Source organism: Mustela nigripes, chromosome 13, assembly GCF_022355385.1.
Source record: "Mustela nigripes isolate SB6536 chromosome 13, MUSNIG.SB6536, whole genome shotgun sequence".
NCBI lineage: Eukaryota > Metazoa > Chordata > Mammalia > Carnivora > Mustelidae > Mustela > Mustela nigripes.
Genome location: NC_081569.1, coordinates 82,465,072 through 82,535,865, shown reverse-complemented (window position 1 = coordinate 82,535,865; position 70,794 = coordinate 82,465,072). Strand labels below are relative to the sequence as shown.

The 70,794-nt window shown below is 43.9% G+C and overlaps 1 protein-coding gene across 1 annotated transcript; it reads left to right on the top strand.

Moving 5' to 3' along the window:
- The first annotated feature begins 12,100 nt into the window (after window positions 1-12,100).
- On the top strand, window positions 12,101-39,518 carry EGLN3 (egl-9 family hypoxia inducible factor 3). Its single transcript, XM_059373066.1, has 5 exons — window positions 12,101-12,787; window positions 32,506-32,625; window positions 34,441-34,577; window positions 36,568-36,641; window positions 37,807-39,518. The coding sequence occupies exons 1-5, from the start codon at window positions 12,431-12,433 to the stop codon at window positions 37,836-37,838; spliced, it is 720 nt and encodes a 239-aa protein (XP_059229049.1). The 5' UTR covers window positions 12,101-12,430; the 3' UTR covers window positions 37,839-39,518.
- Window positions 39,519-70,794: the final 31,276 nt, after the last annotated feature.

Here is a 70,794-nt window from a genome sequence, read left to right as displayed (position 1 = left end):
TAGACAGCCACCAGACAGGCAGCAGATGCAGAGTTCCAAGTTAGAGAAAAGAGGACACATTGCTCTTTGTTTTTTAGAGAAAAAAAGAGACGCGGGCCTGCTTTGTCTAAAGTGTCAGCTCTTGAGAAGAGAAGCCCAGGCAGGTGGGCACATCAGCAGAGTCCCAGAGAACACTGTGCCCTGTAAGAATGACCAGAGAGAAGGACACAGCATCAAGACTCTGCCATTAGCCTGCCCCAGTTCTCAGCAGCTTGTCCCCAAGAGAAGCTGGAGAGTGACACCAATGTCCACACTGTTTCTGATGGCACAGGCAGCTGGCAGAGGCCCTGGGGGATTTCCGAGGCATCTGGGAACGAAATGGGAGGCCAGAGTCCAGAGGTTCCTGTGAAGGCCTGAAATGGGCAGAAGTACATCAGAGGCGTCTCAAAGAGGATGAATCAAATGGGACGATTCGAAAGGCAACTTTTTCGACTGCTAAGAGCTACACTGGGAAGGATACATTGAGCCCTTTATGGAGAAAAATAATCCCATTTGCAGATACAGAAGGATTGGAGCTCCTGGAGACTTGATGCCTACTGTTTCCATGCAAGTCCCAGCCCCAGGGGACTTGACCCTTACCATGAGCCCCCCATCTCTGGGGACTCACCTCAACTGCTGCCAAAGTTTCTACCTGGTTCTGCCATGCCCAGCCTCCTGCCCACAGGCTCTGCAGAGTGGCCATCATCACCTTTTAAAAAAGGAAAAAGAAAATCATGGTCCCGCTGCAACTGAAAATTCCCTACCAGCTCTTGATCTTATTTTAGAAATTAAAAAAAAAAGAAGAAGAAGAAAGAAAAAGAAAATCCATGGATCAGCAAACATTTTCGGTAGTGGGCCCCTGTACTTCAGGTTTTATCTGACATGGTAGTTGTTGTATGTTGTCGTCCTGGGGTGTGGGCCACACTAGAGGGAGCCAGACAAGGGGCCGAAGGGAAGGAAAGGAGATGGTTCTTCTTGGAGGCAGTAGACTCAGGCAATGGACAAAGAATGTGCCAGTAAAACTGTATTCAGCCCACAGGCTGGATACACCAAGTTCTCAATCAGAGGCTTTGTGGGTCGCTACTTTCTCTTCAGGTTTTTGCATAGATGGCCCTTGGTACTAGGTCACTCAGTAAACAGATTAAAAGTATACTTTGGAGACCCAGCCAAAAAAGAGCCCTCACAGTGAGAAAATATTGTGGAATGAATTTGATTTTAGATATTTTCCCCAAAGTCTTCAAGTGGTTGTCATTGTTGGGGGGCAGAGGGTGGAGGGTGATCAGAACTTTGTTGACCTTCTCTGCACTTATTTTAAGGCTTGGTTGGCTTTTTAAATTTTTAATTACCTGGGAGGGGGAAGGAGAGAAGACACCATCATTTTGGTATATTCAAGTCTCAGGGTAGCCTTGTGAGTGGGGCCTTCTTACGGAAGAGTTCTCTGACCAGAGACTCAATGGTGCCCTTCTACCATGTTTCACATTCTCCTGTTGTATTTTCCCATAGCACTTCATCACTACCTGAAATTATTTTGCTTTACTTATGTGTTTTCTTGTTGACTGGCTGTATCCCTTTTGCATGTAGGCCTCCAGAGCCCAGGAATCCCATCAGTCTTGTTTACTCTGTGTCCTGCACCTACTAGTGTGTGGCACAGGGAAAGCAGTCAAGAATGTATTTGTTGACTGACTGACTGAATGATTCAATGAATAAAGTCCTGACTGAAGGATGTAAGAATGCAAGAGCTAAAAGCGTTTTAAAAATGAGATTTGGGGGCGCCTGGGTGGCTCTGTCGTTAAGCATCTGCCTTCGGCTCAGCTCATGTTCCCAGGGTCTTGGCATCGAGTCCCACATTGGGCTCCTTGCTTGGTGCTTGGTGGGGAGCTTGCTTCTCCCTCTCCCTCTGCTGCTCCCTCTGGTTGTGTTCCCTTTCTTGCTATCTCTCTGACTGTCAAATAAATAGATAAAGTCTTTAAAAAAAAAAAAAAAAGAATGAGCTCTGATCCTATGTGAAATTCTCTGCACGACCTTCACATAGCCTTAAAAGAGACTCAGAATCCAGGCTGGATAACTGAATAAGCTTTAGCTAATGGGCTTCAATCAACTCAGGCAAAACCAAATTTGCCCACAGAAGAGTTTGGACCAAATCAGATTTGGTAGAACGTTTTGCAACTGCATCATGGGAAGATTTTTCAGCTCTATTTATCTTTTGTCAATTTGTTCTGTTTTTCCAAAAATTTGTCAATTTGGCCTGTTTTTCCATTTTTTTCTTTCTACTTTTTAGATTTTCATTAACTTTTGGCTTATTCTCTATAGAAACACAAGGTAAACAACCAACAATGGAAAAAATTTTTGAGAAAATCAGATTTCCTTGAGTTCTACGTGTGAATTTAGGAACACACTTAAAAATGCAGCACAGTCGTTCAGTGGATAGCAGACATCTGATTTGTTTCAGGCATGGTGCTGGGCACTGGAAAATAGTGTGGTGAACATGTCTCTGCCTCCAGACTTCTTGGAGAAATAGATGTAAAGCAGACAAAATAAAAAAAAGAATAAAGAGTCAAGTTTTGACAGGCACGATTGAAGGAAATGAACAAGGAGATGAGATGGGCACAGTCTATTTTCATTAGGGTGATAAAGAAGGCCTTTCTGAAGAAAGAAAATGTAGGATCATCAGAAGGAGCTACCTTTCATAGGGTAGGGAGAAATGTATTTCAGAGTGAAGATACCACGTATGCAGTATCATGAGGTAGGAAAGAGCTTGGCTTGTTTTAGGAACTGAAAGAAAAGTGTGACTGGATCATAATGAGTGAAGAAGACAAGGCATGATGATGACGTGGTCACCAGGGCCTCTCCTAGACCATGGCAATGAGTTTGGACTTGATTGTAAAGGCAAGGGCTTCACAAAGGGGAACGGTGACAACTTACTTATGCCTAAGAAAGATTTCTCGAGCTTCTGTGTAGAGTATGGATCTTTGGAGGGCAAGTGTAAAAGAAGGGAGAGCCGAGAGAAGGTTTTCGTAATGTGCATGGGAGACGATGGTGGTCCAGACTGGTCTTGGCAATGGAGATAAGGAGCAGACAAGAGGTTGGAGTTACAGTTTGGCAGTAGAGGAGTTATCAGTGAATTTGAGGCAGGAACTGAGAGTCCGTAAGCATATCCGTCAGTGTCCAACTGTGAAAACAGAGGTCATTCTAGGTATTTCAAACAGGGAGTTGAGCTTAAGGAATCAGTTACAAGTAAATGTTGTCAAGATTAGAGGAAGAAAAAGGGTGTGGTAACCTGGAGGTAAGCATCTGCAGGAAGTCAGGACCAGTCCTAATACTGGAGGAGAGAAAGGGAGGTGGCGAGGGCCTCTGACATTGTGAAGCTGCTGATGTTGTTGGAACTGGCCCCTGCCCTAGCCATTGATGCTGTTGCTGGAGCCCCTAGCTGCTGGTCATGGCCACAGCCACTGCCAGAAGCTTTTAACAAAGGGGAGGATGTCTCTCCATCATTTCATTCAGTTTCCCACCAATGCTACCCACTGGCAGGATCTAACTCAGCCAGTTGGCAAAGGAGTCTGGGAAATGCAATTCACAGGATTCCAGCCACCTCTGACAGAGCACTGCACAGAATGGCGGGAATGGTCCTTGGCACCAACAAGCCAATGACCAGCACGTGGAAGAATTAAGGATTTGTTTTCTGTAGGAAAAACAATCCCTTATCCTTTACAAATATGTATTATGTTGTTTTTACAAAAACAATATGTGTCTACTACAGAAAAATTAGAACCACAGACAAATAATACAACATAACAAAACTTTCATATTCGCACTTACTCAAATAATTATTAACATCTTGGTCTCAGTCTCTCTCTTTTTCTCTCTCAAAAAGTGACTCTTCCTCTACTTTTCAGTTTTGTAACCTACTACACTAAATCTATGCAGTAAACATTTGCTGGATACTTACTTTGGTCTAGCTAGCTCCCAGTGTTGAATATTTATGTTTTACTCATATTTTCCTATTATAAATATAAAAAAGGAATTATTGCCTGAAAACAAATTTGCACTTTTAAGAAAACAGCTCATGAAGCATACAGTTATAACTTCCAGTTTGACTATTATGAGATAATTTGCTTAGGTAGGTAGAGAAAACTAATTATTTTTAACAAAAGGTGAAATGTGAGGTCTTTCCTCATCCTGTTCATTTCCTCTGTTGGGGACAGGACAACAGAATTACAGAGATGGAAACACACACTCTGGAGAGGGAGAGGCGCTTAGCCACAGACTACCTCAGAACTGTCCTCTACCCCATCTGTCTCGTCTCCATGAGTCAGATTTCTGACAAGGAAACTAGTCCCCTGAAGTGTACAGAGGGGTGACACTGAGCCAGAGTATCGTTAAGAGTGGATGCCATTTGTGATGGCCACGGCATGACCATTTCTCTGGGGTCTCCTGTTAGAATGCTTCTCAGTACTAGTTGCTGAAAACTGTGACTTGAATTGGTTTTTAAAATGAGGAAATGTATTATCTCATGTTCTCCTGTAACTAGAAGTCCAGAGGTAGGGCAGATTCCTGGAACAGTAAGATAAGCCTCTCACTGATGTCATCAAGGTCCCAAGTTCTTTCAACGCTAGGTTCTGCCTTCCTCAGTGTTGGTTTCATCCAGACCCTGGCTCCCTTGGTGGTAACTAGAGGTCTGCCAGAGGCCATAGAGCTGTCTGTTGCTTTTCTCTACATTCAGCATAAAGAAAAACAAAGAGACATCTCCCTCCAATATAAATTCTTTTCAGTTCAAGCCAACTAGTGGTTCTCAATACTGCTATACATTCCAATCCTCACGAGTGCTTTATTATTTATTATTGCTATTATTTCATTTTTTTTAAGATTTTACTTTTTCATTTGACAGAGAGATCACAAGTAGGCAGAGAGGCAGGCAGAGAGAGAGAGAGAGAGAGAGGGAAGCAGGCCCCCTGCCGAGCAGAGAGCCCGATGTGGGGCTCGATCCCAGGACCCCGAGATCATGACCTGAGCCGAAGGCAGAGGCTCAACCCACTTAGCCACCCAGGCACCCCTTGCTATTATTTCATTTTAATGGATTAATTTTTAAATCAATTTATTGTTTAGTAATTGGTGATGGGGATGGTGATGATGATGTATTATTTATTTACTTGCTATTTTAATTTTTTTTTAAAGATTTTATTTATTTGACAGACAGAGATCACAAGTAGGCAGAGAGGCATGCAGAGAGTGGAAGCAGGCTCCCTGCTGAGCTGAGGGCCTGCCTTGGGGCTTGATCCCAGGACCCTGAGATCATGACCCAAGCTGAAGGCAGAGGCTTAACCCACTGAGCCACTCAGGTGCCCCGCTATTTTAATTTTTAAACTGCTCCATACCTATGCCTTATTGCTGGAAATATTAATTTATTAGTCTGGGATGGGCCCTGGCTGGAGGTAGTTTTTTAGGAGCTCCCAAGTGAGTCTGATGTGCAGTCAGTGGGGAGAACCCCTGGATTAGGCTGGTTAAGGTCACCTGCCCACCCCTTGGACTAACAATTGCCAGGTGACATCAGGAACAGAATGGCTTAGAAAAGTGGATCTCAGAGTGTGACCCAGACCAGTAGAAGCAGCTTCACTTGCATATTTCATATGCATATGCATTCATAATGCAAATTATTGGACCCCACCCAGACCTGCTGAATCAGAAGCTCTGCCTGTGGATCTGTGCTTTAGTACAGATCTGTGCTTTAGCAAGCTTGACAGGTGATTGGGATGGATGCTAATGTTGGAGACACACTGCCTTAGACCAATCAGACTTTTTCTCTGGAGCTAGGGAGGAGATGTAAATATATGAACAAAATAAAGTTCTGTTAAACAGTGATCCCCAGGTCACTGGAGCCTTTGTATTCCCCCTTTCATAGTCAGGCTGGAAAAGGGAGGAAAGGGGAGGAATTAGTGACCTGAACCCCAGAGATACCTGGTTGTACAGAATCATCTCTCAACGGTTCGACCAAGGCTCAGCCACCACAATGGGCTATTACGATGGGAAGAAGACATGTTCTATTGGTATCCATTCCTTCCTACCTTGGGGAACCCCTGGAAGTTTCTGCAGGAGCCCAAGGGCTGAAAAGACTCTCTTGGTCTAGACTTTCCTGAAAACACTGTGAACTCATTTCAACCACTGTACAGTTTCCACAGGATCCTGGAAAAGAAAAAAGACCTTTGATAACACAGGAAATCTGAGTACAATAAGGACTTTTGTTAAAAATAATGTATCAATATTGGTTCATAAGTTGTGACAATATACCATATCTGTACTAAATCAGATATTAATCGGGAAACTGGGCATGGGACATATGGGAACTCTGTATAAATCTTCAGAATTCTCCTGTAAATCTAAAACTACTCTAAAATATAAAGGTTTTCAAAAATACAGTGCATTAAGGGACACTTGAGTGGCTTAGTCAGTTAAGTGTCTGCTTCCTGCTTGGGTCATGGTCTCAGGGTCCTGGGATGGAGTCCTGTATCAGGTTCCTAGCTGAGCAGGGAGCCTGCTTCTCTCTCTGCCTGCTACTCCCCGGCTTGTACTCTCTCTCTCTTTGACAAATACAATCGTAAAAAAAAAAAAAAAAAAAAGATACATTAAGATGTGAAATTCTAATGGATAAAAACATTTTGGAAAAGGCTTTATGAAATTAAGCATAAATCATTCTTTAAAATACTCCACATTAATATAAGCTTGACCCCGCTATATTTTTATGATCAGTGTCACGTTTTTAGTCAGAGCAAATGCTTTTAAAACATTTTCGGCTTTAAGCAGGAGTTGACTTGGAAAATATTAATGAAGATTCCTGATAGTTCACACTTCCCAGAATCTGCACATGGCCTGAATTATCAAAGAGCAAATGAGAGAGGCTTAAGTTTGTCCATATGTTAGAACAGTTAAGAACCCACATAGGGGCGCCTGGGTGGCTCAGTCAGTTAAGCCTCCGACTTGATTTCCGCTCGGGTCATGATCTCAGGGTTGTGAGATGGAGCCCCTGTTGGGTTCTGCGCTGGACATGGAGCCTGCTTAAGATTCTTTCTCCCTGAGCCCCTACCTCCCTTACAAACAAACAAACATACAAACAAGACACATACTGAAAGTTGCTTTCCTTGCCATCCCGCTAGACCTGGAAAGGAGTAGGATGGCTTGACTCACAGGGAATGGCACATAATCATATGCATCTTTCTTTAAACCCAATTCATAGCAGTGAGCTAGAGCATAGATTCCTTTCAGGCACTCCCCTCTTGTTTCGTCAGCTCCATTTAAATTAGATGCACTTCCTGTGTCCTGAAGGGCAGCCACAGGACCCAATGGACTGAGGTGTGGCTTATTACCAGGGACTACTTGACTATTGTCAACAGGCTTTTTATCCTTGGATTTATGTGGGATTCCTGGAAACACTGGGCCATAACTGGTGGAAGGGAGCAAGGAACAAATCCTAATTTGTAGTTTGGAGGTTTGGAGGGTTACTCTTAATGCAGCTGACTAAATAATTTATGGTAAGTTTTGTTTATTTCCTTTCTGCACCAAATATCAGTAAGGGAACCAATAATTAAAATTGTCATTGAGGAGTATTATAACTAAGAGTTATAACAAAAAAAGAGTATTTAAGGGTGAAAACATTGCTGTGCCAAGCAAGTGGCTCAAAATAACTCTCCCCCTGATCTTACTACATTGGAATCTCTCTGATTTTGTCCATTGTGGTTATACTCTCTTACTTTGTGACTTGGACAAGTTCCTTAGCCTCTCTATGTCCCATTTTCATCATCTTTATCATGTGGGATAATAATAGTACCTTTTTCTTGGTAGTGTCATCAGAATTAATAGAAGTAACATTTGAAACACTTTAGCACAGTGCCTAGAATGTGGTAAATGTTGCAAACAAGATAACCCTTGCCCATTTTCAGGTCATTCAATGTAATGATCAACCTCTTGATGTGTCATGGCAAAAACACAAGGAAGAATGGTAGCAGATAGGAGAGAGGCAACCTCAGGCACACCAGGATATTGAAAGGGCAAAAGAAATGTAGACAGTGTTCATCAGAAATGAAAAATGAGGGCACCTGGGTGGCTCGGTCAGTTAAGTGTCTGACTCTTGATCAGGTCATGATCTTAGGGTTATGAGATTCAGTCCTCCTTCCTCTCTCTCCCTCTCCCTCTGCCCCTTCCCACCCACCTCTCACTCCCTCTCTAAAAAAAAAAGAAATAGAAGAAATAAAAAAGGATGTGTTGGAACTCTCCCACTCTTCCATGTTGTTGGTGGGAACGTAAAATGGGGCAGCTGCTGTGGAAAATAGTGTGGTGGCTCCTCAGAAAGTTAAACAGGATTACCGTATGACCCAGCAATTCGACTCCTGCCCAAAGAACTGAAAGCAGGTTCTCAAATACTTACATGTGTATGCTTATAACAGCATTACTCAAAATAACCCAAAGTGGAAACAACCCAAATGTCCACTAGCTTATGAATGGATAAACACAAGTGGTATATCCATACAATGGAATATCATTCAGCCTCAAAAAGACATAAAGTCCTGACACATGATATCACGTGGATGAACCTGGAAAACATGCCAAGTGACAGAAGTGAGTCACGAAAGATCTCATATCCTGTGGTTCCACTTATGGGGACTATCCAGATTGAAAGCAGACTGGTGGTGGCCAGGGGCTGGGGGGAGGTAGGAACTGGGGAGTAACTGCTTAGCGGGTACAGGGTTTTCATTTGGAGTGGTGAAAATGTCTTGGCACTAGACAGAGGCCATTGATGCACAACATATGAGTGTACTAAGTGCCACTGAATTGTTCTTTTTAAACGAGGTTATTTTATGTTTTGTCGCTTTCACTTCATTAAAAAGACAGACACAGAAGAGGATGAGAGTGAGTGCTCTCTCTGTTCTAGTTGAGAAGACAGAGGCATTCCAGGTTCCTTCTCCCACCTACCAGAGACTCCTTCATGAAGAGCTGATGTCCAGCCCTTCGGGTCTTGATTTTCTCATCTGTAGGAAGATGAAGTTGGACCAAGTGACCACTAAGATCCCTTTCAGCTCACATTCGAAGGCAAAGAAATTCACCACACTTCTCTCTCCCTGACTCAACCATGTGCTTGAAAATGACAGCATCTGTCCCGCAGATGGACCCTGGAAGACAATGTTATTGTAACTAAATGACATGGACATTAATTTGTTTTAGTTATGAATATGAAAAGTATTTTAATATTATTATAATGCCACACATTAATGGGCAGATAACTAAAGCAAATGTACTTTAATGCTTAGCTTGGGGTTTGCCACTCTGAGGCTCAGCCTCCGAGCCTGCCTGTGGCTCCAGCCTGTCTGCCCCCGTCTGTGTAATCACACCGAGTGCTTTTTGCCAGGCACAGTATCTCGGGCTTCTTTGCCAAGTGTGGAGCTGGCAGCCCCTAGTGGATCGGGGGCCCTTGATTGATTAATAGGCACCCTAGCTGAGCAGGAAGCGTGGGAAGGTATTGAATCCCCTTCCACTCTGCCCACATGGTGCAACCAAATCATCTAGAGCAGTTGAAGGCTGTCAGTCGCTAGAACTTGTTTATAGGCTATTATTCTAGTTACAACTAGACTAGTTATAACCATCGAAACATTAGCTGCTAGTAAGCCAAGGTAACCCAGTCCTGGGATTTAAAGTCCTGGGTCAATATGTGCATCCTGGTAGATGGGTACGAATGCAGTCTTCTGTGTTTTGCTGACTGCTACTACTTCCCCCACCTGCTACGGCAGATTTTCAGCCCTCTGTACGTTTCCTTCTAATTACTCCTCTGAGTGTCAGGTGTATCTGCAGAGAAGATTTTTTCTTTTTTTCTTTTTAAGATTTTATGTATTTGAGAGAGAGAGAGAGAGAGAGAGAGAGAGAGCATGAAAGGGGCGAGGGGTAGAGGGAGAAGCCAGCTCCCTGATGAGCAGAAGGCCTGATGTGGAACTTGATCCTGGGACTCCAGGATCATGACCTGAGCCGAAGGCAGTTGCTTAACCAACTGAGTCACCCAGGTGCCCTGCAGAGAAGTTTTAACCAGCAAAATTTCAGCCAACTACCAAGGATTATCTGTCATTTCCTCCTTTTTTAGTTCAGGTATCAACTTCTAAGGTCTACAGCAGACCCCAAAGCTGCAAATGCTACAAGCCACAGCCTACCAGGGCCCATATTCAGGCCACTTCAGACCACATCTCTCCTGGGTATCCCGATATCCATAATGTCCCTGGAGATCACTGAATGGACCAGAGCAGTTCCTGCCCTATGTGGGGGATCCTGCTGAAGTGGGAGAATGCTTTCCTCCCTTCCAGTATGGCATCTCCATTTCCCTCCTTGCACAGATGAACAGTCAGTCCTTCAGCTTTCGCTTTAGGTCTCCTGCTCCCAGGACTGGACCATTTACCATGGCTGGTTGGGGAAAACACAGCCAAGAGACAGATACCTTTCAGACTGCCTCCTTCACTGGCCTCTTCGATTTGGTTCTGGACCAGGCCAGACCCTCTTCCAGTGGCTTCTCTTTGAGCAGGTTCCCCAGGTCCTCAAGCAAACGGACCTTTCTTGTAGGCTTTCAGACAAGTCCAGACATGCCCCAAATCCTTGTGGAAGTTGCACACCAGATTCCCAGTAACTATTTATTAGGCACCCTGGGGGGTCCCAGGAGGATGGGCTCCTGTCATCAAGAAGCTGCTGTGGACATTCTGGCCAAGTCAAGACTTAACCCCAGTAGGTGCAGCTCCTATAGAAGGGTCATGCAGACAGTGCCAACTAATCATCGTCTTGGCAGAGAACCTCCTCTTAGGATAACAGAAGTTCCACCAAAGGTTTCTTATTGACTGCTCCTCTGGAACATTCCTTAGGTTCTCACTCCACCAAGTGCCCCTGTCTGCTTCTTTCCATCATGTAGCAGTAGCCCCTTTCCTGTTTTACTCTTTATTCTTGGCTTGAAATTCACCATTTCTTCCTTTCATATCTCTCCCCTTGCCTGCTGAGCAGAGAGGGCTATTGGAAGGGGAATGAAAGTGAAAAAGCTATAGAGGATTGTGTACAAAATACACAATACCTGTAAAACTTGTATATTCTTTTGTTCCATTTAAATGAAGAACCTGAATGTAATCTAATGTAAAATTTAAAATATGGAAATAACTTTGCATGCAATTTATGAACCTTTTCCCCCCTGATTCTAATCTCTGGTGTTTGGTAGGAAAGGGAATGAAAAAAATTCATAAAGCAGTCAGCTTACCTTTGGATAACTAAAAAGTTTTTCAGGTGGTGTCCATCCCTCCTGCGTAAGTGTAGTTTCTTGTAAAAAGAAAAAGTGAGCTTGGAGACCTAGAATTTAGTGTGTCATTTGGGGGATATACTTAGATGGTTGTTATATGAGCATGTGATTAATTCTGAAGGCAGACTTTCAGAACACCCTATTTGAGTAAGCAGCTTGCAAGAGAAGTTGATGAAAACATCCAACAAAGCAAAATACAACATTTTCAGGGTTCAATCAGATAAAATCCAGCATTTCTTCATTGTGCATCTCTCCCCCCCCCCCCCCCATTGAGAGGACACAGGGCTTTGGGGACACAGGGGTTAGGGAAATGTTTTGAGTTCAAACTGGATTTCTCCCAGTCTTCAGTGGCTTGAGTCTCCTGACCTGGGTCAAACAGCAGAATCAAGGGGAGTAAGGAAAGGAACCAGGTGAAGCTAGAACCAGATCACGGTTTAATACACATACTTGTTCCTGAGTTCGTTATTCTGTTCAAGAGGTGACCGGCCCAGAACGCGGCCATAAACTGTGCTGATTTCATTTACATTTCCAGAGTTGGGATCCAGGTTTTCAAGTTTGAGATGGGACTTTATGCAAAACATATGCAAATCGACCACAGTCTAAAAATTCCGTCTGTTCTCTAGCCCCTCCTCTACTCACAAACAAGCGCGGTTGGCGCGGGGCAGCGGTTGTCCGGGATCGGGTGGGGGACGGGCCCGGGGAGGGCTGTCCCGGAGGCGGGCCCGGGGCGGGGCCTGGGCGGGGCCCGTGACGCGCCGAGTCGGCCGGCTTGGGGGCTGGACCTCAGCCTCTCCCAGCCTGGGGCCGCCGCGGCACCAGTGGTGGCTCAGCATCTCCAAAAAGGGCCCTCCGACTCCTCGCTGGGCCAGTCCAGCGCCGGGTCGTGGAGCCCCGCGCAACTCCTACTGGCCTCTCAAGGGATCCTTCCTCCAGAGTTTAGAGCAACTTTCCCCTCCCCCCCGCGCGGCGGCGGCGGCTCGGGGACAGTGGCCACCTCAGGTAGCTGAACCCCGGGCCACGCTCCCCGCGCCTCGGCTGCGCGCGCGCGCGCGCGTCGGTCGCCCCGGGTCTCCGTGCACGCTGGGGATCCCCGAGCTCGGCTCTGAGGGCGAGATGCCCCTGGGACACATCATGAGGCTGGATCTGGAGAAAATCGCCCTGGAGTACATCGTGCCCTGTCTGCACGAGGTCGGCTTCTGCTACCTAGACAACTTCCTCGGCGAGGTGGTGGGCGACTGCGTCCTGGAACGCGTCAAGCAGCTGCACTGCAACGGGGCCCTGCGGGACGGCCAGTTGGCTGGACCGCGTGCCGGCGTCTCCAAGCGGCACCTGCGGGGCGACCAGATCACGTGGATCGGGGGCAACGAGGAGGGCTGCGAGGCCATCAGCTTCCTCCTGTCCCTCATCGACAGGCTGGTCCTGTACTGCGGGAGCCGGCTGGGCAAATACTACGTCAAGGAAAGATCCAAGGTAGGACGCGCGCGGGTTCCCCGCCGCCGCTGTAGCCCGCGGGGACTGGGGGACTTGCGGAGCCCGCGGTCTGTTGGCTTCTCGGGGCTGCGAGTGAACTTTAGTTTTTCACCTGAGAAGCGGGCAGTCGGTCTGCCTCCCCCTCCCCCACCCCTCCTTCGAGCAAAAATCCAGACTGAGGGACTCAGGTGTGTCGTTACGGTGACCTTCTGTTAACTGAAATAATGGGTCCGGTAGGTGGTGCGAACCGGACAAGCTCTGGTTTGTTTTTTTTTTTTTTTTTGGTCTGATTGTAACACGTGAGTGTTCTCCAAGGTCCAGACGAGGGACAGGTTATTGGAAACATTGCGTGTGATCTGAGACACGTGCGAATTCATGCTGCTAAATGGCCACTTGAAAGTCACCTACTGTTGTACTTCATGGTGTTCAGAGCTCTTTTTTGAAAAAAAAGAGCGCGCTTTAAGGCTTCTGGAGACGGTTGTGATTTTTTAGTGTGGCATTTGGTGTGTGGAGTTTGGCAGGTGGGAAGAAAGTTGCCCCGTGAAAGAGTAAAGCTGCTTTTCCCTTTTGAGAGGTACCCTTGGCTTGTTGCGCCCAGGACGCTCCTAGATCAACTGCTTGATTAGAACATTCATTCTCTCCTGGTGCTGAGCCCTACACCGCCACCACCTTCCCTTTCCTAACTCTCAGATCCACTGAAAACAGCTAGTTAAGTGATGGGGAGTACACCTTGGGAAAGAAATCCCTATTTTTGTTCACAGGGCCAAAAGTGACTCCCTGGGTGGTAATTTATCTTGGAAACATTTACAGGTAGATTGGCAGAACTACGGGGCCCTGTGGTACCCTGATGTTGGTCTGTGTACCTTACTCTCGGATAGTCCAGCTACTCGGGTCTTTTCTACAGATGGTAATTCTGCCATTTTCCAGTGGCAGTTCTGAGTGATTTGCCCTTTTATTGTGGACTGGTCAGGGGGCACGTGGAGCTATGGAAAACTTTTACATTAACACTAGTGAGGCAAGTGTGTGCTAGCACGAGAAGAAAGGCGCACTATTCTTCAACAATACGTTTAGTATTTCTCAGTTCAAGACTGACTCTTTGATAAAACATATCCTTATCGTCTCATCTCTCTCATAGATCAGGACAGTTTAAATAAAGGGCAAGTGGTGAAGACTGGAAATGTGTGGAAAGGAAGAGGTTGGAGTGGGGGAACCCAGTTGTTGAGAAAACACATTGCTGTATGCCTTTCAAGCTGGCAGGACATAAATAGAATGTCAGTGAGCACTTACTAATCAGACACAAATAAAGTAAATCTTGGGAGAAAATGCTGCTTTCTAAATTTTATTTTGATTTGGGGAAAATTCGGTTACCTGGACTCTGGAAGGTTGACGTTGAAGTGTTTCTTTGCTCCTTTATCCTTTGGGTGATTAGAAAGCCATTTGTCTCGGTTAGTTTTGGTTTTGCACAGAGTGACCTTGCCTCTCTGGGGCCGGAAAGGGGAGGGGGGAAGGGCCGGCCTCAGTGTTGCAGAAGTGGGTGTTGCTTCAGTCTAGAAGAGCAGATGACTGCCTTATCAGTTTTTCAAGTTTCATTTCAGCTCAGGTGCTAAGATTTTACCCCCAGCATTCTGGGAACGTAATTTGCTCAGAGGGAGGGCAGAATTAGCTGGTAGAAAGATGTCACGAACAGATTTGAAAGTTAGGTGTTTGTATTTACCTGTGACTTAAAGGACCCTCCGTGCTAGGGTTGTAGGCTAGAATTTGACTCATTTGAATGAGAAACACTGTGCACGCCTGGGTAAGGGAAAAGAAAGATCTCTAGATAAGATTCTTCAGTTATAGATTCTCTTCTGGAGAGAACAAATAACTTCTCAGTTAACCCTTTCAGAAGGTGACTGAAGTGAAAAGAGAAATACATGTTTTGTCCCTAGCTAGATCTCCAGCTTTTCTTTGGTTGTTTTTGCACAAAGCTCTTCATTCCGGTCCTTTAGAAAAATCACCTCTAGGCTGGGCTATTCCTTGGCCAACTGGATTATTAGAGTCAAAAATAAAAAAGGCTTGATTGGCCTGTTATACAGTTGTCCTTAGCTTTGTGGCCTTGGGTCTTATTAAAGCATGATTTCCATTGTTTCACATCAATTTAACTTTTTCTCTTCCCTCATCTGAGTGCCTTACTCCATGCTGCTTCCCAGAGTAGTGATGCAAACCCAGTTTCCAGCTGCATCTTCCAAGCAGGTTTTGAGTAGAAACTAAATTTTTGAAAGGTGGGATTTATACATTTATCTTCAAAAGTTATTTCTAAGGTTTTATTATGGAAAATTTCAAACATGTATATGAGGTATAGAGGTCAGTGTAGTGATTTTTGCTCCCATGACCCATTTTCAGTGGTCGCAACAGTTTTTTTTTTTTTTTTTTTTGATATTTCTTGGGGTTTTATCTGTTAACCCACTCATCCTAATTAAATACTTTTTTCCCCTTAGACTTTTAAAGGTCATTGAATAATGCAAGAATGCCCTTTATCTCAATGAAGCAAAAGCAAAAACAAAGGTGCTGGTTATGAATAAAATAGAAATATATATATGTTGGACCTAAAGTTGAAATTGTGAAAGAGACTGGAAAGAAATGTTAAAGGGTTCCTCCTTACTGCCAAAAAAGGTGTTACCAGTCAGAATTTATCTTTCTCCACTTTGTTGGAGAAAAATCCAAGGGTGCTGGAGACCCTCTGGGGAAGGAGTTTCCTAAAATGCACAGCGGCATGGCGCCCCCTAACTTCAAGCATGGTCATTGCTTCCAGGCTATCAAGAGATTTCTTATCTATTACTCCCTTTTGGAGAATTCAGACCCCATCCAAGATAAACAGTGGTCATAATTTGCTCCTTTTGCTTTGGCTGCCTAGATCTTGGAAATGGCTGTTTTCCAGAGAACGTGTAATTTATGGAACCAAATGTTCTCCTGCTTGAAGCATCTCACTGTAGGCTCACTATTTAGTCACTTTCAGAATAATAACTACTTTTTATTGAGCTGTTTGCCCTGTCTGGCACGGTGCTAAGCACTTTATAAACACTGTCTATCTGATTTAGCCTTCAGAATCACAGTCTTCAGCAAACTGAGTGATTAAATCATTTCCCCAAGGTCGCAAATTGAATGGTAAGCCACAGTTTATCCTATAGGTGTTAGGGACTTAGGCATGGGCTCGGGAACTTTGTGGCCTCAGGTAAGTTGTTTACTTTTCATAAAGTGTAAAATGAGGGGTAATAATACCTTAAAGCTTTTGGGGGGAAGGAGTATTAAATAAGATAACGTACATAAAATTCTTAGTGGAATTCTGTACCCCGGTGAATATTACGAGGCTGTAAGTGGAGGATTTAGAATTCTAACCCAGATCTGACTCCAGGGTTTGTGTTCTTGACTGTTCTCCTTTTCGCCCTTTGATTTTTTGAGGGGCGTTTGCTTTGTGTGGGGTGCTCTGCAGGGCCCGAAGACACCAAGGTAAACAGGCATCAACCCTGCCTTATAGAGCTTCCATTCCCATGTACTGTGGAATCGTAGGATCCCGTAGTCCCCACTCAATTAATTCTCAAGCTTAAAACAGCAAAAAGACAAAAACCTAAGCATTGAAGAAGAAAGCGGAATGCTGGGCTAATGTTTTCCTTCTGTTATTTGCAGGGAAAGTGTTCGCTAACAAGGTTGGTTGGTAGGATCCCCTGCCCGGTATAGTTCTGGACAGTGGGGTCACCGGAGTTGTATTGTGAACAGATAGATCAGCCCTCCTGAAGCAGCACAGACAAAAGATGACTCAGCAATAAGTTGTGAATAAAAGAAAATGTGTTGCAAGGTAGTAGACCTGTTCCTCTCCAGCTGAGCACTGACAGTTGTGGCCCACCGTTCTTCGGTGATATCGGGAATATCTTTGCCTCAGGGGCGCTTCTCATGGTTGCAAAAATGGCATAATATACGTCAAAGATTAGGATATGTCTCGGGACCCAAACGCAGGAAATGCGATCAGGGTTCACAGAAGACTGGGGCCGTGAACTAGGAACCTGAAAGTCCAAAGGACAGCTGGTGTGTTAGTTGTTTTCTCTGAAGGTTTATGGCCCTCATCTTTGCTTCTCTGAGTGTGCTCTTGAATTCTGCCCCAATCTACTTACCATCTAGCTTTGGCTCCTTCTCCATGCATCTGGCTCAAGATGGCTGCCTCACAATGGCCACCTCAGCCTCAGTCTGAAATCAACAGAAACTTGACGAACATTCTAGAATCCTTGTTTTCATTCTCTGGAGGAAAGTCTGAGGGTTTCACCTTGGTCTTGGGGACCTGTCAGTCTGGGTTGGGGTGGTAGTGGGAATGTATAATCATATGAAACCACAGTTACCAGGGCCGAAGAAAGGTCCAGTTCTTAGAGCATGGTGTTTGAGGACTAGACACCATGCACGGTGTTTCTGTAATTAAGACTTTTTTAAAAGTCTGTCTGTGAATAAGATATTTTAGGGGGAGAGTCACTGAGTTTGAAGTACTGGACTATCTTCTAGTAGGGATGTGAAGAATGTCTAGAAAAGGTTTTTATTTCAAAATAATTGAACTCCTGGAGGAAGGATATTAATTCAATGAAATAATTTGTAGGCTACAACCTCAGGGACAGGAAAGCAAGTTTCACCATTGGGTGGGTTTTCATAATATTCTTGGTGAATTTTGTTGAATGACACTTAGGATCAAGGAAAAAGACTTGGTGTGTGTGTGTGTATGCACGTGCACGCATTTACCTTGTAATTTCTTTTGCTCAGTTTTGGGCCCCTGGCCATTCCACCACAGCTTACCTGCTTGCATTGAAGTTGCAAATCAGTGGGTATCAGCTTCATTTATTTATTCACAACACATTAAATGTCTTGCACTGTGGTGGACCTGTACATGGATATGCAAAGGGATGTGGAAAGTGATTATAAAACTACCTAAAAAGAGGGGCATCTGGGTGGCTCAGTCATTAAGCATCTGCCTTCAGCTCAGGTCATGATTCCAGGGTTCTGGGATCGAGGCCCACATCAGGCTCTCTGCTGAGAGGGAAGCCTGCTTTTCCCTCCCTCTCAGCATGGGCTTTCTCTCTTGCTGTGTCTCTCTCTGTCAAATAAATAAATAAAATGTAAAAAACAAAACAAAACAAAAAAACTACCTAAAAAGAAGTACATTGAAAACGGAGGAGGGTGAGATAGTTGTCACCAACTTTGCTTTTTCTTTTTCTGGTTAAACAGTCCCCTTGTTCACTGATTTGTCCTGTTTGTTTCTCTTCTTTGGGCTCTCAACAGTTTCTCTGTTTACTTAAAATGAGAAGTGACCAAAATGTACTTAAAATTTAAGTGATCAGAAATACACAGACCTTTAATAAGAGGTCTTTAGAGCTAGAGAGGTATGAGAAATCACACCTATCTTGTTCGTCAGTCAGTCAGCAGGTAAGGTGTTTTTATATTTGGAGAGATGAGCTCTTTCGCAAGCCATGGGGAAGGGATTAGGGTGTGCCTTGGGCTGGAGCAAGGAAAGGTGTTCTAGAGAGGGGCTGGCCTCGTGAGTCAGGTAGACTAGGAAACAGGGTCCTTAGGTTAATTCAGCCACTTCAGCATGCAACTTGGGAATTTAAAATACAGTGAAGACTTAAAATTGATAGACACTCTTAGGTGGAATTATGTGCGCTCGACTTTTGGGTATCATGAATTATTTCCCTTTCTGACCTTGTTCAGCTCAGGCAAAATTTGTAAATTTCTTCCTGTATCCTGACTCTGGCTAGAAAAATTTCAAATTTGTAAATAACAAGCAGCCTTGCATGTTACAACACCATTCCGAAGACACACCATGTATAGACGATTTCTCTGCCGAAGCTCTAAGGTGGGGTGGTTTAACCCAGCAGGAGTGGAGGGCGTCTGTGAAGTATCTCCAGGCACCAGCGCCATGCCCTTCAGGATGAAACGTGGAGGACCTCGCCTGTGGGCCACGTTTGCTCCGTTTGACAAGACCTCTGCCTCTGACACACCCTTGTGGCCTTGGGTACATTAAGTGACATTTCGACCCAAGTCTATTGAGCACCCAGGAAGCAGTTTGCTGGCTAGCCTTCTAGGCTTTGCAGGTAACCTTCCAGGGAGAAGGTTCTTCGTTCCTTTTTTCATTATTACAGCAACAGATTTGACCATTCCTTTGTAGTATCACTTCATAGTTGTTAAGTAATATTCCTCTAAGAAATGGGTGTCGTTTTCCTCTAGTGTTTGTCAAATGCTGACGTTCTGACAGTAATGATAGTTCAGATGTATTCTGCTGGGCCCCTGCCAGGGGTGCCTAGCGGGTAGTGGAATCCAGAGGCACTGGAATTGTAAATGCGACAGACAAATCATTTTATGATGCCAGCCTAAGGAATCCGGTTTTGGCAGGTGGCCAGGAGCCGTTGATTTGGCTCACATTCAGAGCCCTGTGTCTGTTTGCCAAGAGAGATTAGTTAGCTTGGTTCATTATACATAGAATTTATACCCTGTTTCCCTTGATTATCTCAATCTTAAACCAGGGTGGCACTTACCTGAATTTCGTATCTTCTTTCAATCATGATCTGTGGGTTACATTCCTATTCTTGGTTTGGTGAGTCAGGAGGGACTGAGGGTTGTATTTTTCACCCCCTCCCCCAACTTGATCCCAGCCTTATGGACCTGTGGGTGTTTGGTCGTATAATGCAGGCTTTCAGATCCGGGACTGGATTCAGTCCGTACCTCCTTGCTGGCCGGCTCTCCTGCTCTGTGGCACAGGAATCCCTCCTTATCAGGCCGTGCCGGGTTTTCATCCTACAGGAGATAGAGTGATCAGTGTTTCTCAAGTTCTGGAATAAGTGTGCCTTTTTCTTACTAAATGTTATTTTTTCCTTCCAAAATGAGGCCAACATGCTATTACCATATTTAGAAAGTTCCAAGCTACAAAGGATCAGAGAATATGATGGTAGCCTCGATTAGTTTTTCACTGGGAAGGAAGCAAAATGACAAACTCAATTCCAGGTGTCAGTGACATCTATTTTTGGTTCTGCTGGGGGAATGTGAAGTTGTTTTGAAGTGTTGGGGATAATATTCTTTTGAGCATTGCTTGGAAGTGGTAAGGACCTACGGTTTTAAACAGTCTGGATTTCTCTGGGAGCTTTGCTCTGTGTTCTCCCGACACAACACAACACATGCAACAAAGATTCTGCCTGTGCCCCTCATCCCATGCCCTCTCCCATGTCTCCTGTCTTTCTAGTTAAACCTGAGAGAGAGCTCGGTGCTCCAGACAGAACTGACAGGGAGTCTGTGTGTGTGTGTGTGTGTGCTTCTGGATGGCTCCTTTTGGACTCATACTGTTCTGCAGGTTAATTTGAATTACTGGAGTGGGGGGAAGAAAAAACCCAAAACCTTTTCATTTTTCATTTTAATTTTTTAATAATTTCTTTTAAGATTTTATCATCTAAGGAATCTCTGCAGCCAACGTGGGGCTCAAACTCACAACCCCAAGATCAAGAGTCCCATGCTCTAGTGACTGACCCAGCCAGGCACCGCCTATTCAGGACCTTTTTAAAACACAAAATATTGGGGCACCTGGGTGGCTCAGTCATTAAGTGGCTGCCTTCAGCTCAGGTCATGATCCCAGGTTCACGGGATCGAGCCCTACATGGGCTCCCTGATCGACTGGAAGCCTGCTTCTCCCTCTTCTAGTCGCCCTGCTTGTGTTCCCTCTCTTGCTGTGTCTCTCTCTGTCAAATAAATAAAATCTTTTAAAAACAAACAAAATATCGAACACTCGGGCAGGAACATGCAATATTATTGGTTCAAACTTGGTCTGTTTTGGATTTTTGTTTTTGTTTTGTTTCAGGTTCATTGTGGAACCTCAGGTTTTGTCTTTTTTTCTTCAAACCTTTTAATTAAATTTTGTTTTGCTTTCCTAGTAGGAATCCCTGAGGAGGGAATTATTTTAAAGAGCCTTATTTTAACCATAAATCACCTGCCTTTGTTTCTTGCGAACTATCACTCTGTGATCCATTTTAATGTGATTTTAATGTGGTTTTGCCGGAATGTAAGCAGTCCAAAACCCAACACTAATCATGTCATCTCCATGCTTTCTGCAGACTAAACCACGCTCTCACCCCAGTGTCTACCGTATGTGCTACAAACTTCTTACCGTGTCATTTAAGGCCCTCCATGTCTGACCCCATTTGACCCCATCTGACCCTACTATGCTTAATCTCCTGATGACCGACTTCTTCCTCCCACTCCCTGAAATGCTGGAAGCTGATTTGCCAGGCACACTGAGCGTCCCTGTTGTCTTCTACTGTTCAGAATCCATCTTAGTGACTTCTCCATGAAGCTGTCCCTCCTGCTTCCCAGAACTCTGTGGGTAGCTCAGTCCAAGCCTCCCTGCTACCTACAGACATACCTGTATTTACTTACTTAGTTACCCTACCCTCCATTTACTTACAGACTCCGGCAGAGACTGTTAAGCTTGAAAGAAACTTCTAGTGCCTCAGAATAGTCTCTTAAAATTCATAGGTGCTTGACTTAATTTCATTATCTTCAAAAGGAACTTTGATTTCAAAGGATGTCAGGGTGTCAGAAAAGCTATAAATATTTTGTTAGGTGAAAAAAAGATTCTGCAGTGTGGCCCCTAATTTGATGTCAAAGTCTTTAAATATTTTATTATATTAACATGCTATGAAGGAGCATCTCAAAGACAAGACTTTGGCTTTATGAGGTTTTTTTTCCCCTCAGTTGTGAAATTTTATTCTTGGCCCCAGCAAGTACCGGGGTCACGCCCAGATCTTGGCAGCTCACACATTCGGACGGGTCTGGCGCCGGGAAGCAAGAAAACCCCGGACCGTGAGCTTCGAGCCCTGGCTTCTGGCAAGTGGTGTCTCAGGACCTCCATCTCCACTTCTTTATGAATGAGATGGATTTTTTTTTTAATATATATATATAAAGTTCTATTTAGTTGGTACCTACCACTAGACCCTAGGATGGGCATTTTATTTTACATTTTCATTCATCTCGCCTTGACTCTGGGCAAGCCTATTTTCTGAGCCTTGCTTTCCTCATCTATACCATGGCTATGATAACTATTTCTCTGCCTCTGGGATTATAGGGAATTAAATGAAAATTGAGACTGAATTTCCATCTGAGAGGGCAAATGGGTGCTCTCAGCACTTCTTATTTGATTCCAGAAGCAACTCCTACCAGCGGTCACACTCCAGCGCTGACATGACAGTAATCCTCAGCCATGCCACCGAGTTAAAATTGGGATGTTTCCTGCCAGCTTTAGGAATCACACTGCCAAGCCTGGGCCAGAAACTGCCTGAGGAATTCCTCTCCCTTCCTGCTGTTACCAACCTCCTCCGGGTACCCACCACCCTCCTCAGAGGAACAAGCACCGGTGGTTGGTGACTCTCCACCGTCTAGGAGGAGGCGTTGCTCAAAAACTCTTGGTTTGGCCACAGAATCGCCATGGTTTGCAGAGTGGGGTGGTTGGGTCAGCTGCATCAGCCTCATCTAGAAACTTGCCGAAAATGCAAGTTCTTGGGCCTCTCCCCAGACCTCATCAGTCAGGTGATTCTCACACTTGCTCAAGTTGGAGAAACAGTGAAATGAATCAGAGGAGGCTGAACCGGGGTGGGGCTGTATCTTCCTACACTTTCCCTATTCGTGAGAAAATTAGAGTTCAGTCGTTTGCTCAGATCTGAGTGTATTTATTGCTAAGACGAAAACATACAAGCACGTGAGGCTCATCTGGGAGATTTCTGAGAAAAACCCACCACCTGTGAACATGTTAGGACTTTCTTTCTGTTGTTTGTATCAGTAAACAAGTTTTCTAGAGCCAGAATTGGAGTGCAGCTTGGAACTGATGGCCCCCTCTTTCTGTGAAATGGCGGGGGCGGGGGAGGGGGGGGGCACGGTGGTGAGAATCTTGGTTAAGGACTGCGGGGTGTGGCTGCCCTCCATGTGCCCAACAGTGTCGCAAGAAGTGGGAGCTGAAGGCTCCACGAGGACGGTGGACAGGCCCCTCATGATTTTGAATGAGCACAGACCATATGCATCAACTGCCTGGCTTAGATGCTAACTGCCTGTGCTCCCTGTGACTCCCACACGGAAGCCTAGAATGGTCTCTGCCCCACCAGGGTTGGGGATGGCTGCCCCATGGGAGACCTGAGAAGGCAGACCGGAGGAGCTCTTTGGGGGTGGGCTGAAAAGCTGACAAGCAAATCCAGCTTGATGGGAATCGATGATAGGACCTGGAGAAGGGCTGGCAGGAGCAGCTGCTTGGCCTTTTCTTCCTTCTGCGTGGAGGCCTTTGAATCCCCAGTTAAAGGTTTGAGTCTGCATCTGGTAAGTCAAGAGAGTCATCTGAGAATCCACCTCCTTGCTTTATCTTGGAGTTGAAGCGGTTGCCCTGGAAATAAGAGCACTTGTTTCAGTTAACAAATGCTTCCTGATATTTTAGAAGTGGTGTTTAGTGGTAGAAGGACCATGCTTAGTTCTACAACGTTCCATGAGTTACTTTGGGTTTCTCCCCCGCTATAAACTGGGGCTTTGTATGGGTCTTAGAAGAACACGGGGACACATAAATGAATGATCCCTGTCCCCTAGATTCAGAGCCAGCCACCCCTTTATTTCTAGTCTCCTTACTGCGCCCCCAAATAGTTTATACTTTGCTCTTAGAGGAGCCTTTTCATTTCTTCTTTAAGTTACCCCTGTGGGTCTCACCCCTCCTCTGGGCTTCAGTGGGCCTGTAGCCAACGTATTGTAGTTAACATGGTTTTTAGAAAGTTCTGTGTACAGTGATTTCTGGTTGACACCGTACTGCTGGAGTTGTCTCCTGAGCAAGCTCGGCGCGTGAGTAAGGACAGCTTAATCTCATCTCTGGCATTCCTTTGTGTTTACCAGGTGCCTCTCCTTTGACAAAACACTTTTGTATTTCCTTGAAGATTTTTTTTTCCTTGGTCATTTATCTTCCGACTTTGAAACAAGTGTGAAAACCTTGGCGGGTGTTGACCTGAGCTAACAAGAAAAGGTCCCGAGATGCTGACCTTCTCCCATGGAACCCCCGGGCCTGGGAGCAGCCCCTGGGGGCCCCGGGTTTAGAGTGGGCGTGAGTTTGCCCTTCAGTGGGAGGATCTGAAGCAAAGACCCTGTGGACAGCTGGTGCTTTCCACCAGGAGTAAATCAGTCTCCTTTACCCTGTGCTTCTATTAACCGCTCTCCTGCCTTGAAGCTTTCATTCACAGACTCAATACGAGCGCCCTTCTTTTTCATATTTTTGTCTTTTTTTTTTTCCCCTTTACAGTTTTCTACGATTATGGAATGGGTGTTAGGCAAGGGTGAGAGGGATTTAAAAGCTTCAAGTAGAACTGAAGATCTCTGTTCTCCCCAAACGGGTGACTTGGCTAGACGAAACTCCTGGTGCCTCAGTTTCCCCATCTGTAAAATGGACCTGAAGAGGGCTCCTGCCTCATGGGGTTATTTATGAATATTGAGTGAGGGAATATTCATGAAGCACACGGATCAGTGTCAGGCACGTGGTAAGCACTATACAGAATGTTCAGTAAATCAGTGTGTTTCCTCAATGTCGTAAGTTCTAATTCCAGCTTATTTGCTGTGTGTCAGTTCTTTAACTGCGCTGATACATTTTGCCAGGTGTTGAAGGGCACATGAAAATATAAGATCTGGCTTCCTAGAAAATAATCTGACTTTATTTTTTCCCGCACAGCTGCAGTATCCCTAGAGAATTGCAGGTAGTGTTTTGGCTGGTTTCTCTTAGCTTAAGATTGTTTCAAGGCATTTTTCATGATGTGTTTTGACTGGTAACTTTTTTTTTATTACCCATTTATAAAATCTTGTCTTCCCAATTATATTTGAGTTATGATTTTTTTTTTTTAACATGTTTGAGGATTCATGGCTGAAGAGAACTTAAGGACAGACACTTCTAGTTTCTGAGTCCTGCAACCACAAACATTCTTGTTTTCTCTTATTTTCAGAGCCTTTCTGAGAGCTGCAGGTAAAGTTTTGTTCTTCTGATAAGCCTATTTCTAACATCAAAAGAAGTCAAATATTGTGAGTCCCTACCCCCATATTGCCTTAAGGATTAGTCATGAATTTGTTTTTCTATACAAAGAAGATAACTTGGAGATGGGGGGTGTGGTGGTTAATGACTTCTACTGAGAACTTGGGGGCAGGGACTCCTGGCCAAGGCTGCTGCTGACCCGACGGTCAGGAAATGAAACAGGATGGTGCGTGGAAAGTGCCACCCCAGAGGGCCACCTGGCTACACAGGTCCTCAGGAAATGGCAGCTGTTAAAGTGTGGAGAAAGGCATTGGAAAGGATATGGTTAAACGCCTTTCTTAATGTCCTTCACCCTGAGTCTGGCTGACTGTTGCTGATTTCATAAGTGCAAGGAAGCCCTTATTCAAAACATTTCTCTGGTGACTCGGGGAGCGCCGGGGGAGGGCTGTCCTCTACCGGTTCCCTCCGCAGTCTGCCCTGCGGTGTGCTCGGGCGTGGGCTAGCTGCCACCCTCACGCAGCGCACGTAGCCCTGTCACTCAGCCGTCACCCTGCTGGCCGGGAGCCAGGCTTCTTGGGGGGAAGGGCTGCCTTTCCAAACCCAAACAGCCTGTATTGATATGTCCATGTTCCCCAGCCTGTTTACTGTGTTTAATTGCAGAGCTCTGGCTGAATCCTCTCCAAGGAGAGGAATTAACCACAATTCAGAAAGGAATGACAATAGTTTCTGAAATTCTTGGCCTCACAGAGTTTCCACGGTCTCTCCAGGGAGAGTGATTCACTCAAGTTCATGCACGAAGTGCAGGATTCCCTGGAATAGAATCTTGATACAGTGCAGTCAGACTTTACAGGCGTGTGAATCCCCTGTGATTTTATGCAGACGTGTGTGTGTGTGCACACGTGCATTTCTGGGGTGAGGGTGGGAACCTAACTCTTTAATGAAGAATTTCAAGGAGCTTTGGCATCTGGTAAAACTGCCGTCATTGAGCTAGGAAAACTAAATCGAAGGTTCTAGAGTCTGGGTAGTTGGTGGTGGTTTGGATGATTCCAGAGCTAGGACCAAATTCTTAGTAGAGTTGAACAAGGGCATGGATGGAAAAGTCTACCTGGGGACAGGTTTTCAAGTGAAGATGGTAAATTCCCTGCCTTCACATGCACCATGCTCTCACCTGACCTGAAAGCGGTGGATAGACCTTCATCATCAGAGCAGCTGAGAGTGGGTTTGGCCTTATTACTTTTCATTTTCAGAATTACCAGTGCTCTTGCATTTCAACAAAATCCATGCATGGGGGGGCATGATGATTATTGCTGTAAATTGAAGGTGAGGTTTTCTGTCCCAGTGCTCTGGGTTCAGGAAGAGGCTTTTCTTTTTTCTTTCCTTTTTTTTTTTTTTTTTAAGTCAACTTAGGACTTGAACTCAGGACCCTGAGATCAAGATGAGTTGATATCAAGAGCCAGATGCATAACCCACTGAGCCATCCAGGCACTCCAGGAAGAGGTATTTTTAGTGTGGATTTAGAACAAATGAGGAAGGCAGAAGTGGTTCTCATTATAGAAATAGAATAGCAGAAAACATTTGAATGAACAACTTGAGGTTTGCTGAAAGGATTACTTACTTACAGTTGTAGTTGTCTGGTGTTCTGACTCCTCTGAATTGTCTGGTCAGATACTGAGACTTTGGGAAGGGGACATGGTAGGTAGTTGGCCAAGCTCATGTTATTGCCCACCAAAAGCATATTTCCTATTTTTTCCTCATTTTGTTACATAAGTCTTTAACTAGAAGCACTAGGCAGAAGGAAACAGCTAGGTTTGCTCTTAACCAACCCGATAGACAACAAGCAAGATGCCAAGATAATTCGTGACAGTTTGCAGAGTTTCCTGCTTTGTTCTCAAAAATGCCTACATTATCTACAACTAATTTCTTCATGCCAGTCTGGATGAAGTTAGAGTGAGTGTAAAAGGTTTCGAAAGTACTTTTTATGTGCATGAGCGGTTCGTCATCACCTTGAGAGTTTGCTTTTTTGGTGGTTGTTCAATTTCAGATGAAGGCTAGAACTGTCAGAAGTGTGAACTTCGCAGAGTGACTTTTCTGGAAACTCTTGGAGGAAGCCGCACATGGTTGCCTTTATCTTGCAAAGATGCCTTATGAATATTGTACAGTAGGAATTTAAGTGACAACAGTGGGTCCCATGAGCGGGTCCTTGAAGATTACATACTCCTGAACAAAGAATATGAGGCTAATGGAGTAATCCCACCATATGCTTTCTTGTCCTCTGGATTTAACTTCCTTGCCTTTGCAAAGGATTTTTGTAGTTCTCTTCTCTCAGTCCTTGTCAGAGCCAAGTGGAAAACCATGGAAAATGACATTTTGGCTTAATTTATCTTTAGTCTTTCGTTTTGTCTTGTTTTTCTTTTCTTTCTTTCTTTCTTTTTTTTTTTTTTTTAAGAATAAAACTTGGAAAGACCATGCCTCTTCCAGTTTCTCTCTAGCCTTTCTTATGGTTTACCTGCATATAGCAGTTTGAATACTTCTAATTTTTGCTTTTCTTTTTAAATAGGAGAACTTCAATTTTAGAGCTAATGTCTTTGTTGCAGGGACTAACACTCCCCCTACCCCGTCCTGAATTACCAAATGGGACCCCTTCCTCAGTGGGGGCCTCTGTGAATACAGGATGTAAAGCATACAGCCCGAGGACTGCCCTGTTCACTGTCCCCATAAAATGTGTGTGTTTAAATATGTGCTGAACTCCAAGCACCCAGAAAAATGACCCTGGTAGTATAGCCTTCAGCTCCTTGGGCCCAGATCTGACTAGGAAAATTGGCAGGTTTATCGCCTTGGCGGTTGTCACCCATCTATAAATTGGACCCATTTCTAGCCAGAAAGTTTGAACTCTTACCTTTTATACTATGGTGAGCTGCTTGGCTATTTTTGCAAGCTAACAAAGCTACATCATCTCCTGTATTTCTTCTCAAGTCTTTACACACCCGAGTTCTCTGTGTGGTTAACTGTCTAATGGTGGAGAGAAGAAGGACCCTGTCCAGAGCCCACATGGGGGAAGGACCAGAGGAGGCCCATGGGATGTGGATGGCATTGAAGGATGAGGCCTTGCATTTGGACGGGGTACATCTGAGCTGGGCGAGGAAAGATGGGCGAGTGCCCCCCTGGAGCTCAGGAGCTGTCCCAGAGTAGCTTGACTTCTTAGGAGACCACAAACGGCGACCTCAGAGTACAGCCTGATGTAATTTTTTGTGACCTTGATTAAAAAATTGGGATAAAAACCATTCAAGAGAGTTTATACGCAGATCTGCTTCGGTTGCCCGTGTGTCTTCTAAAATCTGTGGATTTGGAACACTGGGCCTTCGTTGCAAAGACCTGCAAATTTCCTGGTTGTAGGCAGCAGAGCACACATTCCGGAGGCCACACATTATATTCCTGATTAGCTTCAGTCATTTCTGTTACTTGGAAGCACCAAAGCTATTTGAGTCAGCCAGTCCTGGATTTGAAGCTGCAGAGTACTTAAGTAGAATCTGATCCTTGAAGGGGAGATATTCAGAAGCCCTGGCTGAGGGGAATAGCTAAATATATAGTGAAAGAAGCAGCGTTTAGTGTATGCCAGGCCTTGAGCTCAGCATTTTACAGGGCTTAACTCCTTTAGTCCTCATAAGCCCATTTTACAGATAAGAAAACTGAGGTAGGAAAAGGTTAAGTACAGGTTATCCTGTACTTTGGTTGCATTTTATTCCATGTATGTGTGTGCTCAAGGGCATTCATAATTGAAAGCAAATCCTTACAAAGACTGACTGGTATTTCTATCTAGCAATGAGAGGGGTCTAGCATTTGGCAGTGGACCAAAATATGGGCTTGAAGGTCACTCAGCCAGGCAGCTCTGAACTTATGCTATTCTTGACACATTTTTTACAGTGGATTCACATTGATTGCAAATTTTATGAATAAAATGAGTTGATTAATATTTTGATGTGCTACATTCAATTTTACGTAAAAGGCCACTTTATAACTTGTTTAAGACCAAGTCATACTAGTGAATCTGACTCCAAAGTCATGAGCTATGTGAGGTATGTTTCTCTAAAAATCTAGGTCGTTCCTAAGGAAGTGGTTAGTCTAATCAGAGGCTGATGGGGCAGACGTATCACCTTTCCACCTAGGGGTCTAAAATGATTGTCACTGCTGAGGAGACAATATGTGTCCCGGCCTGAATGTGGCCACCCAGATGTCTGGAGCACCTGTCTCTGGTCTAGAGCCAGCCTGGGAGGATTTCACCCCTCCACTCATTTCCTTCTGCTACAGAGCTCTGGAAAGGCTTCCAGGGGTGGTGGTGGTGGGTTGTTGTGGGGCACAGCGGGGTTGGAGGAAGAAATGATGAATGCATAAGGGGACATGGGATTCATTTGCACATCCAAGAATGCAAATCTAGGGCTGTATTGTATGGACTGCTGTGGGCCACGCTAACATGTCACTAAAGTTCTATAAATTTCAGGTATCAATCTAGTCAGGAAGTTTTGGCAAATAAAGAGTCTGCCATTAAGGAGTCGTCCTGGTCAGTGCCAGTGTTACTGCTTGGCATGTTGATCCTGTGATAATTCAAGAGCTCTGGCCCCGTTTTTACTATTCCGAAGCGTTCTCTGCCTTTATACATTATAAACCCCTTCCCAGCCTCGATGAGACTTAAATCACCCTGCAGTTGAACCCATCTGTTTCCGGGGTTTGTTTCTGTCCGTGCACAAGTTGGCCCAGAAATGCATGCCCCGTTGCTGAACGGAGCCTTGCTTCTCAGGACATCCTTACCTCCTGGTTCTAGACTCTATCAGAGACCAAATAGCTGGGAGCATGCCCAAGCCAAGACCTATCGCCTGTGGCTCATGTCCAGAAAACACTGATAAAATTGGCCTGTGTCATTTCGACAGGCCCACTGAGGCCCACAATAATTTCCTTCCATTGTTTCAGACTTGATGCTATGGCTTCAGAAAGCAGGAGAGAGGGCGAAGATTTGCTCTGGCCAGAAAAATTCCCTCTGCTCCCCTTCCCTAAGCAATCAGATTCTCTGCCGACACTTAGGGGTTTTGTCCTAATAAGTCCCTGGGAGGGTCTAGCTCTTTTTCTGGGTGTGTGTCTGTGTTTTATGGATGCAAATATTTGTAAAGGAGGTACTCTTGTGAGTTTTTATCTCTTTTTTCAGTATTTACTGGAGACTGCATTCTGAGGTAGACAGGTGTTTCGTAACACCCTGAAGAACCCCGGCGCTCCTTCTAGGGTTGCTGCTTAGCTGGAGTCTCAGACCTTCAGAGGCCCTTCAACCTGTGCCCCTCCTTCTAGAAAAGAAACTAAGCCCGGGATCACATAATTAGTTGCTGAGTGAACCAGATGGCAGGCATCCAGACCACTGACCTTTTCCGTAGATTAGGGCTGTTTAAGCATTTAAGATTATATAGCATTGACGGAAAGCTGCTTCTTTTCAGGGCTTCACAGTGGGGAGAGGCTGAGATGGTAGAGAATCTTGCCTATAATTGTTTGTGGCTTAAGTGACTTTCATTATTGGCTCAGTGGTGGCTCTTATAATCCTAATAGCTGCTTCCAGGGATGAGTAATTCCCTAGTCATTATAGGTGACTTCATTTATCTCTTCTTCCCAGCCAGGCCCATCATTTCTGCCTGCTACCGATCAGCTTTCTCCAACCCATCCTTCGCTTGATGGTACCATCATTTGTTAAATCTTGATTGCAGTGGCCTCAGAACTCCACTTTGTGGATGAGGTTCAGGCCAACAGTCTCACGTCAGCTCCAAGATATGACATTGCATCAACATTGTAGATGGTCAAAGGCAGGATACAGGGATCGATAGGTGCATGAGGGGTACGTGATTTCAGTGTTAAGGTCATTGTAAAGCCAAGTTACTGTTGAGCCTTACTCTTCTAGTATGCAGTGTGTGTGATGCCTTTAAAGCGACACTCTTTGTTAGTGTTTTCATGCTACTGCTCACGGTGACTTGGGAGCCACAGCATGGAAGCTGATTCATTGAGCCGCTCGTGCATTAATTTGGACCTCTACCTGACTGATCATTTTACCAGTAAAACAGCCCTGCCCTTTATGAGGGACAGTACCAACTGATCAGTACATATATTTTGAGGATAGGTTTTTAAAATGATGGAAATCTTGGGGCAGCTGGGTGGCTCAGTCAGTTAGCATCTGCTTTCCACTTAGGTCATGATCTCAGGGCATGGGATCGAGCCCTGTTTTGGGCTCCCTGCTCAGCAGGGGAATCTGCTTCTCCCTCTCTCCCTGCTCATGCTCTCTTTCATGCTCTCTGTGTCTCAACTAAATAAATAAAATCTTAGAAAAAATTAAAAAATAACAGAAATCTTGGGGCACCTGGGTGCCTCAGTTGGTAAAGCATCTGACTCTTGATTTTTGGTTCAGGTCTTGATCTCAGGGTCTTGGGATCGAGCCCCATGTTGGGTTCCATGCTCAGCGGGGAGTCTGCTTGAGATTCTCTCTTTCTCTTCCTCTACTCCTTTCCCCTACTTGTGCTCTCTCTCTAAGATAAATAAATCCTTAAAATAAGATGACAGATACCTCTGTAGAGGACAGAGCCATTTGCTAATTTATTTACTTAATCACATTTTAAACAGACACCTTCCATGTGGCAGGCACTGTGTTAGGCACTAAGAAGGCATCAGCCGATAAAATAGGAAAAATATCCCTTTCCTCATCTTATGTTGCCAGTTCCAGTATCTTCCCTGCATATGTCTCGTTCCGATGAAAATATTTTAGGAATAAAGGCAGTATCCTGTGAAGAGAACTAGTTTTTGCGCTTTGCCCATTGTTTCTACTCCTTGCCGTAATCTTCCCATGGAACAATTAGAGGTTTGGTACCTGCATAATAGTAATTCTCTAATAGTAATTTTTAGTAGGATTTGTTGGTATGGCTTTCTACTTTATTCCTCCGCCTGGCTGATACAGGTAGTGCCTGGGCAAAGGAAGAGAAGAACTTCTCTGTCTGATGTGATAGTTATCAGTAGGCAAGAAGACAAGCATTGAGAAACATACTCTGATGTTTCTGTGGCTTCATCTATGAATTGGACCTGATTACGCTGCCTGTGGTAACAAATTGGGGCACAGCTTCCTTCCTTCCGACTGATCCTTTCTGTCCTAATCATTTTATTGAGCAGGCCTGATCTTTTCCTTCCTTGTGATTGGTTCCTGTTTCTTTGTCAATGCCAGGATCTTTAGCCATTATTCTAAGACAGCAGGTGATTTGGTGAGATTTGGTGGTTCAGGAGCACTTCTTATAAGGTATAATTCCTAAACTCCATTATCTAGTGGTCTGATTTTGTGGGTCTAGGATGGGAGCCCAGAACCTGCTTTTTCAAAGAGGAGGATTAGAGAAAAGAAGGGTATCCTCATGATGCTGTAGCTGGGTTACTGTCTAAAATATTCTAGGACTGTGGGAATATTGCTGAACCACTTTCCACTGGGGCTGAGTCAAAAGGTATGACGTGGCTGTTAATCTTACATGACGAAGGATCTCGATTTATGTACTGTCCATGCAGTTAAGGAGCCCACGGCTGCCTGTAATGTCACATAGCACCCAAAGAGACTGCATTACTCTGCTGTTCCCCAGTGGGAGAACGTGTCTCAGCTTTGTTAACCGGCTTTCTTGGGATGTCTCCACAGGCAATGGTGGCTTGCTATCCAGGAAATGGGACGGGTTATGTTCGACATGTGGACAACCCCAACGGCGATGGCCGCTGCATCACCTGCATCTACTATCTGAACAAGAATTGGGACGCCAAGGTACAGTGGAATAAAGGGAGTAGAGTGCGGGGCTAGAGAACTCTAGGGAAAAAATTCAGATGACTTAGAGGAGTTCATGATTCCCATGGATGACTCTTTTCTACTTCACCATTTCCTTTTTTTTTTTTAACCATTTTCTTTTTGTCTCCTACTGTGGTGTTAGTACTTAAATTGACCAGATGAAAATAATGGATGTGAAGTTAATCGGGAGGGGTGAGGGGGCGGGGGGTAGGGGGGCAGTAGGAGAGGGTCATTATTAGGTTATGGGAAGGGTGGTTGATAGGAAGAAGGTAATTTACTATTTCAGGAATGGGGCATCAATTTTTTTTTTCTTGCCTAAACCAGAGCTGATAGGACTTTCAGTGCACAATAAGATACATACATTTTCCTTCCAGCAGCAACATTGACAGAGTCTATAAAAATAGAACTAACTGTAGGATATAAAACCGGCCCCAAGTGAGATTTCCCACACAGCCCTCTCGGGGTGACCCGTCTCATTGGTGGCTGCTTGCCATGGCTCACCATGGTTTATGAATGTCAGAGGCATTCTGGCTTATTTTTATATTTTTGAACATATAGATACATACAGATAGGAAGTCTGGTTCCACGCTTATGGACGTTTGTCTGGAATTTGTATGCTTTCCGAAACTTAAGGATGATTTAGGAGCCTGAGAAGTCAGAGAACTTTTCAAGCTCATTTGGCTTTTGAACCTTCTGCATCTCCATTTCCTGTTCATTGGGGCAGATACTGGTCATCCTGAAGCACAAGGATATTTTATCTGGTGTCAGGGAAACAAAACCTGGGAAACCAGTGAGTCAGATGTCTCTTCCCCTCTGTGGTAACATGCCTGGAATACATCCCTTAGTTGTCTTTTAAAATCTTTAAAAGATAGTGTTATAGGCAAGAGAGTAAAGTTATCAAGTCAGTGATAAAAAATCATGAAGTATGAAATCATGCAACAAATACATGAGTGCCTGTTAATGCCAGGCCTTGTGCTATGCAGAAACATTGATGTGTGGGGCCTGGTTTCTACCTTGATATGGTTATCCCAGCAGGCGTTCGGGTGTACATATTTTTTTTTTTTTAAGATTTTATTTATTTGACAGATAGAGATCACAAGTAGGCAGAGAGGCAGGCGGGAGGTGGGGGAGCAGGCTCCCTGCCGAGCAGAGAGCCTGATGCGGGGCTCGATCCCAGGACCCTGGGACCATGACCCAAGCCGAAAGCAGAGGCCTTAACCCACTGAGCCACCGAGGCGCCCTATGGGTGTACATGTTTTTAAGAAGAAATCCAAGGAAGAGAGTGATGCATGTCCTAAAAAGTGTAGATAAGGTAGTCGGAGTTCAGAAAAAAGAACATGGACTTCAGCTGCTGAGATCACATAGGAGCTGGAGCAGTTCAAAAGAAAGCTGTAAATTCTAATTGAAGGGGATGTTATGTGTGATGACTGTCCTAGGACGTTCTTAATATTAGATGGAACCCTATGAAATTTCCAGTGGGTTTTTGTAGGTCAAAAACACTCAGATGCTGATCGTTTTGTGTGATTGGACCTAATAGCACTCCATTTTGTGTCCAGGGGTTTCATGACTGGGGGTAGGAAGGTTTCATTCCATGTGAGGTGGAGAAGGAAGGATGACTAGCTAAGTTGGGAATAAAACGAAATACAAGGTGTAAGGCTGTGGAGAATTTTGGGAGTAATGCACACCCGGACTGGAGGTTGGAAGATAGCAGTGTCTCCAGATGAGGCTGAAATACTATTGGTAGTTAATTATATGTGAGGCTAGGAAATAATCCATCTTCTTTGTGGCCCTCAGCTACACGGAGGGGTCTTGCGGATATTTCCAGAAGGGAAGTCATTCATAGCAGATGTGGAGCCCATTTTTGACAGACTCTTGTTCTTCTGGTCGGACCGCCGGAACCCGCATGAAGTCCAGCCTTCTTATGCGACCAGGTAATAGCCAGAGCCATGATGCCTCCTGAGAAACTTCTGTATAAAACCCAGTTCCCAGAGAAGTCTCTAAACTCATGTCCCATGCATACGAAGGACCAACTGCTCTCCAAGGCTGATAGCTAACCTGTTTGGAGGCGATCACAGTTGAAGGGGAAACTAGATTCCTTAGGTCAGCTGGAACAATTAACATATTGTTTTCCATAATGTCAGCTGGAACTAATAACAGATAATTTTCCATTAGGTGAGCATGGTGGATTCTCGATTTCCCATAGTGCTTTTCCCTTTCTCCTTTGCTACTCCTCCCTTAAACCCTCTAACTTTGAAGTAGACCTAGAGAGTTTTGGTCATCACATATCAGGAATTCTGATGGTTAACTCCGGATGAATTTATAAGTTGCCTATTGCAAACAGAGAGAGAACCTTGAGAAAAGAGGAATTTGTTCTGACTTCTTTCTCTTTTTACCCTTTCCTTCCCTTCAAGTTGGTTTGGGCCCAGTGTACCCATCATGTCCCAGTAATGGGATTTTTAAAAGCCCCTTCCTGAGTTGAAGCATGAGAAGATTTTCAGGGGAACATGATGAACTTTTTTAGTATTAGTCTAGAAACTGTAGATGTAATCTTACTTTCGGAATATACCTTTCATTATCTTTGTTTTATGGCCCGAGCTGTAAACCAGGCGGTGGCCCTGTGCTGTGGGGATGCAGCCCGAACTGGGAATCGCAATTGGGGGCAGGAGGAGACAACTGCGGTAGAATATTGACTGAACCTTAACAAGCCTAACTAAATTAGCATCGCATTTAAGATTTATAGGTGTGTCCCCCCCCCCCCCCCGAAGGAATCCCAGATCTGAGCCCCACACAGTGTTGCATATTAAATGTCAAATTGGAATGCGCCCTAGGTGAGCAGGTAGCTGATTCTCCCCCCCAGAGCCTGGTTGTGGCTTGTTTAATAGGGTACGATAATTGGGCCCTGTCATTTGTGCCAGCATTCCCTCGGTATTCCCCAATCTCTTGATCACCCAATTCACAGGAGAAACATTAGCAGATGTTGATGGGAAGCCCTTGAAAAAAAAAATCAAGGGCTATAGGAATTCCAGTAGTTAATAATAATTAGAAAATGAAACTTTCTGAAAACTCATGCATGAAATGATTCCTATTACAGTCTATCCCATAGATGGGATAAAGCAGATTAGTGGAAACACAATAGAAAGCTTGAGGGCATCATTATTCTGTTGCATCCTTGCCTCAGTATCCAAAACCAAAGAAAGCAGGTCAAAAGAGTTTTAGGGGCCTGTTGTTTAAATAATTTGCTCTTCAAAGTTTTATGCATCTGTCACCTCCTCTTCTCCGTGTCCCCCCCCCCCCCCCACACACACACCATCTTGGGTCTCTCAAGTCTTGAGCAGAATGACTCCCTTTGGGGTGCCTGGGTAGCTCAGTTGTTAAGCACCTGCCTTTGGCTCAGGCTCAGATCGTGGATCCAGGGTTCTGGGATGGAGCCCTACATCGGGCTTCCTAAGTCTGCTTTTCCCTCTCCCCCTGCTTGTGTTCTCTCTCTCTTGCTGTCTCTCTCTCTCTCTGTGTCAAATAAATAAATAATCTTAAAAAAAAAAAAAAAAGACTCCCTTCTAGTCCTTTCTGTGTAGATCATCTTGACCTGTTACATTATTCGTTGAATTGTTTGTCTCCCATATGAGAGTCTGAGCTCCTTGAGAAAGAGGCAGATTTATTCACAAAGATCATTTGAATTCCCATTGCTCAGGATAATGCTTGCTTCATACTTGGAATTCCTTACGTGTTTTTTTACATTTAAATAGAATTGAAACCAGAGAAGTTTATTTTAAATTAAAATTGGGATGAACTTCTAATAATAGGGAGAACTTTAAATGTTGGCTTTATGAATGACTCTGATGTGAGATTTATAATAAGTATTTTTTATTTTTTTGGTAGTATTTCTAAACTACTTTTCTTATATCTGCTTATCTTTCACAGATATGCTATGACTGTTTGGTACTTTGATGCTGAAGAAAGGGCAGAAGCCAAAAAGAAATTCAGGAATTTAACGAGTAGGTGTTTGAAATTTTTCTGTGACTTTTAATGGGGTCAGTCTGTGACTTTTATTTAACATTTGTCTATGTATTCTAATAAATACTTGAGCCTTGAATAATGAGCATGGGATTAGGGGTGCTGACCCTCTCTCCAATAATCTTCATATACCTTTGGACTCTCCAACACTTAACTAATAATTGCTTCCTGTTGACAGGAAACCTTAAATATAAACCATTCAATCAACACGTATTTTATATGTTCTATGTGTTATATGCTGTATTACAATAAAGTAAGCTAGTGAAAAGAATGCTATTAAGAAAATCATTAGGAAGAGAAATACACTGCTGCACTGTATTTATTGAAAAATACATGTGTAGAAGTGGACCCATACAGTTCAAACCCATATTGTTCAAGGGTCAGCTGTATTCTGTTTGGTCTTGACTGGGGCTTAGCTTTATAAGTAATGACATCTTGGTGGGCTAAATCCTGAAACCCTGGCCTTAGCTGTGCTGGAAAAATCAGAAAAAAATGCAAAGGACCTCCCCTATGAATGTCCACTGATTGTGTGACAGTAAATAGTTAACTTTCTCTCATTAATGTTCACCCATCAAACGTAACATTCAGTTTGGCCCATGATTTTGGCATATTGCATAGGGGATACAATGGAGCCCAGCTAGAATGGTTAAATGTATTATATTGGTGTGGGACCGTAACTTGTCTACAGACACTCATGTAATACAACCTGAATATGTCCTTTCCATTGTTAACACCATTCTGTCCTGCCTCTAGCTGTAAGGCAGCATTTCCCAAAATATGTCATACTGAAACATCCTGCTAGTGGTTTCGCCATGTTGGTTTGTGAAGGGAAAACTTCTGGCCCCCTAAACGTGGGAAATGTTACATGCTGTGTCCTTCTTTCGAAGACTTACAGTGGTCATTGGCATATTAATCAAGAGAAGTTAATCTAAGATTGAAATAAAGATATGTGCAACATTGCCTATTACCCATTTGGTACCAAAGAAAACACATTGTGCTGAGTCCTATGGGGGTGGGCATCATGCTCAGCTTTGGATTATAAAATGGGAGGTGTTCACTGGAGGCTTTTTTGATGCCATTTGTGGCATTAAACTCATCAGATCTGTCTCCTTACCCTCTTCATTTTCTCTTCTGCCCCCAACTCAGGGAAAACTGAATCTGCCCTCACTGAGGACTGACTGTGCTCTGAAATCCGCTGGCCTCATTCATTTTGGTAATGGTTCCTTCTATCTCTTGAAGAGTTGAGATCCAAAGAAGGCCTCTTCCGTGACTTGGTGACAAGAAGCCCCCCTACTGCTTGCGTCATTCACATCCCTGTCTTACGTATGGTACTTTGTGTTTTCTTGCCAAGACTGCATCCACCTTCAGATACTCTCTTTGCCAGATGAACTCATTTGCTAACTCCAGAAATACCTGCGGACGACCTAGATGGCCAGCGGTTGAACTGATAGATTTCATAATACTGGCTACCAACACAAGATCCTGGAAGCATGGGCAAGGGAACGACTCTTACTTGCACTTTATGTACACTTCCTGGTTTGAAAGGAGGAGGTTTGCAAAGAAAAACAAAATGGTGACAGATGCCGAGAGGCATTCATGAAGCCTTAACAGCAGGAAACAGAAATTTGTGTCATCTGAACAGTTTCCAGATATTCTTAATCCCGGGCTTTTTTTTGGGGGGGGGGGGTTTCTGGAGAATTATCACAACCTAATGACATTATTACCTCTAGAAAGAGCTGCTGTCATTGTCATCAATTTAGAAGTATCCTGTGGGTGGACACTCTCTCTTTCCTGGTCCTGTAACCTGGATTTGCTGCCTGTGCCCCATTTTGCTGAAAATAGAGTTTTTTGGTCAAAGGTGATCTACCATCTATTTTTTGTTTTCATTTGTTAGTTGAGAACCTAATTCCCCAAAGGCAAAAACTAGACCTTAGTTGTTTGGGTTACTTTGTTGAAATGGAATTTGAATTTCAAGCAAAGGGGAAAAGAACCCACTTGGTAGGTCGTGCAGAGGCAATAGCCTCTGGGAGCTGGTATCAAAAGATGTGGGTCTGCTAATACACTGTAAACCTGTGTGCATCTTGGATTGTCTGAGAATGGCAGTGGGGTTGGAAATGTAGGCGCTCCCGCATTCCAGTTTTCCTTTTTAATGAGCTCACCCTTCTTGTTTAACAGAATGAGAAAATTAAAAAAAATGGGGTGTTGTATTTTAAAAAGGAAAATGAAAAAAAGGAAAAAATCCCAGAAGGCTATTTTCTGTCCCTAGTAGCCTTTCTTCAACAGAATTGACTCTCAGATCCACTGTGGTTGGCAGTATGTCCAGAACTATGGAATTTACCAGAAATGGGGAAGGTCCTACTATTGCAGTGAGCATAGGTCCCACTGTCTCGAGAATCCTGAATTGTGCACCTATTTTATGAAAGTTAGTCTTCCTAGTTTTCAGTTCCATTCTCATGTTTTTAACTCCCATTAATTTCTTGCATACAAATCCCATGGACATGAAAGAGCCAGAAGTATATTCTTTTGTCATTTATAGATACATATACTTTCCAAGAAAGAAGCTTTCTCCCCCCACACTCCCCATTTCTGGTTTTGGAAAGTTCCCAGATAAGACTTGTCTTCGTTCTCACAACTGCTCTATTTTTTTCATAGTGCTTATCACCTTCTAACTTCCTATGTAATTTACTTATTTATTATGTTTATTGTCTCGTTTTCTTTCTCTAGAGTGTAAGCACAATGAAGACAGGGATATTTGTATGTTTTTAATCAATGGAATGTACTCCCAGCACCTAAAATAGTGCCTGGCACGTTAAGGGCTCAGTAAATACTTTATTGAATAAACTTGCTTTCCTACCTTAGCGTATTCATGGTTTGATTCATTTCCTCCATCTCTGGCAAAAAAGGACTGCTGGAAGTTTTTATATACCTCTCTCTCTCATTGACTTACAGATTGAGGCTAAGAGTATTAGGAAGTTTTGGTCATAGTGTCATTCTGTATCTGTTTCCCTATTGGAATCGGTCTTTGACAACTAGGAATCTAAAAACAGAACAACGAAAAATTCTGCCCTTCAGCAGCTTGGGACTTCAGGAGGAACCTCAGAACAGCTTCAGATAGGACAGAGTACATCCCTCCTTTGGAACGATTTTGAAACACTTCAGTAAGAGAGAAAGAAAGAATGTTGTTCACCAGGAATTCTATATGCCATTGAATTGTAATCAAGTTTTTCCCGTGGTTCTTGATGTCATGAGGGTGCTTGTGAAAAGATTCTGAAGGAATGTCGTATCATTCCAATAGTATGTCTTGTATCTTTCACTTGAGACATTATTTTGACTTGCCCAAAGATCTGACCTCTTGGGCCTTGCTTATTCCTTTCAGACAAAAGTCCTATAAGCGAATAAACTAAATAACAAATCAATTTTTAATGCACTGATTTTTCTCAGGGTTGACTCTGAGCCCTGGAAGGTTGAACCTAGAAAATAAAACTGTAATAGCGTCTGCTTTTTGCTTTTCTCCTTGACAGCCCACTTAGGGGAGGACTCAGCCCCGACAAAGAAACATTATTTGGCAAATAATCTGATCAATTTTCTTTATATTCCTGGCAATGAAATGTTAAGAGCCCACCTCAGTGTTACGTCACCTAAAAAGTGCAGAGTCCTTGGCAGGAGATTCAATTTTGAACCAAAGATCCAATTTCATGGAAATAAAAAGTCTTACCTAAGTGCATTAAATAGATCTTTAGTAGAGTAGTTAATACCAATTAAATGCTGGGCTGTCTGAATCATGAATTACCCATTCAGACATGATTTTGTTTTTCTCCTTTAAATAACTCAGGTTTTTTTCAAGGCTGGGTCATCCTCATTTCTTTGGGCCATTCAATCCCGAAATTTCCTGTGTTTGAGACCAATGATGGGAAATGCCATGCTGGCTCAGCAGCTTGTATTAAAGAGGAATTTGGACATGTCAGGTACTTTCATATTTGATTAACTACAAGGACTAGCCCAAAGGATGTTCTTGGTCATGTTATTTATTTATTTATTTATTTATTTTTAAAAGATTTTATTTATTTATTTGACAGATTACAAGTAGGTAAAGAGGCAGACAGAGAGAGAGAGGAGGAAGCAGGCTCCCTGCTGAGCAGAGAGCCCGATGTGGGACTCAATCCCAGGACCCTGCGATCACGACCTGAGCGGCTTAATCCACTGAGCCACCCAGGCGCCCCTTGGTCATGTAATTTTAAGTAAAAAGAATACAAGACCGACCTAGCTTCAGTCTTGAATCCTTTGAATGACACGAAAAGAATACGGCTGGTCAGTGAAGTGGGTTAGAGACTTGTCAAAACAGTAGAGAGAAATAGTTTTTCTCAAAACAAAGCTGGTTATAGTTGAGCTCTTTTGGGTCATATATGCTGGTTTGTATTCAAGAACCAGTCTACTCTCAGACCCACTCCACTCCCATCTGAATGTGATTTTTTTTAAGTATGTTTCTGTTTCTCCACGCCGACAGGTTAGGTCCTCAGAGAGGCTACGTTTATTAAGGCCTGTCTTTACCCTTGCAAGTCCAGGGTCAGAGGTCAAGGATTCTCCACAGAGAACAACTGGTAAAATGACACCCCTGCCCCCAAGAATACCTCTATGCCAGGCCTGTGCTTCCGGCTGTCACGGGTTTATTCTCTGCAGCTGCTGTGACACAGGTCTTCTCTCCACACGAGGACATGTTCTCAGAATAGTGAGGTGGCTCGTCTGAGATGACAGGGTAACAGAGCAGCACCCAGGATTTGACTTGGAACTTGCGGGTTCCTCAGTGCCTGAGGTCTTTGGTGGTCTCCGCTTCCTGTGGAGGAGAGGCCAGACAGAAGAGTAGGATTAAGTGGATTTGAGAGAAGGGGGGATGAATGCTTGGATTCTTACATAATGTTTTGGCTATCCACAGGGGTCTGCTGCCCAGCCTCCTAAAGGAATGTCAGTTATGCAGTGTAAAGAACAGGAGCAGAAATTCCTTGACTGGCAATGGGATATTTTCCTCCTGCCTCTCAGGATTTGGACGAACTTTGGGTCTGTGTCCAATATTGGCCTGTCAGGCTCAGGCTTGACAGGAGCAGGGTGGGGCCACCGGAAGGGAAAACAGTTTGGATTTCCTGGGCACCATTTGGAGGCCTCCCAGCAGACCACGGTTCCTCATCAGGATGTCTGGGCAGTGTGCAAAGTGCTCCCGCCTCTTGTCCCTGCTTTGATGCACTCTCGGGGAGGAAAGCAGATTTTTCTTTTTGATGCACCTACCTTCCCAATTTGGGGTTGAGGTCAGGCTGAGATGTCAGCGTAGTTCTGTTACTGATGATTCTCCATCTGATAAGTAGAAACTAAGGGAGAAGGGGCGCCTCAGTGGCTTGTTGGAAGCATCTGTCTTGGGCTCAGGTCATGATCGCAGTGTCCTGGAATTGAGCCCCACATCAGGCTCAGTGGGGAGCCTGCTGCTTCCCCTCCCACTCCCCCTGCTGTGTTCCCTCTCTCTCGCTATCTCTCTGTGTCAAATAAATGAAATCTTAAAAGAAAAAAAAAAAAGAAACTGAGGGAGAAAACCAAAAAGACCTTCGCATCTTCAGCAATACTTTCATCACCTCTCAGTGACATCGAGTGGGGATTTAGAAACATTTTTAATTCTCAAAGGCACTTGGGCGGTCTCTGCCTAATCTTTTTAAGGTGGCTTGTAAGAGGCTGTCATTTTAATTTCTTTAACACAGCTCTTTTGCTTACTTAAATGTTCTGAGTGACGAAAAAGCACCAGATTTCTTTCTTGAATCCTGTTTGTTTGACCTTTGATAACCTTCGCACTTAGAAAAGTCAGCTTTTTTTTGGAAGTGGTTGCTGCTCATGCTCCCGAATGCTGAGATTTTTCAGCAAATTTACAAAGACCATTTTGTGATTCTTTTTTTTAAAGCTAGAGAAGGAGCTCAGAGAGTGGCCATTGGGTTTTATTGTCACGATTTCTCGTCGCAGATTTAAGAGCAGTTGTGGAATGAAAATTCATAATTTCAGGAGTGGATAAACACTAGGTCATTAAAAATTAATTTAGCAAGTAGTCTGTTTTGTGCCTTTTTTTTTTTTTTTTTTTTTGAGGGAAAACAGCATCACCCTTATGACAGATGCCTGGGGGGTCTAGAGGCAGAAAGAAGGTGACTTGGGATGAAGAAACGGAAGGAGCATTTTATGGATCATTTGTGAGGTTCAAGGCAAATGTGAGTTAAAAGGGAACAGGAGCCGGTGTGGTCAGCCCCTTGCCACGGGAGCTTTGGGAGTAACCCAAATTCCTGTCAGGTGTCCCATAAGCTGTGGGTGGTGGTGGGGAGGTGGGCAGCTGTTCCCTGTGTCCAAGGGCTGGGCCAGGATGAAGGAAGTGGTAGCAAGCAGCTGGGGAAGACATAAGCACTTGCCAACTTTTGAATCTTGAAAAATTCACCGGGGACAAGGTTACCTGCCATAAAAATGCTGGTAAGTAGGAATTCCCCAAGAACATTTTCCATAGACCTTTTATTTTTTTTCTGAAAAGATAATTAAAGCACATGGCGGTGCGGTGGGGGAAGGGAAGGGGTTAAAGCAATTGATTTGAAAAAAGTATAGAGGGGGAATAAAATCTATCTCAGCCTGAGAAACGGTCCATTAGCCCGTTTCTTGGGTACCCCCTTGAGGGTTCCTGGCCTGTCCTGGAGTGTCAGCACCTCCAGAAAGGCCCTCCTCTGGCAGAGTTGGCACGTTCCCTTGGTCATTTCCTCCTATTTTTATGCTTATTCATCCTGTGGCCTGTGTTCTCTTTGACATGCCTATTTTTTTTTCCCACCCTCCTGCGGGGAGAGATAACATTCTCGGACTTAATTCTCATCTGATAAGTTTTATTTTTAACCAACCTCTACATCCTTTTTTCTTTGCTTCTTATTTTCCTGAGCCCACGTGCACCTTGGCCTTCCCCAGCTTTCTCAGAAGGTGTGAGCACATCTGGTGACAACGGATGGTACTGGGCTGCTGGGTGTCCCCATCTTGGAGCAGGCACTCAGGGTGCTGGGAACCTGGCTTAGCTTCCAAGGGGAGGGAAACTTTCTCCTCTGCACATGTTCTTGTTTTTAACTGGGCAATTCACTCTTAACCTCCTGCTTCCCTTCTGGGCTGTCTGTAAGTTTCCTTTGTCAATACATTTCTGTTATCTTGATGAAGGAAACACACTTTAAAACAAAACAAAACAAGATAGCTGTGACTTGCCGTGATTAGCATGGACTGTCTTCCTGGCCGCCACTTAAGGCTCCTACCCGTGTGACAAAGCCATGACTAGACATGATGTTTCTTGGATTGAGATGAATGAAAGCAGCCAGTGTCCACCCAACCGAAGGGAGAAGTTTCTCTTCTGGTTGGCTTTGTTGGCTACTTGACCTCTGACTGAGGCTTTCCCAGACAAAGATGCTAAGAGTAAACTGATCTCAGTTATGGAAGTATATATACCTTCTTTATTTTTCCTTTTAGCTTTTAACCTGCCCCTCCCGCCTCCCCAAATATGACTGAATATGATTATGGCTGAAAAATTTTCCAAACACCATCACCAGGGTGAAGAGGAACCTTTTAACCTGGAGAGGGGAATGGGCTCTGCAGCTACTGTGACTGCATTCCCCAGAGAGGGCTGTGCCTGGGAATGCCGCTCAAGACTTGAACTTCATGGCCTCCAACTGCATTCTGTTCTCGGTAGACCAGTTGTCTCTCAAGTATCACGTAGCTCCGTCATGCATTTTATCTATAGTTTTGCATTTCCTATAACACCATCAAAGCCCTGGAAATGAAAGCTAAAATAAAAACGATCTGTGATACAGTTATATAATTTCACAGGATGGAAGACAATTATTAGAGGATCCAAGAATAGGGCTAATATAATGTAAACACTTTATCCTGTGTACCAAGCAGGGTCTTGGGGGAAACAGATGACCCCTACGAACTGAGATAATTGGAGAGGAGTTAAGTGAAGGGACTTTTTTCCAATGTGGGGAGGGTGTAGGGAAACCATAAGAGAGTAAAGTACCCAAGTCTATCTCAGCAGGTGGGCTCACCCCAGGCATGAAGGGGTGTGGGAAGTGGGAAGGCAGGGCAAGAAAGTGGTATACAGAAACAGAGGCAGGGCTGGAGAAGATCCCTGGCAGGAGCTGGGATCTTTGCTGGAGGAACCCAACTGGCTCATGGGATCCTGCAAGAAGGGAGCAAGAGGAATAAAAACCCCGCCCTCCTGCTGTTTCCTCTTCAGACCTGCTGGAGCACACCCTTGGTTAAACGCATCTAGAAGTCACCTATCACCCAAGTCCACTGACAGAGACACAGGTCAGGCTCCTGAGGCCCAGGACAGGACATAAGGGTGAAGAGTTAGGCGGGGCAAAAAGAAATCAGCACAAATGGCCTTCAGAATTCTACACAATCTAGCCCCTGGCTATCTCCCTGTCTTATAGCCTCTCTCTTGCTACTTTTTTCTTTGTCTGCTATGTGTCTGCAAGACTAACATTGTCCTGATCTTCAAACAAATCAGGTTTGTCCCTGCCTCAGGACCTTTGCACTTGTTTCCTCTGCCTAGAGAATTCTTGTCCTACCACTATGCCTGGATACTGATCATCTCAGCTCCATAAAGAGGATTTCTCAGCCTCCCATTTCACCCTCCAGTCATATTCTATCTCACTATCCACTTCTATTTTTACATTTAAGAGAATAAAAAAAGTTTTATTTTGAAATGTTAACATTTATTCTGTAAGTGACATTGTTTGCAACTGTTTAAACTCAAAATGAAATACTTAGATATTAGCTTAAAAATATGCAAGGGTTACCTATTTTTTTTTATATATATATAAGTTTCTTCTGGGTCTGTGCAAAACTGGACATCACTGGTAGAGCTCAACAGGGATCATGTGAAGGAGTGAGCGGTCCTCCTCTATGAGAGACAGCATGCCTCTGCTTTTCACCAGGGCCACTAATACTGTACGTCTTTTTGCCACAATCTCCCCCAAGAGCTTCGGTGAGATTCTCTCCCTGCTCTGAAGGCCATACCCTGCCTCATTTGAACTCATGTGGATCCAGAGCAACCAAATTTTGAAGTGACTACTTGAGTTCCACCTAAGGATTTGGTCTGGCCACCAGACCAGGGAGATTTCCCTGTGTTTCCGAAGGGTCCCACCCTCACTCCTTTCAGGCACCATGGAAAGTGGGGTGATGCTGGAAGGGCGGAGTCTGGTTGGGAGAAATGTGAAGACTGTCTCACACTTGCTAATTTATGGTAAGCTCTTGCAGCATGACCTCATTTAGGGAGGTGTGAAGCTATTGTGGATGGCCTCCTTTCAAGTGCCCTGATCCCTGGTCCCACCTTAAGCTGGAGGCCAGTACACCTTTGCCAGCGTCTGACCAGGCAGACCTTCATTCCCAATGAAGTGGGGCCTCTGCCATGCGATTGCTGGGTGTTCTCATAATCGCCCCTACTTTTGAGGGTAGATTCATCAGTTTTGGTTTGGAGGCCAAGATTTTGCTCTGAGCTCTGTGACTAACTAACTGATGGACCCCTTGCTCACCTGCTGTCACAGTGTTGAAATTCAAGAGGAAATGTCATGGACATCTAAGAACAGGCCAACAGAAGAGGACTCCTTGGACTTGTTCTGGAAGCCTAGAAAGCAGTCACGGACTAAGGAAACCCTCAAGGCTGCTATCCCCCTCAGTTTCTCTCTTCTGCCCTCCTTCTCTTGGCTGGACAATTTCTTCCAGACCATGATAGCCTAGCTAACTGCCATTCTAGCTGCCTCCAGTTTTCCAATTTTCCAGAAAAATATGATTTTCAGAGCTCACCTTTTTGGGCCAGACCAGAAGCCTGGACTGACCATCCCAGGGTCAGGTGTCTGCCAGTGCTGTGGCTGTGTTCCCTATGAGGCTGTTTCTTCTGAAAGAGGATGTGGGCAGTGTGGGCCCTTCCAGATCGCATAGGATCGCTGACATTCCCTCTTTCTTTTCTTTTCTTTTCTTTTTTTTTTTTAAAGCAGAAATGAAGTCATTGCAATCATTGTCACTTAAGAGGTGAAAGCTAGATTTTAATTTTAATACACATCTACTTAGATGATGGTACATTGCCTATTTGTTGTTCACATGTGCTCTGATCTGTGAATCAGATTCACGGCTCTCCGTATCTGGGGTCTGAGAGATGCAGAAAATAGGTTGCAGTGGGGGAAAGCAGAGCAGACGGGGATTGGGCTCCAGGGAACGGAGGGAGGAATGCAGGGGGTGGGCGATGGCAAGCACTTGTTTTCATTTCACACCATTTCCGGAGGTGGGCTCTGCCTTGTCCCTCCCTGGACTCGGTGGTAAAATGGAATGAGCGGATGGATGAGACATACCAGACCCTGGCTGAGAACTTAGAGCCACACAAATTAGATCGTGTTTCTTAAACCCACATCGGAGTCTGGTCTTGGGAGTGAAACATGTGCTCCAGAGAATAACTACATCACGGTCATTTCTTTCTCTATTAGATTATGGCCAGCTGCTTCTAAAACAAACAAACAAACAAACAAAACAAACAAAAAAAAAAAGAAGAAGAAGAAGAAGAAGACTCTATATTAGACTCAGAAGGACCTATAGGATCCAATTCGTATTTTTCCCTAAGTCTGAGCCATGTGTTTCTCTTGCATCCATCAGGGCGCTGCCAGTTAGAAATCATCATAAAGCAGAGAGCTTGAGGCTGCGTCAGTCATGCCCACCATCTCCAAGGAGAGGCATTAGTGACAGCTAACCACCTGGAAGTGCTCCTTCGCCCAAACAGCCAGGCTGGTGCTTAGAGGTGTTCTTAGAGGTCAGGGGTTCCTCCCTCAGCAGCTTAAAGTTTCTCCGGCTCCTCCGGGTTGCAGGTCGCATGCTTTTTCTCCCTTGCAAAGTCACTGTCGCCACCCTTGAACCAGACTCTGCGTCCGCTACTGCAGGGTCGGAAGGGTGGTGACACAGTTGCTGACTGGACCCGTGAGCCTGCGCCGCTGTCGTGCTTTCAAGCTTGGAGCGAGTTGGGCTCTAAGATAAGGGAAGAGCCCTCTGTCTGCACGGGTGGGATGCCCAGTTTCAATGTTGTTGGGGGAAATGCCTTTTTTTGGGTGATGAGCAGCATACACCCACAGGGGAAGCTGCAGGCAGCCAGATGCGACCATGGGCGTCATGTGTCTGTGAGATGTTGGCGATTCTCCTGGGTGCTGAGACGGAGCCCAGGAGGCTGGGGTGTGATGTCGTGGTCATCGCCGATACTTCACAGCAGCCCAGCAGATAGCGGGGAGGCCACATGGCATCGTGGAAACGACGTGGACTTTGGAGCCAGGCATGGTTTCGAATTCCTGATTAGCAGTCTGTAAACGTGCAACCTCTGCAAGGTACCTAACCTCTGTATGCTTCAGTTTTTTCCTCAGTAACTTTCCCCCCATTCCTGCTGATGATAAGATAACTCACTTACAAAGTGTTTCCTGTCCCTGTGAACCTGGGCTCAGCGAGCTCTGAGCTGTTAGTGCCCGACAGCCACAGGCTTCCTCCAGGAGGCACAGTGATAGTGCTCTTTAATTTGGACGTTGAGAGAGCCACCTGGCTGTCCTGACTTCAGGACTCCTACCTGGTACATGGGCAACCGTGAATGACAACAACATGACCCACTGTTAACTGGAGCAATTGATTAAGCTATCAGGGGAGTTTCCTTGCCCAAGGAGGATGCCGAGAGCCATGGATGACAGACATCTAGGGCTCTGCCTGGGTTCTGTCCTGGGACCACTAGGTCCATAATACAGGTTGGCTCTGCACTCTTCAGGCAGCACTGCCCAGGGCTAACCCCACCGGGAATGAGAGGTTTGGTTACTGAGCCAGGTCAAGAGCCCTGGGACAGCAATAGAGTTGGGTGAAGGAAAAGTGGCTGCATGGAGAGTGAATAAGTTAGTTACCAATTTACTGTCTCCAAATATACCCTCCTCTGTAGGGAGAGTGGAATTAGACTCTGCAAGACCTTTTTCCTTTGCCAGTCGGCACAATGCCAACTTTTGTCGGTAGAGGGTGCTATAGGGACGTTGCAGGAGGCAGGGGCACCTTCCCATTGGGCTTGTCTCCGGCAGTCATGGGACTATGTAGGACACTGAGAGAGGCTTACCCTCCAGCAAGCTGTGTCCCCAGCCCCTAGACCATCTGCTCGGCTTGTGGGCACCCAGCTGGAGGCTTCCTGACCCTAGCCTCAGCTCCCCCCACGGACCAGGTCTGGCCCTAGGCCATCTAGAATGCTCCTCCATCATCCAGTGGGCTGTAGGCTTGTCCTCTAACAAGAGACCTGAATCTGGGGATCTCTAGGGAAGGGGGGGAACCCGTTTGTTTTTTCCTTGGTTGCTCTTCCTTAGCCCTGTTCTCTATTACTATATCCTCCCTATAGAGAGTTTCTCCTATTAATCCTCCCTGATCAAATTCCTATGTAGTTTGTCTATTGCCTGGACCCTGAGTGATAGAATGGGTACGGGGAGTGGTCCCAGAAAATAAATCTCAATCTCTCTCTCTCTCTCACTCTCTCTCTCTCTCTCTCTCTCTCTCACACACACACACACACACACACACACACACACACGGTATTTGCTCTAGGCTTAAGTGCAGTACTCTGCTCCTTGCTAATGGGAAATGGGATGCTGGCAATCTTTGGCATTCCAAGGAATCACAAGGAATCGAGCTATCATCTGTGGTTACTTGTGATGCAATGTCATTGGAAGCAAATGTCTTGAGATCCCCAGCAACTGCTGGACTGGAATCTTAGATAAAGAACTAAAAGAACAGGACTAAAGAACAGAGCCGTGGAAGTGGATTGGCCTGAGTCTACTAGAGCGTTTACAGAGAGGAGAGGACAAGTTCAAGTCCATTTGTTCTCAGCTCAGATTCTGGTCTGATTACAGGATAGCACAGAGTTTTTCTTATAGCACTCCAAGGATTAGTACTTCCGTAGTCACAGGGCTGATATTGCTAAGAGTCAGGTACAAAATGTAATTGTGTGGATTGGAGAGTTAGGAGTGCTAAGTTCATAGTGTTGCCAAGTTTCTTTCATTCAAGTTTAGGGCATTGACTGGGAAAGGATGGAATTCCAAAACTAGGAATGGAAATGTCTGGTTAGACTCTGACAAAATGAATAGTCTTGAAGCCCCAAATCACTGCAAGCTTCCCGTGCCCACGGAAGGGTTGTGCCCACAGAAGGGTCGTGCCCACGGAAGGGTCGTGCCCACGGAAGGGCTTGCATTCCTTTGCTTAAAACCTACACGATCAGCTAGGGTAGATGTCTCAAAAGGGGATATTCTTTCTTCTGAAGACCCACCCCAGCCATCCTTGTCACACTTGGCTCTATCACTGGGGTCCATTCCTAGCAAGCTCTGGGGACAGAAATATACTGACACCTGAGAAAAAGTGACTTACACACTAAAGATCCTATAAGACTTTGCTAAGAAATCAGGAGAAACCTGGAAAGGAATATAGGGGTGGATTCCAAGGATGTTAGACCTACTCCTGTGCTTAGGGGTTTTCCTTTCTTATATTTTTATGAAGATTTTTTGCTTTCTGTACTTGGAAATTCTGGGGCTAATACACAACTGTGTGTGACCATTAGGGTTTTTGTGGACTATGATTTTTAAAAAATATACATCTCTTTGTTTTCTGTTAGTGACTGTTGCCTCTAACTCTGTATTATCTGACATTATTCTTGTAGAATTTTTCTGATAGGTGGTGGGTTTTTTTTTTTCCATTTCTTTATTTTTGACTTTGTGGTGGTGTTTTATTTTAGGGGTATCTCTTGTAAATAGCTCCTGGCTTTGTTTCTCCTCCTACAAGCCCTCCGTTGGAGTCCCTGATGTGTTTGGAGTGATGTACCTTATTTTACCCTGCTTAGTTTCTTGTTTTGTTACTTTCCTGTCTTTGATCAACTTCTTCTTTGTTTGTTTTTGTTCTTGTTCCTATTTTTCACTGAAGTCATTCAGAAGCAATATGCTATATTTTTCTAGTAGTTAACCTTGAATTTTTGATGTGCATCTAAATATTTTCTTATCCCCTGGAGTTCATCAGAATCTGTAGCTTCCTCTTGTACAAAACAACCACGTCTACACATCTTCAGATCCTTCTCGATTCCAACCACCTCTCCTATTAAGAAAATCTCAGATACTCGTTCTAGGGTCATTATTATTATTATTATTTTTCCTGTAATGAAGAATTTTTAGAGGGCTTTTGTTTGTTGGTTTTTTAATTGCCTTCTTGGTTCTCATCGGTTTCTATGTTTTCCTTTTGGATTTATTTTTTTCTTTAACAGGGGATTATCCCATAATATTTACTAATGAAGAACAGAGACCCAGACTCTTTTTTTTTTTCTTTTTAAAATTTCCATCCTTAGGTTTTTTTATTTTGCCTGTGTGTGTGTGTGTGTCTTGTTCAAGATCCCAGCTTATTTGTTTTGCAGGCTATCCCTATGTTTGTATTTGTCTGACTCCTTCCCTGTTTCAGGTTCGGCCTAGGGAGATATTGCTGGCCAGAGTACAGCCCAGACAAGGCTGTGTTCTCATCAGCGGGGGGGTAAGGGACACTTGGGATGGTTTGTCTTGTTATAGTAAGTTTGATTCCTTGGCTAAGGTAGATGTCTGTAGAGTTTCTCTATACTCTACTCCGCTGCAATCTCTTACCCCATTATGTTACCATCCATTGGTGATGTTTACGCTTGCAAAATAATGATTTTCGATTTTTGTCTTTCCCGTGACAGTCACTGGTTGGCATTCTACTCTCCAGAAAAGCTTTCCCTTTCTCTCCTCTCTTGTGCCATTCCTTTTAAAATAAGGTTTTGCGATCAGGGTGGATGGATTCGTGAATGATTTTGTTGATCCAGTGTTACAAACTACTCCTGTCCTTTTTCATTCTGATGCTTCAATTCTCCCCAGTTTGGCCATCTTGAGCCCTTTCAAGCTCCGGTGTTCAGGGAGCCTGTTCTTGTGAGATTCCCCACCAGGCCTGAGCGCACTTCCTAACTTTTCCAGGGCAAGATCTTTTCAGCTTCTTTTAAACTTACCCAGTCTCAGCCCTGCAATCTCTCCTTTCTCTAAGGTATCCTAATGTTCCTTTAAAGTGGGGAGCAGTGTTCTGAACTAAGGTCTGGATACCACAGCACTCGGTACAGAGATGTAATTGCTTCTAGGGCCTTTCTGTGGAGGGCTAAGCGATCTCAAGTTGACACTGATGAGGTCTCTTAATTCTATTTTAATATCACAGGGTTTTGTTTTTTTTTTCTCTTCGTCCACCTTCCACAGTTGTAACTCTCATCTCCCACAATGAGAACCTGGGTTCCCAACAACAGGTTGGTTCCGTTCTGTGATAAATTGACAGTATTTCATAATGGCTTCTTCAACAGCAAACTAAGTCGTTTAAACATTTTCTTTGCAGCTTTCTTTCTGTCCCTAGACTAAACTGTGTTCCACTGAAAGTGTATTGTCAGAGTACTGCGTTCAGAAATTATTTAGATTAATTTTTTCCTTCTGTGTAATTATGTGTATAGTTATGGATACAGTCAATGTGATATATGGTTGAGTTCTTTTGTTTCTATTTGCATTCAGCTTTCGTGTTTTCCCCACTCTTGTTTCAATTTAATTTTTGAATGCATAAAATATTAACATGGTTCAAAAGTCAAAGCTCTATGAACAGGTGTACTTAGAAGTCTCGTTCCCTCTCTACCACTTCTACTTCATAGATGCTAACGGCCTCTTCCCCCATAGGCCGCTGATTTTCTCATTTATCTTTGGTTTTATTTTGCAAAAATAAGCATGCACATTTCCATTTTTCCTTTTCTTCTACAAAAGGTGACAGGTAGCTTTTTTGCCTCTTGCTTTGTCACTGATGGGGTGATATTCAGGATATATTTTTATCAGCTCGTAGAGAGTTTCCTCATTCTTTTGTTTATGTTTCAGTTAAATGAAGTGTGATCACTTTTTTATTTGAATTTAATCTTATTTTGTACTTTATACTTTTTTCTTTTCTTGAATCTTTAAAATTTTTTGTAAGTTCACTTTTCCCCTACTAGTTTAGGCATTCTACATTCTTTCTCTATTCCTCTTATGTTATCCTGAAAAATCCCGGGATGTATCAAAGTCTAAAGTTCATCGGTAATTCTACCCTCCATTTAGAAAAGGTAATGACTTTTTAATATTTAGAAACCACAAGATCTACTCGATGCCTTCAGTGTTTATTTACATGAACTCACAAATCCTTTTCATCTCTGATCAACAGTTTTGAATCATATTTGCTATTGCCCAAAGGGCATTTGTTAGATTTTCCCTTGTTTGGATGATAAACTCTTTTTCTGGAAATGTCTTTATTTCACCTTTGTTCTAGAAATATTTTCACTGGGAATGTTAGGTTGATGATGATCGTCAACGTACTAAAAGATTATCCTACTTTTTTTCTCTCTTGTTGCTGTCAGTCCAGCACTCTTTTTAAGAAAATCTTTTTTTGGGGTACCTGGGTGGCTCAGTCAGTTAAGCATCTGCCTTCAGCTCAGGTCATGATCTAGAGTTCCAGGATTGAGGCCCACGTTGGGCTCCCTGCTCAGCAGAGAGACTGTTTCTCCCTCTCCCCTTACCCTGCTCATAATCTCTCGATCTCTCTCTCTGTTTGAAATAAATAAAATCTTGAAAGAGAAATAAAGTCTATTTTGGGGGGGTGTCTGGGTGGCTCGGTGGGTTAAAGCCTTTGCCTTTGGCTCAGGTCATGATCCCAGGTCTTGGGATCGAGTCCCACATGGAGCTTCCTACTCAGCAGGGAGCCTGCTTCCCTCTCTCCCTCTGCCTGCCGCTCCCCCTGCTTGTGCTCCATTCCTTTCTCTTTGCCAAATAAAAGAATAAAATCGTTTTAAAAAGTTTGTTTTGGGGTGCCTGGGTGGCTCAGTGGGTTAAAGTCTCTGCCTTCGGCTCAGGTCATGATCCCAGGGTCCTGGGATCAAGCCCCACATCAGGCTCTCTGCTCAGCAGGGAGCCTGCTTCCTCCTCTCTCTCTGCCTGCTCCTCTTCGTAGTTGTGATCTCTCTTCTCTCAAATAAACAAATAAAACCTTAAAAAAAAAAAAAAGTTTGTTTTTTCCCCCCTCAGACTTCATTAGAAGTATACTCCTTGTTTTTGCTTTTTAGAAATTTTAAATTTTACTGTGATGTGTCTAGGTATGGACTTATTTTTACTTACTATAATTAGAATTCACTGAGCTTCTTGAATTACGGTTAAGGAAAATTCTCAGCCATTATCTTTTCAAATGTGGTCTCTGTCCTACTTCCTTCTTTGGAGACCCCGACTGAATTCCCTTGTTCTTAGATCTGTACCTCTTACTTCTTACCAGTTTTTCTGTTTGTTTCTCTGGGCTACATATTATGGAGAACTTGTTTTGGTTTTTATACCTGCTCCTGAGCTTCTGTTAACTTCTCCACCCACTTCTTTCTTAACTTTGGCTATCACATCTTTTAATGGTAGAAGTTCTATTTGATTCTTTAGTTCTATTTGATTCAAGTGATTCAAAATCACTTGATGAAAACTTCTTGTACCCTGCTTAGGCATAGCTTACATATTTCACTAAACATAATCAGAATTCTGGGGCGCCTGGGTGGCTCAGTGGGTTAAGCCTCTGCCTTCGGCTCAGGTCATGATCCCGGAGTCCTGGGATCAAGCCTCGCATTGCATCGGGCTCTCTGCTCCGCGGGGAGCCTGCTTCCCTCTCTCTCTCTCTGCCTGCCTCTCTATCTACTTGTGATCTCTCTCTGTCAAATAAATAAACAAAAACAAACAAACAAACAAAAATAATCAGAATTCTTTCACAGGCCAACTCTTTTGTGGATTTGCACACACGTGTGCACGTGGGTGTATGTATATATCTGCTTTTCTCCCTCAAGGTAACTTGTTTTTTTTGTGTTTTTTTTTTTGTTGTTGTTGTTGTTGTTTTGTTTTTTTTTAGTTTTATTTTATTTTTTTCAGCGTTCCAAGATTCATTGTTCATGCACCACACCCAGGGCTCCGTGCAATACGTGCCCTCCTTATTACCCACCACCAGACTCTTCCATCCCTCCACCCCCCTCCCCTCCAAAACCCTATTTGTTTCTCAGAGTCCACAGTCTCTCATGGTTCATCTCCCCTCCGATTTCCCCCAGTTCATTTTTCCTTTCCTTCTCCTAATGTCCTCCATGTTGTTCCTTATGAAGGTAGCTTGTTTTTAACATGCATCCTCATCACCGATTCCTGACTATTACCCTTGGACGATCTCTAAGAACCAATGGGGAACTAGAAGAAAGCTACATTGCTCCAGAGGGCATTCGAATTCGCTTCTGCTTGGCACCTGAGGGAAATTCTAGTCCAGGACTACCCTAATCCTAGTTTGAACCTTGAGTTCGGGGTCTGTCTTGGACGCAAGATCTCACGGAAGGCCTGGGTTCCTCTGGTTCATCCTCAGCTATGGGTCCTGGCTTATTGAGGGTAGCATCTCCCGTTAGACTCCCCATCTTGTGTGAGGGAGGGACTTATGTCCCTTTTGTGACCAAAATTCTTTCTAGTGCAAGCTCAAGTCTAATGGAAGCAACAGATCTCTGGACATAAGTGGTTTCTGTGCTCATTTATCTTCAGAGTTCCTTTCCTTCTGGTTATTTCTCTGTTCTTAGCTCCTCCTGCTTTTAAGAAAGATGTGTCTGTGTTTTATTTTTTTAACATTTTACCAGGTGACTTTAGGTTTGTTTTTGTTTTGTTATCAAGAGGGCCTTGCCCAAATACCCTAGCTGATCATTATGGAGACTGTGAAGTCTCATGGTTTCTTCTGACACTTTATTTCTGTCCACTCTGACTTTTGGAGGGTGGATATTCTTCAATTTTTGGTCTGCTGATGGCCCTTTATCTGCCAGTGCTGTGCTCTGTGTGTGTGTACGCGCATGTGTGCATGTGTAGAACACATATAAAATGAGAGAATGAAGCTCTTCTGTGCCAGGTACTTTAGTGTTTAGAATTAGTTCTTACAACTTCAGGAGCTGGTATGGTGGTGGTAGCTATTGTTTTCCCCATTTTTTATATAAGGGGAAAGTGAGGTTCAGTAACTTTACCAAGAGCCTAAGACCAGCAGGTGGCCAAGCCATAGTCTCAAGGCAAGATCTGATACAACAACCTGGGCTCTTAACCATTTCATTCTGGAAGTTCCCCATTTGTAGCAATTCAGGGAGTGACTAACATCAAAATCATTAGAGATGTTATCACAGAACTCAATTTTGGCTCTATATGCAAGGATGCTGTAATCCTCATGGGATTGCTAGTCAAAGCCACACTCTTATCCATCCTTAGCTTGTGTCTTCATGTCTCACCTCCCCACCAACACATAGACACTGACAGATCTTCGGCCCGGGCAGTACAATTTCCACTTTTCTTTTTTCCTTTTTCCTTCCCGTACACATTTAATGCCAAAGGAGGCCATGGGCTCCTTTACTGAGTCGGCCATCATGTTGCGATCTTGTCTCCCCTCATCTGTTTTTTAAACAATAAAAAGCTATTGAGGGTATGCATTTTCCTCTTTGTGATTTGGCCATTCCTGTGGGGTTTTATGAAATTTTACTGTCAAGTGGTTAAAGATGTGGGCTTTAGATCTAGGAGGTCTGGTTGGGGGAGACAAGATCGCAACATGATGGCCAACTCAAGTTCTGATTCTGCCACTCGACATCGGCGAGCTATTTGACTTTTATGTGTCCCCATTTCCTCACCTGAAATATAGAGTAATAACATCTCCTTCATAGTGTGATGAGGATTAAGTGTAAAGTAGTCTTAAAAAAGTGACACACAGGTAACAATTGAATGCTTCTTCCTACTAAGAGTTTCATTATTTCTGAACAGTCTGACTTTAGAGGTTTTTTTGTTGTTGTTGTTCTGAACCAAGAATTTTGTTAAAATTCTTAGATGTGCATGTTTTTACTTATTTCATTTGAGAATGTCTATTTTCAGAAGACTACAAAGTTAGCAGTATGCCTATAGATCACTATTAAATCCTCTTTGTTCATGTTAATTTTTTATATTCTTTAGTCTACTAGAGCTGAAAATCAGAAATTCTCCACCAAGTCTCTAAGTACAGGTGGTCTGGATTTAGGTCTGTCTCTGCTTTTCCATCTCTCTTTTAAGTATTGCTCTCTAATTGGCGGATTTTTCTCCTCTCTGCTGAGGGAAATATTTTCCTCTTCAGTTATTCTTTTTCTACTCGTTCCTTGCTATTCCTCAGAACACCTGAAAGCCACACTTGGCTTAAAATTAGGAAGGTCTGTGTAGCCACTGGAGGAACCCAAGATGGAGGGAGCAAGCGGTAGGGGGGATCGGCATCAGCAGGGATGGGGATTGTCGCGTCGAAGTCAACGAAGTGAGGAGGCGGTGGAAACTGGTGCTGCTAAGCTTCTTGCTTTTGCTGATTTTTCAATCATAGTAATCTACCTCTGGTTTCAAATAATACAGCATCTTTGCCCTTTCTCCTTGCAGCCTGAGGAGGAGGCCCGAAGAACCAACGGGGAAAGAAGATGGGAGCGAAGAGACAAGAAGAGGTAAGAACGCTTTCTCAGATCTTCGTGGTCAAGGGAGAGCTAGCTCTTCAGAGTTCGTGTCACTAAAAACCTTGCCCAGGTTGTGTTCCCCAAGCTCAGGAGCTACGTGCCTGCTCATTCTGGGGCTGGCCTCAGAATTTTCCCTCCACGAGCTCTACCTACAAGGGTAGCTAGGCAGCAAGGAGATGAAAGTGCTGGCACATGTGACTGTGTCTTGCAACTCTTTGTCTCTTTCTGCCTACACGGAGCAAAGCAGCTTTCCTGTGGGGATTCAGCTTCAAAAGCAAAGCGTTCTTGTCTCTGCTTTTCTGCCTACATTATTAGCGGTAATGGAGTGGCTCTGTTTTCTAAGGCTACAAAATCAAGGGAGGGCGACCTCCGCATTTAACTGCCAGTGCAGGGCCCGCTGCCTCGAGTGCCTTCCCCTTGAATCCAAGGACTTTCAAGGTTGCTCGGTGTGGGATGAGGGGGGCGTGGAGGGGGGAGGCTGAGGTGGGGGGCTGAGGCAGGTGGGGTTGGTACTGCACCCGGAGAAGGAGTTGATTCTACTGGTTGACTTTGTCTGGTGCAGCCCTGAACTTGTAACTTGTATTCGTGCATGGACACTGGTTTTTCTTTAACAATGCCGTCCTTGGTAGCCGTGCCCCTCCTCCACCCAGCGCTGGATTTGGGTTTTGAAGCTGTTGTTCCAGGAGCAGGGATGGGTTTGTTTGTTTCTTTCTTTCTTTCTGTCTCTCTCTTTCTTTCTTTCTTAAGATTTTATTTATTTATTTGACAAATAGAGACCACAAGTAGGCAGAGAGGCAGGCAGAGAGAGAGGAGGAAGCAGGCTCCCTGCCGAGCAGAGAGCCCAATGCCAGGCTTGATCCCAGGACACTGGGATCATGACCTGAGCCGAAGGCAGAGGCTTTAACCCACTGAGCCACTCAGGCACCCGGGGAATGGGTTTCTTTTGACTTTGCAATTAGAATATATTTGGAAGAACAATAAGCTAGTGGAAGAGAAAAAATCTTGACTCTCCTGTCCTTTTGCCTGCCCAAATCTTATCTGTTCAAGACAAAATTAAATACCACTCCAGTCTTATCCCGGGTCTTAATTTCCCATTACGCTATGCGACGAATTTTAAGGAATTCCTCACAGACTGCCTTTGTAGCTACTAATGAGCATGTTTTATTTTACTTGGTTCTGTATATGCCCTTGGGGAAACAAATTACCTAGCTGAATTAGCTTTTATAAAGTAGTTGCTTAATAACATTGCATAACTGAGTGACGACGACTCTCCTGATTCCGCTACTGATCTCCAGCTACGATTCTGACACCAATTCTAATGTGTTTGTGTTTTCTTAACACACCACCAAGCAATTCTCTGACACCAGTGGGGTGTCTTACAATTGATCTCCATTCTGACACTACCTGGAGATAGTGTCAGATCCCACAGATGGGAAGGCTCCGTCCTACAAGACTCTCCCCACTGGTTCCCAGCTTCAGTGACCAGTTGTGGTCCAGGTTGTCACTCGGGCTACTGAAGAGCTGTGGATAGGAGGTTTCAACAATCCCTGCCTTGGGTTTGACTGATTGGCTAGAACAGCTTTTAGATCTCTGAGAAGGATTTTAGTAGATCACTGTTTATTATTATAAAAGGCTATATAACTCAGGAACAGCCAGGTAGAAGAGAAGTAGGGCAAAGTCGGGGGAAAGGGTGGGTAGCTTCCATGCCCTCTCTAAGCACACCACTTTCCTGGCATCTCCATCTGTTCACCAACTGGGAAGCTCTCCAGATCCTCTCCTTTAGGGTTTTTACAGAGGCTTCATCACACAGGTATAGCTAATTAAATCCTTGGCCATTGGGGGTCTCTATCTCCAGCCTCTCCCCTTCCAGGAGGTGTGTATTGGGGAGGGGTGGTACAGTAGGGCTGAAAATTCCAACCCTCTAATAGCTTGGTTGGTTCTGCTGGTGGCCAGCCCCCTTGTGTTGGTGCTTTCCTGGGTCTCTTCCTTAACCTAACAATAGCTACCTTTATGGGTGCCTGGGTGGCTCAGTGGGTTAAGCCGCTGCCTTCGGCTCAGGTCATGATCTCAGGGTCCTGGGATCGAGTCCTGCATCGGGCTCTCTGCTCAGCAGGGAGCCTGCTTCCCCCCACCCCCCGCCTGCCTCTCTGTCTACTTGTGATCTCTGTCTGTCAAATAAACAAATAAAATCTTAAAAAAAAAAAAAGCTACGTTTATTGGTCTCATCACATGAGAGTCCAAGGGTTTTGACCCTCAACAGAGTAGGTATAGATGGAACATACCTCAACATCATAAAGGCCATATACAAAAGACCCCCTGCTAGTATCCTCTTCGATGGGGAAAAACAGAGTTTTCCCTCTATGATCAGGAACAAGAATGTCCACTCTTACCACTGCCTATCCACACAGTACTGAAAGTGTTAGCCTCCGTTATCAGACAACAACAACAACAAAAACAAAAGGCATCCAAATTAGCATGGAAGAGGTCAGACTTTCACTCTTTGAGAACGAAATGATAGTCTATGTAGAAAACCTGAAAGACTCCACCAAAAAATTGCTAAACCCAATACACGAATCCAGCAAAGTTGCAAGATACAAGGTCAATATACAGAAGCCTGTTGCATTTCTATTCACCAATAATGAAGCAGCAGAAAAAGAAATCAAAGAAGTGATCCCATTTATAACTGTGCCCCAAATAGTAAGATACCTAGGAATAAATCTAACCAGAGAAATAAAAGATCTGTACTCTGAAAACTATAGAACACTTATGAGAGAAGTTGAAGAGGACATAAAGAAAGGGAAAAACATTCCATGCTCTTGGATTGGAAGAACAAACATTGTTAAAATGTCTATGCTACCCAAAGCAATCTATGTATTTAATGAAATCCCCATAAAAATACCCCAGGGACCCCTGGGTGGCTCAGTGGGTTAAGCCTCTGCCTTTGGCTCAGGTCATGATCTCAAGGTCCTACGATCCAGCCTGGCATCAGGCTCTCTGCTCAGAAGGGAGCCTGCTTGCCCCTCTCTCTCTGCCTGACCCTCTGCCTACTTGTGATCTCTGTCTGTCCAATAAATAAATAAAAAAACCTTAAAAAATATACCTCAGCATTTTTCACAGAGCTAGAACAAACCATCCTAAAATTTCTATATAAAATTTGCTATAAATCACAACATCACCGTGATCACGTGGGAAGTGATCACCTCTTGGTGCTCTTTTGTAAAGTGTTGTCCCCACTTGAGCTAAGCAGCCACTGAGCAAAATTGGATATTTCCATTAGCTTCCCTCGTAGGGCTTCTGTGCACGTGCTGAAATCTTTTTTTTCTTTTTTTCTTTTTCTTTTTTTTTTTAAATGATTCAGGACATCTTTCTCAGGTGTCAGAGGGTTTTGGAGGAGGGACTGTAGCGTTTGCCTCTGTCACTCTCCCTTTTCTCTTTCCTGTGGTTTCCCCTTTATGGTGTGTTAAGTTGTAGCTACTGACCATGTATAGTCATCTCCTATGGGCGCAAGAGCTATTCTTTCACTTGACCATCTGTCTCAGCCTTTTCTTTATTTCTAGTTTAACTCTGTCAAAGGTCTTCAGTGCCAGTGCCCTACAGCCCCCAATAATAACCAGATGATCGTCTGATCAAATTAATAGATGGTACTCTCTCCTAGAGTCATTACTACTATCATAGATGGGATGAAGGCTTTTCCTCCCCTTAGGCAAAGACTTGGAAATCTTGTCCAGGTCTCTACTGGTTAGTCACTCCACCAGGATTCTGAGAATGGTCAATACGCCTTGTACCATTATATACACTACACGCCATGGAGAATGCAGAGAAGGCTTGTTCCCTGAAGGAATGTCCAGTCTAAGTGATTAGGCAACGTACACCCGTATGCAATACTGAGTGGTATGGGATGGTCATATATAAATTAATATTATCAACTGCTCCAAAGAAGCTCTTCATCAGTGTTCATTATGCCTTAAGTCTTCACGAAGAACAAACTGGGGTTGGGAGAGGGATAGTCTCTACTGTCTTCCTGTGTGTATAGGAAGCCAGCATCGAGGGGAAGGTGGAGGCAGAAAGACACGAGGGCGTAGAAGGCTCCCTTTCGGTAGACCATGAATGAATGGGGAAGAGGAGATGCACACCAGCAGGCGGGGGGATGACCCCATGAATTCGGGGTATTAATGTTGCTTCAGTGTTAATTGAGGCCACAGGATGATGGGGCCTGAGGACACTTGGGTTAAAATCTAATTTCTACTCCTTTCTTTCCATTCCTGCTGCCACCACTGAAAAGTAGGCATTTACCATTTCACACCTCCACTCTCCTCTCCATAACACGCTCTCTACCGGTCTCTCTGCCAGCCCCAGTCCGTCCTGGTCCATTGCCAAGCTGGTCCCTCTAAAATGCTGTTTTTGTCATAGTGTTAGAGACTCTTGAAAATAGGAGGTGGAGACACTCATTGGAGCTTCAGGGCAGAAGAGATGGAGTGAAGGGTGGGACAGGAATGACTGGGGGAGCAGGAGACCTTTTCCCTCCTGTTCTCAAATCCCTCCTTCACTATTAATTCACTAACATATAAAAGGGAATTGGACTTTCATGAAAGTCCTGGCATGCTAGTTGAGTTTGACCCCTCCTTTGTTGTTGTTGTTTTTAACCTCATTAAAAATATGCACTAGCACTGGGAGAAATCTTGAACTAATGCTATTTAACAGCCAACCTTCTTAATTAAGGCAGAACCTTACTAGAAATTGGTAGGAAAAGTTTCATCTGTCCACAGATTTTCAAATAGGAGTCCTATCCCTATCACAGATGTCTAAGTTTGATGCTTGAAGCAGATCATGAGACAAGGATTCAGGATTCATGTATTTTATAAAAGGAAAAAAAGAAACAAGGGGAGGTCTAAGGAAGGGAAAGAGGCAAAGCATGAAATGTACTTTCAGGTAAAGTGTAGCTATTTGATGGGGTAGGAGAGGTATAGTCTGGAGCACAAATGACACTGTCTTTGTTGATAGCAGTGGGGAGGTGGAAATTGTAGCCTTCTGGGAAAGATAGCTGCCTTTAGTTGAAGGCAAGTTTCCATAAATGGCATGCCTATGAGCTATTATCAGCCAACACTCATAACAGCTGAGAGAACTGGGTACACAGTCCCATCAAAATGATTTGGGTGGGACACTAACAGTATCAACTGAAGTCTAGCCTATTCAGATTCATTGCTTCTCACATTAAATTCATTTCATTAAAGCATAGATTCTTCATGATTTTGGTTGGTTACGGTTTCTAGAAAAAGCATACAAGAGGAGAGTTAGTGGAAATAGTAGAGCACCATGGATCAGCTAGTCCTGAAGTCACAATTAATACTCATCATCTCCTTTTTTATTTTTTTTTTCTTTCATTCATTTTAGATTCTTCGTACCCTCAGCTTTGGTCTAAATGTCTTGTTTGATGGGATGACTGAAACTCTCATCACTGAGGGGTCTGAGCCCAAGAATCAAGCTCATGTTTTTCTTCTTTTGTTTATTAGCTAATCTTAGGGAACTCGCACCGTAAGGTCTAAGTGTGAGCCAAGGGAGGGGCTCTGTGCATTACTGGTAGGTGTCATGGGAATCTGGGCTACCTGTTTTTGTGGATTCTTTGTGATCTTTAGGCCTGCTTTGAGCCTGATCCCAGCTGTCCCACTTTAATTTTATGGTGGGTTGCTTCTGAGCCTGCATGGGTCATGATGGGCATTCACCGTACATGGTAACTTGATACTCCCTGATAAGATGTTCGATCTCTAGGATGCCGGGAGCTGTTTTTCAAATAGTGTTTAATTCCCTCTACTCCCTATATATGTAGAACCCTAATGATCTGTGCTGTGTTCTCTTCTTGAAGCTTGCGCACGACTTCATAAGGTAACTTTGGCTACCCCTAGTACCATGAAATCTGCCCAATAGTGTGGCCCAAGTGTCAGAATTTCTTTTACTATGGTCTGAACTCACTTCTGATTCCTTTCTTACTCTGGGTGCCATTCAAAACTGGAAGCCTTCAAAATCATTTGATAAATGAGTCGGAGCAGTATTCTCAAGTATGCATGATGCCGCCCACAAAAATCCAAAAGGGCTATCAAGGAGGTACAAGGTAAAATAAATTGTCCTTTACTTTGGAGGTGCTATCCTGGACTGGTCCAGAGCTTTGGATCCCAAAACTTTGGAGAGAACAAGACTCTGAATGTTCATAGGGTTTCTATCTCTCCCCATAAACCTCATATATCTTACAAAGATATCAAGAATACTTTCCAGTTGTATAGCTCATAAAGACCCATTAACATGATGTCATCTATATGGAAGATCAATGTGATGTTCCGCAGAATGTCCAGATGTTTTAGGTTACTTTGGGAATCTGATGCACCAGAGAGTAGGAGAGTTAAGAATTGAGGACAATACCATACATGTACATTGTTGGCCATCACATGGGAATACAACCAGATTCTGATCTTTCCTCTTGAGAGATACGAGAAAGAATGCACTGCTGGCCCAATACCTCCATGCCCCATTCTGTAGGCTGTATTGATTTTGTCTAGTACAGATGACCACATCTGGCACAATAACTACAATTGAGGCTACTGTTTGAACTTATGGCCGTCCACTGCTATCCACCATGATGCACCAGGTTTTTGTAAGAGACATACTGGTAAATTAGAAAATCAGTGAGGTTGTTGGTCATCACCATCACTTAAGTCTAAGAGTGGCCCTAACCTAATTTTCTCTGGAAGCAATATTGGTTTTTAATTTATTGGTTTTTCTAAAGATAGGTCTAGTTTTAGGGGCTCTCATTTGGCCCTTCCTACTATGATTCCTCTACTGTTTAAGAAACGAATGCCCAAAGTGGGAGGTTTATAAACTAGTATGTCCATTCAATTTATACATTTAGGAATTGTAGAAATGACCACCATGGACCCATTGTGAGTTGGATAGGATTAGGTTTGAAATGCATTTATTACCCAATGCCAAATACCTCTGCTCTAGCAGGAGGTCTGAAGAGTGCTTCAATCTTCTGAGTAACAAAGACCCTGTGTACAGCAAGCCTTTAAAGATTTAGGTCCTCTACTTCTTCCCAGTATATGGTTATCTGAGTACATGACCAGAGGCCTCTTTCAGGAAAGGCTTTGGGAATCATTACTATGTACATTTGTTGTGGTATTAAAGCATTGTTTCTTCTCTATACAATTTTTACATTATTTAAAACTTACAGAAAAGTTGGAAGAATACAAAAAATGTCTGGCTATCTTTTATCCAGATCCCTCCTATGTTAACTACATTAGCTTTATCCTTTTCTCTGTACATAGATGGATGTGGTGTGTGTGTGTGTTGTATACATACAGACTAACCTGAAACATGAGTGCCTTTTATTTCTAAACACTTTGGTATATATTTTCTAAAAACAAGGAATTCTCAGAAACTAACTGTACTACGATGATCAAACTCAGAAAATTAACATTGATATGATACTCTTATCTAAACTTGCTAGGGCTATAGAATTCATCCTGCTAGAGTTTTGGTGTTCTTACAATTGATTCCTGAGCTTGGGAGCAGAGAGACCACAAAACAAAACAGCATAAGGGCGTTGGAAGGTAGGATCGGGTGTCGGTAATGGTCTAATTTCAGAGGCTTCATGACTAGGTCTCTGGTCAGTGCATGGCTCCAAGATCTCAGCACCCCCAGGAGCTACAGATTAGATGCTGGCTTAAAAGCCTGCCCAGAGCTGGCAAACTCCTCAAAGTGAACTTTGGCTCCCCATGTAATGTTTCTGCCACCCCCGCTCCCCAACTAGTAGTCCTTCAGCCAGGCTGAAATCCTCAGGGTCTGGCCAATTGCCATGTGTGTTACTGAGTGATTTCTTCTTTCATGCTGCTCTTTCTTTCCAGAGTAGCTTGATTCCCCTCTGGCCCTCCCCTCCCTGCGCCGCTCCCCCCCCTCCCCCCACCAACAGCCATCTGAAATCCAACTGTGTTTTTAAGCCAGAAACAAATGGACCTACCTGTGGTTTTTTAAAGGCATCATTCCTAGCTGGGCTACATCTCGCCCACTGGACTGTGAGCTTTGTGGTACATTGTTTTCCTGCAGATGTAAGAGTTGAGCAGAACGGTCTTCCTTCCACCTAGCCAGATCCCAGCTTGCTCAGTTTCTCTTAAGTTTTTTAAAAAATAAGACTATATTTGGGGCTCCTGGGTGGCTCAGTGGGTTGGGCCTCTGCCTTCAGCTCAGGTCATGATCTCAGGGTCCTGGGATCGAGCCCCATATCCAGCTCCCTATTCAGCAGGGAGCCTGCTTCCCCCTCTCTTCTGCCTGCCTCTCTGCCTACTTGTGATCTCTCTTTCTCTGTCAAATCAATAAAATCTTTTAAAAAATAGGACTATATTTAATTGATTATATGGATATAGTGTTTGGTCAAATTGTCTTTCCCCATTCATGTTTGCAACACGTAATTTTTTTTTTTTAACTTCTAATGCTGTTCCTTTGGATATTTACTTTCATATTTCTGGGTGATATGTTTATACTATTTCCTATTTAAGTTTGGAATATTGTTGGCTTCATACTTAAAAAAAAAAATGAGGATTTATATCCTTCTTCACCACCAACCATCACTATTATTCCCCTTCCTTCCTTCCTTTGTCATCTTAATAAATTTATACCATGCCTTTTGATTAGTCTAATGTTCAGGGTTTTAATTATTAGGCCCGTGGAAATGTTACTTGGGACAAACCATGCAATGTTCTAGGATTACATTTTCACGCTGTGTAACTGCTTTCCCTTAAGGTTAATATTTGTTATTTATTTATTTATTTGAGAGAGAGAGAGAGAGAGAGAGAGAGTACAGGCAAGGGGAGGGGCAGAGGAGAAGATGAAGCAAACTTCCTGCTGAGCATAGAGCCTGAAGTGGGACTCGATTCCAGGACCCCATGATCATGACCTAAGCTGAGGCAGATGCTTAACAGACTGAGTACCCCTCTTCCTCCTCACCCTCATCCAGGGGACTGAGCAGCACTTTTTTTTTTTTTTAAGAGTTGAATGGATGTGAAAATTTTTTCTGAGCTTGTCTGAGGATAGTAACTATACAAATTTAGACTTTTGTTTTTTTCCTAGCTCCCTGCCTGATTTCTTGTTCTTCCAAGTCTCTTCTTGCTTGACTGACTCACTTTCTTTTACATGGAAGTCTTCCTGAAGTTTTCTGCTGATTCTTGGGCTATCTCTTCCTATTTACGAGTGAAGTCTGTCAGATCTGTCCGAAGCTCTATTGGTGGGTTATACTTTTTGACTCTCAGTCTCCTTAGGTCTTTTTCTATGGAATGGCCATTTTCTCCTAGAGGACAAGGTTAATCTCTTGCCTTTAGGATATTGGCTGCTAGGGATCTTGGAGATTTGAGACAAGGGGACTGAGGTATCTGATCTGATATGAAGATTTGCAAGAAATATACCTGGTGTCGTAATGCTACCCCTTAGCTCTGCCGTGCTCGGTGTGCCTGAGTTCAGTGTGTCAGACCCCACAGAGGAAGGAGAGACAGTCGCATGTGGTCAGTAATGAGGATGGGGTCAGGCTGCTGCCCTTAACATTCAACCTGTTCAAAGCACTCCTGTCTTCAATTCTACCATGCCATAATTTGAGAGATACTTATTTCCACTTTGCTGTGTGTGTGTGAGAGAGTGTATGTGCATAAAGATTTTACTTATTTTTTAAGAAGATTTTATTTATTTATTTGACAGAGATCACAAGTAGGTAGAGAGGCAGGCAGAGAGAGAAGGGGAAGCAGGCACCCCGCCGAGCAGAGAGCCCGATGTGGGGCTCAATGTGGGGCTCGATCCCAGAACCCTGAGTCCATGACCTGAGCCGAAGGCAGAGGCTTTAACCCACTGAGCCACCCAGGTGCCCCAGATTTTACTAATTTTTTGAGAGAGAGAAAGAGAGTGAGGTAGCATGAATGGGGAAGGGCAGAGGGAGCAGCAGACTCCCTTCTGAGCAGAGAGCCCAATACAGGATTTGATCCCAGGACCCCGGGAGCATGACTTGAGCCAAAGGCAGATGCTTAACTGACTGAGCCACCCAGGTGCCCCTTGAGTGTATTTTTGAGGGCAGTGGTCCTGCAAAGAGGATTGGCTTGCTTTTGGGTTCCTCCCATATCAAGGTCACATTTCAACTAAGTCAGAGACTATTTCTACAAAAATTCTGTGGCTATTATCTCTCCTTTCTTTGTCGTCATTATTTTGTGCCATTTAAAAAAATTCTCTATATTATGATTTTAGGCAATATCAGGAAGGAAAGAATGTGTTCAGTTTGCCATATTTAACTGGAAGCTGCTTTTCCCTAACACTTTTCTGTGAGATTCCATTCCAGATGAATCTTCCCTTTTTCTAAGCTCTGAGTACTTACTGTGTACATTATTTTTGCACTCATATACTCTTTTTTTAAAATTTTTTATTTTTTATAAGCATATATTTTTATCCCCAGGAGTACAGGTCTGTGAATCACCAGGTTTACACACTTCACAGCACTCACCAAAGCGCATACCCTCCCCAGTGTTCATAATCCCACCCCCTTCTCCCAAACCCCCTCCCCCCAGCAACCCTCCGTTTGTTTTGTGAGATTAAGAATTGGACAGCCACATGCAGAAAAATGAAATTGGACCATTTCCTTACACCACACACAAAAATAGACTCAACATGGATGAAGGACCTCAATGTGCGAAAGGAATCCATCAAAATCCTTGAGGAGAACACGGGCAGCAACCTCTTCGACCTCAACCGCAGCAACGTCTTCCTTGCACTCATATACTCTTAAGGTTTTCTTACAGTTCTGTGCATGGGAGCTTGCTTCTAGATATTCTCTTTTATGACAAAATACTAAATTGACTTAAATGATTTTTTAGATTTCACGAAGTAGGGATTTTTGTCTAAGTAACCAAATTTTAAAAATAATGAGATTAGGATTTGACAAACTCCATAGAGTGGTGTGGTGTGGCAGTTTCCCTAGGCTATCGACTTAGTTCATGGCTACTTCTTTTTCATAGTAATGAAAACTTGTCTACAAATCAAGTGTTTTACACTTAGAATCACATTTTTTCTTTCTTTTAAAAAAGATTTTTATTGATTTATTAGAGAGAAAGAGAGAATGAGCAGGGAGGAGGGGCAGAGGGAGAGAAAGAGACAGAGAGAGAGAGAGAGAAGCAGACTCCCCACTGAGCAAGGAGCCCAATGTGGTGCTTGATCCCAGGACCTGCAGATCATGACCTGAGCCAAAGGCAGATGCTTAACTGACCGAGATACCCAGGCACCCCTAGAGTCATATTCTTTAAGTATTAACAGAGGAGTATCTTTATAGAAAACAGATTATCAACCTCATTTTATACAAAAATCTAGATTTTCATGTATGATCTTTTTGTTAATATATACTTAAACTAACCGATGCTATGCCAGTGTTTGTGGGGTACAGAGAGAAGCCTTTGAGAGTGGGAACATGTCTTTACCTAACTGGGAGATTGTATCAGATTCCTGTTACTGCATAACAACCCACCCCCAGACCTAGTGGCCTTAAACATTCAAACAACAATGTTTAAACCCTCACGCAGTTGCATTTAGCTGGTGGGTGAGCTGGGAGGTAGACGCCAGGTGCTGGGAGCACTTGAGACAATCGATGCCTTTCTTGCTCCAAACCTGGGGTCCCTCACAGCATGGTGGCCTTGGTCTTGAAAGCCAGCAAGCTGCGAAGTGCAGTCACTTCCCCAGCCTCTGCTTACATCACATTTGCTGATGTTCCATTGACTGAACCAAATTGCATGGCCAAGGCCAGAGTCAAGGTGGGAAGGGACTAGCAAAGTGTGGATACTAGAAGGTGTGATGCATTGGAGGTCATTACATGGGATACAGAATATATGTGTGTGTTATCAACATAATTCATGAATCACTAGAAATCACTATAAATCTTCTAGCTTATATATGTAACATAAATACAATTCCCTGGAATTGCTACCTTTTTTTTTTTAGTATGATAGGGAGGACTGATCTATGGCCTGGCAAGTCCCAACCCACTGAGAGGACATGGACTTAGTGCTGAAAGACACGGCCCATTTCCGGTTCTGCAGCCGTGCCCGTGCCTCACCAGGGCAGTGGTGTGTGCCGGGCTATAATCCAGTGTGGGCCATCTGATGCTCCAGTCAGCTGCATTTCCTGGTTCCTACATTACATCACTGCTCTCATCAGCTTGAGCGGCACTATACTGAGCCCCAACCAGGCTGCAGGGCTCTGGGACCTACAGCCGTCTTGTGGGGGTGGGGTAGGACGTGTTTGGAAGAGTCCAAACAAGGACCCTCTAGAGCGCTGGGTCCAGGGCCAGAATCTCCAGTCTGATGGCAGTATTCTGGAGCGGGTGAGATTTAGCTCTTCCTTGGGAAACTCACTACCAGATTATAGCGAAATCAAGTTTTCTCATCAAATTTTGTCAGATGGTCACTTTTTAGTAAACTGAAACAAAAGCTCCTCTTGTTTAATCTGCCAAAGGTTATTTTTTTCTTTTCTTTTTGATCCCTGATCTATATGCCCCAGACCCTACAAGAGTGCTTGATGGCTAAGTTAAGTGGATACCTAGTCCAGCATCAGGATTCAGTTAACTATGTCCATTAATGCCTATTAACCATACTTCTACTGGAGGCTTAGAGTCTACTGAACCAATGTAGCACTCACGACCATTGAGAAATCAAACTCAGGGCACCACCTTTACATTAAATGAGTCATATTTAATATAAAATTGAATAATATATTTTATGGAATTGAGTGTATCCAAAATATTGTGTTGGCATTGGAACTAGCTACTTTTTGATTGCCCAATAGCCGCATGTGCCCACCATATTGGACAGCATTGTTCCAGATTCTTAAGACCTATTCATTTTAAGGGTTGGGAATGCCTCTAATCCAGTTTAGCCACAGCATATGTGTTGGCTACTACTACTTTCACTAATGAGAGCCCAATTCGAACATCTGTTTATGTTAGCAAAATGTCTGATACCTATGAGAAAGGAATAGCTGAAAATCTGGTAGTAGCTACTTGGGGAATAGACTTCTTTGAAGGATCATTCAGCTGATGGCGACTGGGATGTGTAATCCTGACCAGCACAGCTAACTACCCCGAGTGGGACTTAAAGCAACAGTGTAGAGTTTATTCTAATAGACAGTCTTTGGAACATAATTTTATATTGCTGTTACTTTGGAAACAGATCTAAACAGCTCTGAGACAGAGCTTCAAGAATTTTGTACATATACGAACACAAATATTCTAAAATTATGTGTGCACACATGAAACATACACACTTAAAGTCATGCTGTCTTCGGTGTCTAAAGCTAAAACTCTTCCCCATAACTTAAAAAAAATAAAAAAAAAATGCTAGCATCAGGGAGCCAGCATCAGCATGGCCCATGAAGGTAAAAACAGAGTAATGTTTTGAGATGCTCACTTGGATTTTGCTTGCTGCATATTTTTTTCCCCTCTCCTGAATTCTAATTAGGTAGCTAGA

Bases quoted from the DNA above. Each gene is read 5' to 3' on its own strand.
- EGLN3 (XM_059373066.1), top strand. From the start codon at position 12,431: ATGCCCCTGGGACACATCATGAGGCTGGATCTGGAGAAAATCGCCCTG. The intron at 34,578-36,567 runs GTAATAGCCAGA...TATCTTTCACAG, and splicing joins CAGCCTTCTTATGCGACCAG to ATATGCTATGACTGTTTGGT. The intron at 36,642-37,806 runs GTAGGTGTTTGA...CCCCCAACTCAG, and splicing joins GAAATTCAGGAATTTAACGA to GGAAAACTGAATCTGCCCTC.